This window comes from Coptis chinensis, chromosome 8 (genome assembly GCF_015680905.1).
Source record: "Coptis chinensis isolate HL-2020 chromosome 8, ASM1568090v1, whole genome shotgun sequence".
Taxonomy (NCBI): domain Eukaryota; kingdom Viridiplantae; phylum Streptophyta; class Magnoliopsida; order Ranunculales; family Ranunculaceae; genus Coptis; species Coptis chinensis.
In genome coordinates this window covers 85,907,315-85,979,403 of record NC_141463.1, presented here as the reverse complement: position 1 = coordinate 85,979,403, position 72,089 = coordinate 85,907,315, and the positions used below count along the sequence as shown (strand labels likewise).

At 35.8% G+C, this 72,089-nt stretch overlaps 4 protein-coding genes and 3 long non-coding RNA genes across 9 annotated transcripts in view; 2 read left to right on the top strand and 5 right to left on the bottom strand.

Moving 5' to 3' along the window:
• LOC147483829 (subtilisin-like protease SBT5.6) overlaps positions 1–3,841 on the bottom strand; it is a 4,266-nt gene extending 425 nt beyond the window's left edge. The window contains exons 1-8 of the mRNA XM_086580778.1: positions 3,286–3,841; positions 2,796–2,987; positions 2,200–2,311; positions 1,399–1,966; positions 1,160–1,260; positions 709–1,078; positions 341–539; positions 1–255 (exon numbers count right to left, since the gene is read on the bottom strand). The exon at positions 1–255 is cut by the window's left edge and continues 425 nt beyond it. Of these exons, the coding sequence (XP_086436904.1) occupies positions 1–255; positions 341–539; positions 709–1,078; positions 1,160–1,260; positions 1,399–1,966; positions 2,200–2,311; positions 2,796–2,987; positions 3,286–3,559 (2,071 nt within the window). The 5' untranslated portion in view covers positions 3,560–3,841. The remainder of the gene's footprint in view (positions 256–340; positions 540–708; positions 1,079–1,159; positions 1,261–1,398; positions 1,967–2,199; positions 2,312–2,795; positions 2,988–3,285) is intronic.
• A 15,981-nt stretch (positions 3,842–19,822) lies between these two features.
• On the bottom strand, positions 19,823–26,521 carry LOC147483827 (uncharacterized). The gene is made up of 3 exons (XR_015206966.1): positions 26,444–26,521; positions 20,556–20,612; positions 19,823–19,950 (listed from the first exon to the last, which is right to left on the bottom strand). It is a non-coding gene; the product is annotated as an uncharacterized LOC147483827 (long non-coding RNA).
• LOC147483828 (uncharacterized) lies at positions 25,119–26,173 on the bottom strand. The gene is made up of 3 exons (XR_015203545.1): positions 25,879–26,173; positions 25,709–25,781; positions 25,119–25,265 (listed from the first exon to the last, which is right to left on the bottom strand). It is a non-coding gene; the product is annotated as an uncharacterized LOC147483828 (long non-coding RNA).
• Positions 26,522–34,465: 7,944 nt separating the features above from the next.
• Positions 34,466–40,404, bottom strand: LOC147483826 (subtilisin-like protease SBT5.6). The gene is made up of 8 exons (XM_086577429.1): positions 40,120–40,404; positions 38,902–39,093; positions 38,043–38,154; positions 36,877–37,447; positions 36,495–36,595; positions 36,030–36,387; positions 35,656–35,869; positions 34,466–35,430 (listed from the first exon to the last, which is right to left on the bottom strand). The coding sequence occupies exons 1-8, from the start codon at positions 40,394–40,396 to the stop codon at positions 34,841–34,843; spliced, it is 2,415 nt and encodes an 804-aa protein (XP_086433555.1). The 5' UTR covers positions 40,397–40,404; the 3' UTR covers positions 34,466–34,840.
• A 16,094-nt stretch (positions 40,405–56,498) lies between these two features.
• On the top strand, positions 56,499–60,451 carry LOC147483825 (putative serine/threonine-protein kinase PBL8). Of its 2 annotated transcripts, XM_086575346.1 has the most exons (7): positions 56,499–56,736; positions 56,835–57,154; positions 57,248–57,383; positions 58,834–58,970; positions 59,071–59,194; positions 59,698–60,140; positions 60,214–60,451. In XM_086575346.1, exons 1-7 carry the CDS (start codon positions 56,685–56,687, stop codon positions 60,331–60,333), a joined length of 1,332 nt encoding a protein of 443 aa, XP_086431472.1. In that variant the 5' UTR covers positions 56,499–56,684; the 3' UTR covers positions 60,334–60,451. The 2 variants fall into 2 exon arrangements, with proteins under 2 accessions (XP_086431472.1, XP_086431473.1); XM_086575347.1 differs by having other exon boundaries at positions 56,517–56,736; positions 59,698–60,451.
• Positions 60,452–61,081: 630 nt separating this feature from the next.
• On the top strand, positions 61,082–63,877 carry LOC147483824 (vacuolar protein sorting-associated protein 32 homolog 2-like). 2 transcript variants are annotated; one of them, XR_015204871.1, is made up of 6 exons: positions 61,082–61,292; positions 61,499–61,598; positions 61,704–61,789; positions 61,875–61,945; positions 63,506–63,587; positions 63,671–63,877. XR_015204871.1 is itself a non-coding variant. In XM_086577833.1 (5 exons), the coding sequence occupies exons 1-4, from the start codon at positions 61,206–61,208 to the stop codon at positions 61,902–61,904; spliced, it is 303 nt and encodes a 100-aa protein (XP_086433959.1). In that variant the 5' UTR covers positions 61,082–61,205; the 3' UTR covers positions 61,905–61,945; positions 63,506–63,877. The 2 variants fall into 2 exon arrangements, 1 of the variants encoding a protein (XP_086433959.1); XM_086577833.1 differs by having other exon boundaries at positions 63,506–63,877.
• Positions 62,386–64,244, bottom strand: LOC147483823 (uncharacterized). The gene is made up of 2 exons (XR_015204872.1): positions 64,104–64,244; positions 62,386–62,744 (listed from the first exon to the last, which is right to left on the bottom strand). It is a non-coding gene; the product is annotated as an uncharacterized LOC147483823 (long non-coding RNA).
• Between the last annotated feature and the right edge of the window lie 7,845 nt (positions 64,245–72,089).

Here is a 72,089-nt window from a genome sequence, read left to right as displayed (position 1 = left end):
GATGGGAAATTGCCAGAGATGGATGGTTGAGATCGTGAACTGAGGGTGGCACCTCTGGACAGTGGAAAGAGGGAACAGCTTTCTGGTCTCCAATACTACACAAGTAGAGAAGGTAGTCGGTGAAGGAAGCATCATATATAAGGCCAGGGTCCGCGGCTTTTGTGGGTCGAACATGGCCCGATCCGAAGTGGAATGGGTTTGCAACCTCTCCAGAGGCAGTAATTATGGGTTTACCAAGATTGTTTGTTAATGTTGCTGCCATAAAACATGAAAAATGTCAGGATTACTCAACGACCTTTTTTTTGTGTATATGGTTCTGAAGCGTGAATATTTTGGTTACCTGTAGTCATAAGAGCGGATCTTATGGCAGCACTGCTCCATGTAGGATGAACAGCTTTGACAAGCGCGGCGAGACCAGCTACATGGGGGGCTGCCATTGAAGTCCCCGAAGCCATCATATATTTCATATATCCCAAACCTACATTATTTTGTTTCTCCCATGCTCCTAATATGTACGCTCCAGGTGCTGCTATGTCCGGCTGCTCGTAAATAATTGTCGTGTCCAATTCAAACACAAGTTCTTCAATTGTCACTCAATATTCACAACTAAAGCGTATTATGCTACCATACTAGAGATGGCCATAATTTAAACGGAAAACAAAGTTTTTAGTACGTACATATTGTACCATTATGAAATTATATATTTACCTTGAGAATATCTTCGTCGATGGGATTTGGACCAACTGAGGAAAAGTTTGCCATGGAAGGTGCTGGTTTAATACCTAAAACTGTCACGGCTGGCTCAATTTGGGCTACTGAATTGTTGGAAGATTTAATGTAATTAAGAATTGTGGTTGCACCATTAGCTCCAACTGACGTTGATGGAAGGTCATAACTGTTAGAATACAAATTAGTATCTCCAACATCTGGACTGTTGGCTAATATCATACCAACACCACCAGCTCTTTTCACCTCCTGTGACTTGTTAAAAGGCCTAATCGCATCATGTAAGTTTGTCATGCAAACTACAATCTTGCCTTTCGTTTTCTCCGGCGACAAGAAACCTGGAACGCATAGCCTAAAAGAAAATTTGTTATCAGTTTGACTTGTGAGTTACGAGTTAAATGCCAATTGAAAATCAAGCAAGATGAATCATTACCCGGCACTAGAATTCTTGGATAGATGGGGTTCAACCACATCACCAGCATAAACTAGAGGGTACATTTTCTTCTCCAGTTTGTATGGAGTTCCTGATTGGCCCTAAAATTAATCCAAACAAAATTGATAAATTGGACCGTACCGTTTAACCCCGAACTCAAGTTAACTCGGACAAATCAAGTATATATTAGACCAAAAGTATCTCTATTTGATAGATATTAATATGATCACAGATAGTACCTCGATCTTAATGCCGTTCCCCAACACAACAGGTGAACTAATGATTCTGTCAATCGTACTAGCAGCAACACTGATGACCCATGGAGCAACATTTTCCGCAGAACCACCAGCAGGCCCACTATTTCCACCAGAACATGAAACTACAATATTCTTTTTGATTGCATGTAGAGCCCCTATTGCAATTCCATCCCTTGTGTGATTAACAGGGTCGTCTAATCCAAGTGATATACTTATAACATCAACCCCATCACCGATAGCATCATCGATTGCTGCAAGTATGTCAGCTTGGACACAATCGGTACCAGCTTTCTTATTCTTAATACGATCTATTAGTGGCCAACATACTTTGTACACAGCAAGACGAGCAAGTGGAGCTCCACCTGATGCTGTGCCATTTGCAAATCCACCAATATCTGATACATTTTCAACCTTTCGGCCTGCAGCAATAGATGCAGTATGGGTTCCATGGCCATTGCTGTCACGAGGTGATTGGAAGTCTAAACTATTATTCAGTTTGTCGTGAAAGTATTCGTAGGCTTTGAGATAGTATCGTGCTCCAACAATTTTCCTGTTAAAAAAAATTCATAGTGACGGTGACATGATAATCAACTCAATTTATGTACATATTTTATCAGGCATGGTTTAAACTCTAGATATAGAACTACTTATTTGCTCCAGACATAATACATGATAACCAATTTTTCTTCATACCAATTTTTCTTCATACCAATTTTTTAAGTAAACAGATTATTTTTCATTGTAATGAAGTAATTAGGGGTTTCTTTGCGAAAAATAAATTACCTATTACAATGTGAGGAGTTGAAAGATGCTCCATCTTGACAAATTCCTTTCCATGACTTTGGCACAGGTCCTAATCCTTCGTCGTTGAAGCTCCTTGACTCTGGCCATATACCTATATATTGGCAGGAAGACATACCCCACATTTGACATATTAAATAACAAATCCTGTGCGTGCTATTCCAAAATATAAAGTGAGTCTATTGATATCTACAATATGTACTAACATACTACTTGAACATGAAACTATGTAAGATAACTATCCAACATACAAGTAAAGTTACAAGTTGTTTTTCGGTAATGATTTGTTTTCGTGATTTTATTTTGTAATTCCAAATTCTTTTTCAGAATTATATCATAGTAAAAGAGAAAAAGTAGTGAACAATATATGTCCGTTAACTTTTAGATTTCTGATTTCATATATAGCTCACTAATTTCAAAATTAGTGGGCTACTGAATTCATAACATATAGATTTTCTAATATTTGGGCAAACATTAGTAGGACATAAGGATTAAGGGAATTGCAATATTAGAATATTTATAGAAGCATAAGGAAAATAAACAAACAACCAAAGAGAATGAACAATTTCTTTTATTACCAGTGTCTACCACTCCAATAACGATATCGTTCCCATAGTTAGCTTTTTGCGGGAGATTTCCTCTCATATCACTAGCAATACTTCTTCCAAACTCCGTTTCCCCTTCGAGACCCATAAACTCCCATGACCTTGTTGTCTTAGGAGAAAACATATTTGGTTTGTCTTCAGCTACAAAAACCACTTCATCCTTCTCTGTATGCCAATACGTACAAATAAAACAATGCAAAGTACGTTATATTATATTATCGACAAATACAAAATATATACAATAATGAAAAAAATGAATTTTTATAAGAAGGACTAGATGCCATTCATAATTCATAAAGGACACACAACGCAATAATTTGTGCTTTTGGAGGTTCTCGATCTACATTTATCATATTTTTAGTTTGCTTCAAAATATAAAGGCGTCACAGAAAAAATAAAAACTTATGGAGAAAAATCAAAAGTACGAAACAAATAAATCCCATTTATAATATGAAATAAATACCTGATAAGAGTTTGGCTTCTTCTTCTGTAAGCACGGCAGCAAAACCATTGACACTATTTTTATAACTGTACAGAATATAAGAACCATCTTCTAGCTCATTTTGCTTAACTGAGAGGAGATGTCTGTGGTGAGTGTCTTCAATCTCTTGGTGAGTTTTTGACCCATCATGGTCTCCAAGGTACACTATGTACAAATCTCGTTTCTCACATGAAACTAAAAGAGGAAGAAAAACAAGAAAGGAAACAAGGTGAAGAACTTTGGCAAAGTTTTTCATCTTTTTCTTTCTGAAAAAGTTTCGTATGTGAGCAATGGTAACTACATGTGTTTGTGATTGGGTTTTTATAGCTTTGCATTGGAGGGATGTTATCGGATGAAAGGTTGAGGTTTCACGTGATTATCATAATCTTAGTTGGCTCTGTTCTATAATGAACAATGAACCATTTCTAACAATTACGGTTTGAAAAATAAGCTAACAGCCTAGAAGGTCTCCGATGGGCTTATGGACCACCATTCTAAGCTAAAAATGAACTGACTGACAGTGATTTTTGCATGGACAATCAACCGTTCCAGACAAATAGGCGTGGGCAAAATAAGGCAAGATTCGTGGAGGGCTTATGGACAGCACAAGCAGTAACAGGAATGGCAAGTTTTTCCTTCGTCAACGTCCACTATTGAATACAGCAAGGCCCAAAATATCGAATTATGTGAATATTTTGATGTACCTAAAAACCGATATATATCAGATATATAAAAAATATCGGAGATATCTATTTTTTTTGTTGACCAGTCAAAATTTTGTTTTGTATGTCGATATATCGAAAATATCGTCGATTATATCGGATATATTAAGGTCAAAGTCAACAATATCGGTCAAAGTCAAAAATTTATATAAGATATATTGTATATATCGGTCGATATATATCGTTATATTGGAAATTATGATATATATCGAAAAAAATGATTTAATATTCGGTTGAGATATATCAAATATATCCATATCGGTGTACCAAAAAAAACAATATATATCGGTAATATATCGGCGATATTTTGGGCCTTGGAATACAGTACTTCTGCGCATATTATGGGCTATAATTACTGTATGCTTTGGTGCCTGGGCCTCTGGCTCTAAATGGGTAGCCCCTTCATGGACCTGCGAGTTTCAAATCCTGCCCTTCTCAGCAACCTTTCTTGCCTGTCCAATTTCTTGCTCGATGATACTTGTTTGATCATCCTCATCAGTACTTCAAATTGTTGGTTTGAAAGTTTTGAGGTTGAATATTGTTGCTACTTTCTTTATGCCACTGTAAGAACTGCGGACTATGAGCATGACACTTGAATGTGTTGGAGTATATTTCGGATCATCTTATTTCCTTTAGTGTAATGTAGTAAGAATATTCTATTTTCATATTGTAATTTTTTGATGATTAATAAGAATGGGCGAATGGCCATTGGTCTATTGATAAGATAAGCCATTACACAATTCTTCTTGGTATCGGATTGAGCCACCATCTTCCACCTCCATCCCACCCCACTTACCGCCACCACCATCCTCCACAACCACACATCATCACAGTTACTTCCGCCGCCATCAACCTTGATAACCACCGGTATCATTCTTTTTTTCTTATGATAAATTAGAGAGAGAGATTTGAGAATATGTTTTTGATTGATTTCTAGGTCTCATACAATTGTTTATATAGAGATTACAAGTTCCTAAATATAAACTAAAATAACAAAGATCTAAGATATGTACAAACACAAACGCGCGTATAGTAAAACAGACGCTGAAAGCGCCGCTTAATTGTGCTTGAATAGAGCGCGGGTGCGCTCTGCACTCTGACATACATAACAACTTTTAATACTCCCCCTCAAGTTGGAGAGTGAATGTCAAGAACTCCCAACTTGCGAATTAATCTCATAAAGGTGTCATTGCCGAGAGGTTTAGTGAAGGCGTCAGCCACCGAATTTGAGGATGGATGAACATAGGAGATAGTAACTTGGCATGTATCTTGTCGCGTAAAAAATGACAGTCCAATTCGATGTGCTTCGTTCGTTCATGAAAAACTGGATTTTGAGAGAGATGGAGGGCGGCCTGATTGTCGCAAAACATGTTCATCGGAGAAGGATGAGAGATGCCTAAGTCATGTAGAAGATACTTCAACCATTGAAGTTCACACGCAAGGATAGCCATGGAACGATATTTGGCTTCGCCAGGAAGAAAGAACGGGATACGATGCTTTTGTTTCTTTGTTTTCCGTGATATAGGGCTAGAACCAAGAAAAGTGCAATAACCACTAGTAGAACGACGAGTGTGGCAGCCACCAATCGAGTCACGTAAACCGTAGATATGTAAAGAACTATTAGCGGATAAGAGAATCCTTTGTTGATCGAACATTTAAGGTAGCGGAGTATAATGATGAGCAAAGATCTAGATGTGGAGTCCGTGGGGACTACATGAAATGGCTGAGATAATTAATGTATAAGTGATATTTGGACGGTAACCGCGTGGAGATATAAGAGACGCCAATCAAAAGCGACAATAGACACAGATGAGGATCCCGGGGTAACGCGTCATCGGGTATGGAGGTTGATGTTTTGTTCCATAGGGAACTCAAAAATACGACCACCGGTGGTACCAATAATCGCATTGCAATGTCCAAAAGACATTTTAAGTTGTGTAAGAAATAATCCTTCTTTGAACGAGCCACCTCAATACCCAAGAAATATTTTAGACGTCCTAAGTCCTTGATATAGAACTTTGCCTCTAAAAATTGCTTCAAGTTCTGAATGAGAGATGGATTGTTGCCTGTGATCAAAATGTTGTCCATATAAACAAGGACAAATGTAGAATTAGAACCACGAATATTAGTGAATACAGAATAATCAGACTTAGACTGAGTGAAGCCAGCAATGATAAGAATGGTAGATAGTTTGTCAAACCATTGCCGAGAAGCCTGCTTGAGTCCATATAAGGACTTATTGAGGCAACAGATCTTGTGCTCCCCCTGTTTGTCGAAGCCAGGAGGTAAGGTCATATAGACAGTTTCATCCAAATCGCCTTGGAAAAAGGCATTGTGGACATCTAGCCGATGAAGGGACCAATGTCTGATAGTAACAATAGAGAGAAGTAATCGAACAGTGACTAATTTAGCAATGGGTGCAAAAGTGTCATGATAGTCTTGACCTTCAATATGATTGTAGCCCTTGGCAACAAGACGAGCTTTGTAACGTTCAATATAGAACCATATGAATGATCTTTAATCTTGAAAACCCATTTACAACCAATAGGTTTATGATGAGAAGATAACGGAACAAGAGTCCATGTGTTATTATGTTCCAAAGCTGCAATTTCAGCAGCCATAACAACTCTCCATTATGGAATTTTGACAGCTTGAGAAAAAGATGTAAGAACAACTGAAGAAGACACTTTAGGCAAAAAATCTTTATGACAAGTAGAAAAATTAGTGTCATAAACATAGAAAGCCATAGGTTATGGAGTGGAAGACCGTGTTACCTTAGAGTCCGATTGGATGAGGTTGGCCGAACGAGGGACTGTAGGTGCCTTGGTGAGAGTAGAACAGTGATAATCTTTGATGAGAAGTGGTGGGGGTTTTGCACTCTAGTAGATCAAGGTGAGGTAGGAGGGTTAGGGTGTGGTGGCTGAGAGAGTTCCAAAATTGCAGGTGACGGAGCTGTCTGAGTTGGAAGATTGTCGAGGAGAGTATGCAAGCGCCTCTGTCTCTACTAGATCGGCGGTGGTGTACCAGATCTGGCCGGAGTTACGGGAGGGAGGCACGCACGCCGCCGATTTGTGGTGGATCAGAGTGTGTGCACGCTCCATCTACTGGGTTACAGGAGAGGATTGAATGTTGAAAATTTCATTGTCTGGGATGGGTAAGGGATAAACTGGCAAATGTCATAGTGGGGAAGATAAATGTTGATAGGGGAATACATTCTTATGGAAAATCACGTCACAGAAAGTATAAATTTTCTTGGAAGATAAATCATAAATGCGGTAGCCTTTCTGAGCATAAGGATAACCAATGAAGATGTCAGGTTTCCCGCAGTGATTAAACTTATTTTTAGCAACCAAAAACACGAAGATGGGCAAGAGTGGGAGGTGTTGTAAACAAAAGCTCATGAGATGATTTGCCATTTAACAAGGTGCTAGGAATTTTGTTAATGAGATAGCCTGTGGTGAGAATGCATTCACCTCAGAAGGATAACGGGAGATGAGCTTGAAAACGTAATGCTCGTGCAACGTGGAGTAAGTGACGATGTTTTCTTTCAACAACAGTATTTTGGTAGGGAGTAACAACGCAACTACGTTGGTGAATAACCCCATGTTTGGAAAAAAATTGTTGCATGTTATGGGATATAAATTCCGATCCATTGTCGGATTGAAGGACTTGGATTTCATGAAAATGGTCATCAATTAATGTTGCTATGGCCAGATATGAGTGAATGTATTATAGAATGAAATTAAGTATGAACCATGACAAAAAAGGATTGTAAATGCATGGCAGTTTCAGATTTGACAGTACGTCATAAGATAAATCCATAGAGCACAACTAAAATCATCGACAATAGTTAAGAAAAAAAACGAGCATTGGAATAGGATGGTAAAAGAAAAAGACCCCAAATGTCACAATGAATCATTAGAAAAGGTCTAATAGTTTTTATTGAACTATGAGAAAAAGATAAACATGTTTGCTTAGCTTGTGGACATACATTGCAAGTAGCATTATTGGAACTAGAAATGAAAGGAAACTGCTTAGCTAAAATCTACAAAGGCGCAGAAGAGAGATGTCCTGTTTATAATGACACAAAATGATTGGTGGTGGAGTTGTGGGATGAGCAAACGGAAGCTAGTTGAGATGGTATAGTCCCCATTAAGTCGTCCCAATCCAATCTTCTTCTTCAATAACTGGTCCTGAAAAAGGCAAGAATCATTAGTGAACGTGTCACACCCCGCATTTCGGCAAAATCGGAAAAAACAATATTTGTTCCCGGCTCTTCGATTTTCGAGGTCTGATGCACTCTCAACTTCTAAAAAAACCCATTATCCATTTAACTATTCCAATAATTGGAAACCAATAAATTTTTTAAATAAATAAAAGTTCTCTTCATTACAAAAATTCACAAATATGATTAAGTTACAAATCTCCTTTCAATAACTCTTTAATTATAATTACAACTGAAAATACCAAAAACATTGTCTCAACTGAAAATCTATTGCACCTTAAGGGAAAACAAAACATATCCTGTAATGCGACGCTAACGTAAACCACAAGTAGCAACCAACCGTCTTCAACACTAATCATGTCAAGATTTATCAACTGGGTTCATTTTATGAACACACCCGATAAACAAACATGCAAATCGGGTCAGCATTATAAACAATGTTGGTATGATCGAGTAGTCATAAATTACAAAATATACTTATACATATACATACACAATTAATAAGGCAGTTAGTTCCTCCACCGAGGCGCCTGAACTTCCAACGACTAATACAACGTTCTTAAATATAATAATTAAGACAAGTAGTTCCTCCACCAAGACGCTTTAGCTTCCAATTCAATAATAACAAGGCATTTAGTTCCTCCACCGAGGCGCCTTAGCTTCAAACCATATTAGATCAACTACATCTAATAATAAAAGAACAAAACTAAAACTTACTCTATACTTACACGGGTGTAAGCCTAATCACAGAGTGGGTCACACTTGCATCAATAATCAATTCAACCCACCCTTCTGCAAACCATTATGAACCCAACATAAATTATAATAAATCATTTATTATAGATTTAACGTACACTTTAATATATTATCACCGTTATTGTTTAAAGTTTCTTTAAGTGTCCCTAGAATCATGTCGTCTCTATGTTTTACCTAGTTTTCCTAGCTACCACAATCGCTCCTTAACGCCGAACATGTACATCCACACGCCTCCCCTCACGTAATGAACCACTCTGTGCGTAATTACCCTAAGTGGGATATCGCATACCAAGTAACGCCCACACGAATGTCATTATGCAGGTACTGCCACTATTCGGCATAAAATATCGCGTGTCTCGTTCTAATTTTGTGAACGGAATAATCAAGCCACTATTCAGCTACGCCAGAAGGGCCATTCAGATTCACTGAAACTCCAGATGGGCCAATCAAATCACATACGCCCTTCACATGGTCCAATCACATGAGTTGTGGTAGCTAGATTCCAGGATTTTCGTTACGTAATTTATTCAGGTATCATACGTATATATCTCATAACAACTTTCATTCTTTTGCGTGCCAAATAAATTATTGTACTAAGCCACAATCCCGTGAGAAATATCTACAAATATTATACTACCTCATAGCAGCATCTCACAGATATAATAATGGAACGTTTACATCTATTTCTCCAAAAATATTACATTTAATATATATATCCCAACATATCATATAATGTCACAATTGCTCTAAACATACCGCATAACATTTTTATAGCGTTTTAGAAATATTATGTCTCCTAAAATTTCTATCTCGTCACGTGTCAAAAATACACAACATCAATGTCAAATCTTTCTTAGATAATGATAAACAAGTTTATACCGGCTTCCACAACATTCTACCACTGGACTTGTCCATACAATTTACAACATAAAAAGTAACGTAAATAAACAGTCAATAGTCCACAATCAAGGCCCAAAACCAAAATCCAAAAGTCTAAACATCCTATTTATTCAACCTGATCCAATTGGGGACATAAAGACCAGCCCACATAAAATTAAAAACCGGCCCAAAGAAAACTAAATGGTTCGGCCCAAAACAAAAGAGTAGAAACTGGCCCAAAACCATTTAAAATGAAACTGACCCAAAACAACTTAAAATGAAACTGACCCAAAGAAAACTAAATGGTTTGGCCCAAAAACAAAAGAAATAGAAACTGGCCCAACACAACTAATTGGTTCGGCCCAAACAAAACAAACCAACTTAAGTCTGGCCCAAAGAAAACAGATAAAAGAATAGATTTTTAGCCCAAAGCTCGACCCAACTGAGGTCGTCTTCCTCACCTGCTCCCTCCACCACCAGATCAGCCACTCCTCACTTCCACATACCCGCGGTTTCACTCCTTATCAAAAACCAAACATCTTTAATTAACCCACCACACCCTTTTAACAACTGTCGAGATCTCTCCCCAATCTAGATCTCGACCGCCATTAACATCTGTTCCAAGCTTCAACAACACCCATCCCTTCAAACAACCACATCTACATTCACCACACACAGTCTACCCAAACAACCATCAACAACCCACATCAAACCAACCAATTCAAATCACCACAACAAGAGTTCACCTAATCTAATCTACTGGGCAATTTCTCTGGGCCGCCATTAATGCCCTTCCAAGCTCCAACAACCCCCGACATCAACCAAACATCAAACCCGTAACAACAACATCATACACATAATAAACATTCAAACAATATACAGAGATGATTTCTCTGTCCTCTGGGCTTAGCTTGTGCAGCCATTAACTCCTTCAGAGTTCCAACAAATTCAATAATTCAATAATCAAGGAAAACAAAGATATGACATTTAACTAGTTTAACAATTCAACGGATAAGAAAAACATAGAAAGAAAAAAATGAGGAAGAACAAAAATGGAGCGGAGACAGTAAAGTTGTTTCTTCGTTTGGTGAAATAGAAAAACATAACTACTCACCTTCGTATCGTCGAAACAGAGTATATAGAAAATGAAAGAGAATCGATTCCAATGCACAATCCGCGCCTCCGTTCTTCTTTGTGTTTAGCTGTTTAGTTCTTGTTTTAAGAAAAACTTTTTTTTTCCCTTCTGGAGACCTTTCTAAATAATATTACCTACCATATATTATGTTTAACCTTTTAAAAACTTCCTATTTTACCAACTATCTCTATTCCTAATTATAGAATATTATTTTCTATTAAAAGTACTCTATTTATTACCTACTTTATATTAATATATATTTTGAAAACTTTCCAAATATTTAAAAATCTCTACACAACATTAAAAATTCAAAATACTTGTTTTCCCTCTTTTCTTTTTCTATCAAAAAGTCAAGCCCACATTTACTAGCCCGTTGACCCAAAAATAAATATCAAATTCCAAAATATTGAATATTGTTACGAAATAATGTAAAAATAATTTAGGGGTCTTAAAGAACGTGACAGAGATAGGGTGAAATTTGACTAGTTCGCTAATGGAAAACAAGTTAAAATGAAAAGTGAGAACAAATAGAACGTTGTCAAGGCGCAATAGAGGAGAGAGAATAACACTACCAACATGAGTAATTAAATTGTCTGTTCCATCCGGAAGTTTAAGAGTAGAATGTGTTAAACAAGTATGATAATGAGAAAACAGATGTAATGATGAACATACATGATTGGTAGCACCTGAGTCAATGATCTATATGGATTTAGAAAAACACGAGAGAGAGAGATATATATACCTGTCAAGTTTGCTTATAAAGTGGTACTACCTGAATCAAGCAAACTGAGAAGTTGGTTGTATTGTTCGGTGGAGAAAACAGAAGAATTGGAGTCCGTAGCAACTGAATTGGCTTGAGCAGGCTTGGGGGGATAACCGTGCAATTTGTAACATGTACGGATGTACCAATATGATGTCTAACGCGGTTACAGTGATTGCAAAATGGATGAGCACGTGCGCGCTCTGGTTTTCTTGTATCTGAGGGCACGCACGCTCGAGGTTGTTGCGAACCAGTGTTATGCTGCGGAGGTTTAGACGGGCCTGATTTTGAAGAAGAAGCCCAGTTGTTGGTCTTTTGAAAATGGGTACTTAGGGCAGCAGCGTCTGGAGCAGAAGAAAGAGAGAGTGCATGAATCTCTTGTTGCTTCTCTTCTTGTCGGATTAAAGAATAAATCTTGGACATACAAGGAAAATGATCCATTAAGAGAATTTGACTGCGAATGGATTGAAAATGAGCATCTAGGCCTTGCATGAATTTCATAGAACGACCGTCTTCAATCTCTTTGGCAAAAATAGATGCATGACCACAAGTACAAGTAGACATAGTAGACAAAGAACTTAATTTATCCCATAAAGATTTAAGCAAAATGAAGTAAACAGATACCGAACAATTGTCTTGTTTGAGAAAAGTGACGGAATCCTTCAATTGAAAGACCTTGGGTGCATTAGTTTGTGAAAAATGGTCACCCAGATTTGTCTAGATTTCGGATGCATAGTCGGCATAGAGGATGCTTCCACGAATATCTGGAGTAACAGAATTGAGAATCTATGAAGCAACGAGGTCATCACATTGCAACCACTTAGATTTTTCTTTGGGGGTAATGGGAGAGGTGACAGAGCCATCGACAAAACCAAACTTATTCTTTGCTCGAACGGCTCTAAAGATAGATCATAACCAAGTCAGATAATTGTCACCAGATAACAGATGAGAGACGAGAATAGCCGTGGAACTATCTGAGTGGTGTACAAAGAAAGGATCATCGAAACCTGGAGGAGAGTCATTATTGGCATGGTGTTTGAGGTGTCGGCCATTGAGAATTGAGAGGAGGCGGAAGCTTAGAGCGGTTAGGGTTTGGATCGAAATAAGTTAGATTGAGAGATTTGAGAATATTTTCTTGATTGATTTTTAGGTCTCATACAATTGTTTATATAGAGATTACAAGTTCCTAAATAGAAACTAAAATAACAAAGATCTAAGATTTGTATAAACACAAACGGTGCGAGTATAGTAAACAGGATGCATGGCGCAGGCGCGCTCTAATTGTGCTTGAATAGAGCGCGGGCGCGCTCTGCACTCTAGCATACAGAACAACTTCTAATATCTTATAGCCGCCGTTATCGACCACCATCACCACTGTTCTTCTACCACCGCCATCAACCACCATCTTCGCTAGTTTGTCGATCATCATTGTATGTAGCAAGATATTATCTTGAATTGTTTGGAGATGTACGAGTTGTTTTTATAGCGAAATTGCGGAGTCGCAAAATGTTTGTTATTGGTTGTGGGCTTGAGACATGATCTCACCTATATAATGTCTTGTGAAGTTGGATTGAATGATCTTCACTTCATGAACAGTAGCAAACAATCTCTTCAGTTGGTTTTTGGTGGAAAGTTTTTCAGCTAGTTAGTTTTTGGAAAGGTTTGGATCTGCTTTGTGTACCTTTGTGGCTACTGTGGTGATCCGTTCAATAGCATTGGTGATCGGTTTTTTTAGCCAATTCTTTATGTAGTAGACCTTTTTTGGGTGTTTTCTTTGAAGACTTTCTATAGGCCCTTTTATTTTTGGGGGTCACAGATAACCAAGTTTTGTGGTTCTTTGGCTGCTGCCTTATTTTTGGTTACTTATTTGAGATATATGTCTGTTGTATCTATCGATCATTAAGAGATGACTAATCCACTTGCTTTTGTCGATATCCATCGGCTAACTTCTCAAATTGATAAGCTTATCTCTTTGGTTCAGAGTTCTCACCCGCAGAGTTTTGGTGCTCCTACAGCTATGTCGTCCACCTCAGCACCTGCTATTTATGATAGGTTTGATGACTTGATCCTACTATACCAACTTGGGTCCTTGATTCTGGGGCCAATGATCACATGACCGGTGAGTGTAATCTCTTTACATCCAATGAATCTACTATTCATCAATTTGTTTACGTTGCTGATAGATCATCGACTCATATTCTTAACCCAGGGGAGGTTTGTCTTACACCATCGATTACCCTTCCATCTGTCTTGCATGTCTCTAACCAAGGCCGGCTCAAGCCAAGATGTGGCCTTAGGCGAGGTCTTTATTTGCGAGGCCATCTATAATCACCAAAAAAATTCATTATATACATTCACAATTTTATTATAAATTAAGAGCCAAAATCTAGTATCAAGACGCAAATCAAACGAAAATGACGAGAACGTAACTAAATAAACATCAAAACTATAAATAAATAAAATAATAAATTCATAATGAAATTAAAAAAAAAATCAAGTTTTACAAGAACTATGAGTATTAGATGATGAATTGATGATTAACCGTTTATAACTCAAAGAGTGAAATTGACAAATGGTTAAACTTGAAATTGGTGAAATAGAACAAGTGAGAGAGAAAGATTTGATGAGAAGAGAATTGTAATGACAATTTCTTTAATTAAGACAGTTTAAATAAGAGAGAAGAAGAAAAGGCATAGAATGTGGAGATTCTTTCACTAAACGTGGGATTTTTTCCTTTGTTTTTATTCTTCTAATAAAACAATTTGATTAAATGAGCACACTCCTACAAAAATTGACATTACTATGCGCTTGTAGCATTGGATTCATATTAATACTTCGAGATGTCATTTGTGGGGTGGACTATTGGATTATATACACTCCAAATTAATTCACTCCGAAATTTAGTGCGTGGATAGAAAACCCATTTGTAAACAAATTGACTATCATATCCTTTTTGGGTGTTTTTTTCTTTATAAAATTAGGTAATAATAAACAAATATGTGAATAAATTAGGAAATATAAGGCCTTCCAAATTTGATGCCTTAGGCGGCTGCCTAACTCGCCTACCGGTTAAGCCGGCACTGTCTCTAACCTTGCTCTTAACTTAGAGCATCTCTAGATGATGGAGGCATCAAGTGTTATATGTTTGAGGCTAGATTTGAGGCAAACATCTGAAAACAATTACCAACTCTAGGTGGTAGAAGCAAATCTAGTTAATGGTGGGATCCATTTTCTATTTTAAAATATTTTATTTATGTTTTGTTAAAAGTGGGTCCAAGCTAGTTTTTATAATTATTAAAATTCTCTTTAGCCTCAAAAAGTGGCGATAGTTTGTTAAGAAAAACCCCACACGACATTCCCACTGTCGCGCCAAATTGAAAAAAAAAAAAACACACACACACACACACACACACACACGACATTAGAAGTGGAGCATGATGCTACCACTGTCGCTCCACATCCGCATCCAAAACTACAAATTTGCCTCCGCAGATGTGGCTAGACAGTTGATACCTCCACATTTGCCTCGACTTAGAGATGATTTTTGGCGAAATTCCAAATGGTGGAAGCAAATATGTAGTTAATGCCTCCACCTAGAGATGCACTTAATATATGTGAGTCGTTTGGGCAAAACTTTAAATTGTACATTAATCTCTCTCTAATCAATGTCTTATACAAGACCGGAGTGCGAGGAATATTGGTAGGGGTTATGAGCGTGATAGATTGTACTATTTTGAAGACCCACCACCTATACCATAATCGGTTACTGTTTTGGAAACTTCTGTGTTGCCATCGTCTACAAGCCTCTTACCATTTTCTTTACAATCCTTGAATTTGTGGCATGCTTGATTAGGTCATGTCAATTTTCAATATCTCTGTTTGTTATTTCCTGAGTTAGTAAAAGAACTTAACGCAAGGCTCATAAGTTTCATTGTCACATTTGTGTATTGTCTAAGTATACTCGTTCCACTTATATATCTAGAATGCATCGCACTCTATGTGCATTTGATCTTATACATTCTGATGTGTGGGGACCATCTCCTGTAACATTCTGGTCAGGACATTGGTACTATGTTACTTTTATTAATGATCATACTAGGTGTACATGGATTTATTTAATTTGCTTAAGAAAATATCCAAGGTTCTCTCTTCCTTGACCCAATTTCTCAGAATGGTTAAGACACAATATAATTATGTTGCTGTTAGGGTATTCGGTTTGATAATGCTAAAGAATATGTTTAAGATGCCTTTGTGTCTCAACTTAATCAACTAGCTAGCTAGGCATTCTCCAGCAATTTTCTAACACATATACACCTGAACAAAATGGAGTTGCTAAAAGGAAAAATCAGAGCCTTATAGTTGTTGTCTGTTGTCTTTTACGAGGCATGAATGTTCCAAAATCTTATTGGCATATGGTTGTCGTTCTCACTGCCGCTTATCTTCTTAACCGTACACCGAGTCATGTTTTGCATGGTAAAAGTCATTTCCATCTTCTCTACCTTGATAAAGTTTTGTTCCCAATAGTTCATAGGGTATTTGGGTGTGTTTGTTTTGTCCAAAATCCTAGTGCAACTCAAACAAAGTTAGATGATAAGGCTATTGAGTGTGTTTTTCTGGGGTATGCTGCATTCTCAAACGGTTATCGTTGTTGTGGCCCCCATACTTGTAAGTTGTATCATCCTATGGATGTGACTTTTTGGGAAGATACGCCATTTTATGTCTCTAACCCCTCAGCCTCTTTGTAAGAACAATATAATATGTATTTAGGGACTCATCTCTACCTAGAAAGGAATACTTTATCCCTGTTTGCCATTTACCTATTTTTATATTGACTCACATAGACCTGAGCAACCTTTATTGGAACACATTCATCATTCCCATGCTCCGCTCATGGTGCCTCTTCGTCAGGTAACTTTACTCCATTTCTGAGTCTAGTACATTACTTAATTGATCCACGTGTTATACCACCACCACCACCACGTCATATTTCTTTTCGGGATAGACATTGTAACACCCCAACTCACTATATCCTTAAAAATCACCTTAGGATATAGTATGCTTGGACACCTGAGCTACTTGGCAGTCTCGACAAGTGCCAGAGCAGTCAAAGTAGTTGGTTTACTAAAAATAAAATCATCGCGTACAATATTTTAGCTATACTAATGCCTACTCTCATTGGCATGCCCTCATATATGTCTCTTTGTAACCAAAAGACCTACATATAACATTAAAACTCGATTGCTTAGTTTCAATTCTTACAAGCAAACATACATAAGTGTATCAAATATTAAACTAACAGACCACACTTAGCACGTTTCAGATATATATAGTTCCAGAATTTAAACAATAATCAAATATCTAAAATGACCAATTCTACTGATCATAAAGTGGCTGAACCAAGTGGCGCTTACGTACCCTTTGAGGGATCAAGCCATACGTAGTTCTTCTAAACAAAGCACTTCAATATTATACTCGATAGTTCCATGTCGCACTCGACAGTTCAATGCCAGACTCAACAGTTCAATGTCACACTCGACAATTCAATGTCACACTCGACAATTCAATGTCAGACTAAAAAATTCAATGACACTCGACAATTCATTGTCATACTCAACAATTATATCGAGACCAAACATGGCATTGCTAGTGATTCGATATATTTAAACTTCTGTACTCAACTCTAACATAAACCAGCAACAATTATCGATATAGTGTGACCACCATAAATAATAAAATAAAGTGAGTACTTACCTGTCACACAATAGCTTCTAACTCAATTGGTTGTGTACCCCTCTTCTCATGGGAGAGGTTGCAAGTTTGAATCCCACCAAGTGTTGGTTATTGAGATTTCTTTCTTGTGTAATTATGTGTTGGGCCTTTGGGCCAGGTCAATCTTCAGGCAAGTGACAAGGGTGCTGCTATGATAGGTGGACCAAGGAGCGAAAGCAAGTCTTCATGGACAAGGTGAAAGCGGTTGGGTCTACTCAAAAATGGCGCATCGGTGAAAGTTTTCGGGCTAGGTTCCCTTTAGGGCTGATGAGCCTTCGGGCTAGTGTCCCTCCAAGAGATCAGTTTTTCCTTTTCTCTGTGATTAGTTTCCCCCTTTCTTTCTGATCAGTTCATTAATTGAAGATAAGCAACTTCCCCACTAGAGATGATTTCAATTGCCATAAGAAAACCTCTCTCTTCTCCTTCATAGTTAGTCACCTTATTGTCAAATCAAAGAGAAAGAAACCCCACTTCTGCCAATTGAAGTATTCTCCATGCACCATTCAAAGCTTAACTTGATACTAGACTTCTATGAAGTACAAGAAGTTCAAATCGTGGTTTGAAAAAGAGAGAACTTATTCAGTTCTTTTTCTTTTTTTCGTCTATCACAGAGAGTGATCGAGAAAGAGATAGAGCGAAATCCCCTTTTTCTCTTCCTCGTTACTTGCCCGAGAGCTCTCTCAAAGAGAATCCCCAACCTCCATATTCACCCACTAACTTGACTTGGGTATGTGGATCACACCCAACCAAAGTCCAGTCCAGTTTGAAATATGGTTTAACAGTGGCAAATAAAATTCTGGGGTTTTACAGACATCCACATGACCATCTTAATCTCTATTGCTCTACTCATCATATCCTATTAGCAAGTTTGTATCTTACCAGGGACTCTCATAATCATATCGAGCTTTTCTAGCTGTGACATCACATGTCTCCATTCCTCGATCCGTTTCTCAAGCTTTGAATGATCCTAACTGGGTTGCTGCTATGCAATGTGAAATGGAGGCCTTTGAACGAAATCACACACAGGATATGGTTTTCTTACCTCCAGGGGCGAAAACAGTTGAAAATAAATGGGTGTTTTCTATTAAGTACTTGACATATGGTACTATAGATCAGTACAAGGCAAAACTGGTTGCAAAGGGGCTTACTCAGATTCCAGGGAAGGACTCCAGTGATACATTTGCTCTGGTTGCTAAACTTAGTTTTATTCAACTCTTGATTTCTTTAGCATCATCTTATTCTTGGCCTCTATATCAGTTGGATGTCAAGAATGCATTTCTTCATGGTGATTTATCTGAGACTATTTATATAGACTCTCCAGTTGGCTTTCGCGGTGAGGGGGAGTATGCTGGGAAAATGTGTTGTCTTCGAAAATCTCTACATGGGTTGAAGCAATCACCGTGTGCTTGGTTTTCTCGCATTACACCATAAATGGTGTTTAGCAACAATTATAATCGTTACTTATATTTTTACTAACGCTTATATCTGTTATTTCTGGGGTGTTACAGTTATTTAGGCAAATTTAGTAACGGATATATTCGTTACGTATATTAATTTAGTAACGGATATATTCATTACGTATATTAATTTAGTAACAGTTATATTCGTTGGTAATTATTTTGTAACAGATAGTCAACTGTTGATTGTCCACAGAAATTTTTCATTTCTAACATATATAAGTGTTAGTAAAGCTTGGGGCCCTTTCATTACTAACATTTAGCGTAACAGATATAATCGTTACTAAAAAAATGCGATCAATTAAAAAAAATTATTTTTTCAAGGCCAAAAGATTTCCACCACAATCAGAGCTACATCACATCTGATTATCCACAATCCATCTTACATACAAAAATATTACATTACATTACAACTCAAGTAACAAGTGAATAAAAGAAAAACCGACTCAGTTAACATTATAGAATTAAAGCCACCAATTCAAATCCAAATTTACAGAACAAACCCTTGTAAAAATGAATTAACCTAATCGTATCCATCCAAAGTTACAACAACAATTGTAAGACAATATAATAGAAACTGACAAACACTAACAAGCTAACACAACTACCAACTCGACCATTGAGAATATGCCAAGTACCAGTCAAAAGTATCACCACCATCTTCACCCTTACATTGTTAGATGTGTATACCTATTTTTACCAAAAAAATGTCGCCTTAATCTCATACTTCCCACATAAAAGAATAGACCACAAAAAGTTGAAGCCTAAAATGTAGTTTAATACCACAAAATGACGTAATGGACATATTATTACCTCAATGAAGGCACTAGGATGTGCACAGTTCCGTTTCTCTGATAATCTCAAAGTGTATTATGCAGCAATGCCACAATATCAAATGTACCTCTCGTATTGCTTTGAGAACAGCTATGTCTGCATTCAAATTCCTACGTGCCAAAGAAGTGTTTATCCATCATAAAGTAATCCGTTGATTACTAACAAATAAGGACACAAGCAAGCAATTAAACTCATGCACCTAAGAAACAACCGAAATTCAGATGTCTAAACTTGTATTGTGAAAAATAAATCTCCTTGTTCAATCACTTAGTAAGCTTAACCTACACATAACCAAATCTATTTTACTTGATTCACCCTCCCTAAAAGATCACATGGATTCAGCATGCATACCATGAGTCTGCCATGATAGAAAAGAAATTAGACAAAAAGGTTCTCTCACCAAGGCTTAAAACATAATCTAAAAAGCACTACCTCAACATTATCACACAATTCTTATAACACCTTAACAACACCTCGTCTTTACCACGATGATTTCCCACAACATATTAGAAATGTAGAGCAACTACCACTCAAACACCATAATGCTAATGAGTCATCCATTTTCCAAGTGAATTAAATACAAAAAACAATATCTAAACACTACCAACAACCCATTTCCTTCATAAGAACAAATTTAGTTTGTAATAATTTCTTTCAGTAAGGTAAGTAATTTCTTTTTTCTAATGACAAAAAAAAGAGTACACAAAAAACTAACCTTTAAGGGTATTAAAAGAACTTCGCTACACACCCAAGATTTGAGCAAGAACAATACCTGAAGGTGAACTTGGATTTCATTCTTCTAAATTTGATGACTCAAAACTAAATTTACCATGTCTAGACAGAATAAACTCACTACAACAGACTTATTTTTTAGCGACGAAAAAAAGTGTCGGAAAAAATAGGAAAACCGTCGGTAATAGTCAGTTGCGACGTTATTTTGATCGTCGCTCGGTCGTCGCAAAAAATATAGTCGCAAAAGGTCTAAAACAACGAAATAAAATCGTCCACAAATAAAAACAATTAGCGACATTTTATAATGTCGGTAGTGCCCATAAAAACGTCGGTATATGCATTTATCGTTTGATTGCTATAAACGTCGCAAAAAGTAATTTGTAGTGACGATCTAGGAAAACGTCGGTAATTGTTTCCACTACCGACAATTTATTTTGTGGCAAATATCTCAAAATTTTCGTTACTTAAATTCATATTGCCACATTATTTAACGTCACTGAAAATAGGCTTTTGGCGACGATTTATAAACGTCGTTGTATGATAACACTACCGACGTTTTGTTTTGTAGCAACAACACCAAATTTTTTGTTCTAAAATTCATATTGTGACATTATTTACTGTCACGAGAGATCAACCTTTGGCGACATTTTTTTAATATGTCGCAAGTTATGGATCTATAGGGACATTTTGTTTCGTTGTTGTTAGTATATTTTTAACAACACTCTGGCAAACCGTTGCTTCTTGTTTTTCCTGTTTTTTTATTATTATTATTATTTCCCTGCTTTCAATCACTTATTCACATCCAATGTATATGTTTTTTTCAATCACAAAACCTAAAAGAAATATATAAACAACATCAATTAAACCACATTAAATTTAACAAACATCAAACCCAAAAATCATTTATATATGATAACCCACTCCATTCTTAAGATCGTAATATGATTCGTTACATACACAATAGTCTTATAAACCACAAAACATGAAAAGAAATTGTCTTAACCTCCAACATCTATCACATAGTATTTTTATTTTTATTTTTTGCTAAAATCCTACCCAAAATGCTTCTGCCCAAACAAGTAATCCCAAACAAACCCACACAAATCGTTTCTTCCAACCCGCACGACTTTGAACCTGCAAACAAAATATCACAACATTTAGTTAAGGTACATTGATCAAGTATACTCCAACATGCCAATTGAGTCAGAGATGTGTACATGGATATGGAAAAATGACGCAACACCTATAGAAAACAATACCATATAACCGGATTGAAATGTCTAAGATCACAAAATGGGTAATCAGTATTCACAACTCACAAACTTAACTTATAATCAGTTATATGAATTTGAGATTGGTGGTGGTCAATCCAATCCCCTAAGCATTAAACCCAGTTCAGGAAAGGCAAATCAATCACCATGTAAGAACTAAACATCAATAAATCCAATCAAGTGAATCAACAATCACAAGCACCCCCACTAGTTACGCTATCAATACGAACAACCTAAACACATATCTCAACCATATTAAAAATTAGACAGCACAATTTCCATACATTCTCTTCTATCTCTTCCCAACCATGGGTAGTGCAGAAGATTTAAGTCATCTATTTAACCAATTAACATGGGATAATATTAGAAAACGAAAACAGATTGGCCTAGCTATTGGTTCATACTCATCCAATGAGACGAGCTATTTAAACATCTCATGGAATATAGATACTATCATGATATAATAATTCCCACATAAAGTTGAGCATAATTTTAAATACCATCAATGGTTACTGATGATGAAAATGTAAAGCTCGTAGATTTAGAGCAACATGAAGAATGTGATAAATAGTAACAAATAGTTTAATTGTGACAACACCTCCTAAAGCTCAGCAGAAGTCACAAAAATCACATATATAATAGACACTTAACTTCGTTAATCATATTCCACGACCCACCACACGAGGTCGGCTTTGACATCTTGACCAAGATCATGGTACTTCAACTGAAAAAAAAAAAAATTACATACTACTTGACCAAAGATAAATCGGTAAATAACAAGAATATCCTAGAGCATAGTTACCATTGGTGCGGGTAACACCCTCGCATTCTGAATTATCGCCAACTGGGAATCACTTCAATGCCAAATTCTTTAGCAAATCTGTCATTTTTATAATCATTATGCAAAGCCATCTGCATCCAAACACTCATCGGAATTAAAAGCGCTAATGCAAAAGGGAAACAGAGGAATACATAATCATGTATACGACACGTAGGAAACAAAAAGATTGATTAATATCAAACTTAGTGTGGTGCATACCGTTTGGATATTGTCCTCCATTTGCTTGGGACGCTGACAAGATGCTCTTAACATGGCAGTTACCTGTTTCTCATTCAACTTTTTAGAATATCTCTGCCCCTCGACAATTTCCCAAACCTAGAATTGAAATGAAATAATACATGAACCTTGATATAGTGCAAGCATCCAAAACATAAAGGACTCGAGTAAAAAAGAAAGAACCTCCATAGGCAAGTATGCAGGCTTTGAATCACTTCTTGCTTGAAAAGCTGGCCAATGACCATACCGCAGCTTGACATGATACTTATCATGGAAGTACCGAGCCACGCATACATTCTTTTCCCACCCTCATCAACAAGAAAACTAAATAGGCAAAGCAAAAAATCACAAAGATAATCATAGGAGAAATATCTTATAATTGGATATATGGAAGTCGAAACAAGGTAAGTTAAAGACTTACATCAACTGTTCAACAGGTTGTGTGGCTATCCCTGAAATCTTGTTGCATTTTCCTTCTTTCCTGTGGGTCAACTCAACACGAAGTCCTTTCACAACCTTCTTGACCTGATAGACAAATGCAAAATAAACACCCAGACTGACAAAATACAATCAAGTCAACAACATAGTACTGCTTCAACAAAGAAAAAGGCAACCATACCTTAATACGATCAGAATCACTCAAAGGCTGTGACGGATCCCTTAAGTTAAGAAGTCTCTAGACATAATCAACAACATGAATGGCTTCATAGAATGATGTTGCAGCCACATCTACACAATGAAGGTGATGATGATGAAGTTAAACATCAAAACCTATAAATTTCTTCCCTCCTACATACTATACTACTATTACACTATTACACAGAAATCTAGTGTAAATATACCAGCTGAATTGAATAGAACAAACCTTAACATTAATCTTAAGAGCCACGTTTTCAAGATACTGCTTGTTACATTTCATTGACTGCTTAGGCTGACAACACTGAGAGATTATACCCAACTCTGTCTCGCATATTCTTTTAATTTTACTTGTACGAGAGTACGAAAACCACAAACATTAATAATAGACATGAGATTGTATCAATATACTAAGCTCTTACTCACCATATGAACCAATGAAATCAATAACTCCAAAGATTATCATGCCCTCTTTTTTTTGGTGCAATAGAATGAAACTTCGTCAAAAAAGAAGGCACTTTTGCAGATAGGCTGCTTTTGAGAATATATCCCTGACTGAAGCCAAAAACGACAACATCACACTAACGCACATTTCAATAGCTCAGCTTTTAACTTATTGCATATGTTCACAAGTTTACCTCCCGAACTCGTGATTTTGTATGTTCACAAGTCCGCCCAACTTCATCCCGCCAAAGTCATTACACCTTCGAAGCAGATTTGGTAATATCACGATGGAAACCGGAAGGAAATCATTCATCACCGAGAAAAAAATCTCTTACTAATATGATAAAAGAAACGGAAATTTTAAGAAACTTGATTGAGCTTGGCAGGAACAGAAGTAACTTTTGTAAAAAAGTGATAAGGAAATAAATTATTGCGACTATTCCTGCTGTGTAATTATCATATAGCATATGGGAGGACCAATAGGCAGCAGATGGCCGGAGAGAACTATGTGATCGTGGAACCTATGACTTTGGTTGTTGTCTACAGAGGACTAAAAACCCTGTCAAGTATTCTACTACGATCCACTTCTGGTTCTCTTGAGTTAAATAGATGCCTGATTATCAAATGATACTCCTATTAGCTACAATCTTTTGTATTGCCTTTTAATTCCCCTCAAAGCACGCTTGAGAAATAAGTAACCAAAAAGTTCATCGAGGGATTTTACACAAAGAACTACATACGTTGTTTAATTCAAGTAATCATGTTTCCTAGCATGATAGCTCTTACATGATGTAATACAATCACCTAGAACCCTAGAATATTAAAACACGTGGGATTTAAAGTGCTCAAATATGCCCCTGATAGGAGAGCTTCTACAAGATCTCCATGGAATGGGTTTGAAGACACAACAAAAACTATGAAACAACAAGGCCACTCTTGAGAATGTAAATTGTAGTTTTAAAGAATCTAAACGGATTATTTCATGATATCGCCTTTTTAAAGCATCTTGAGGTATGTGCTACTAGGGTTGCAAACATACAAACTTGAAAAGAGAAGTCGGGCCACCAAAAAAAAATTCAGAACAAGGAAATCAATCATTATCACCAAAAGGAAAGGAAAGAAAAATGACTTACTTGTTATCATTGTGATGCCCCGACAGCTATTAAGCAAAGGCTACATCTGAACGAAAGATATACTTGACACCCTTTGTAACATTGCGGGCTTCATATACCATACACTTTTCACCGTGAATGTGAAGAAGAGCCATACCTTCAATAGGAGCCACCTATACATAGAGAAGCCATCACTTTTGTAAGATAGACATCTAAACAAAATGCAGCTTATAAGTTAATCAACTACAGAAACTGAAGAAAGGTCACAACAAATATCTTCCAAGTAGTATCCAGGAAAAAGAAAAGTGATAATATTTAACCTCAGCAACAACACCTCGTCTAGAACCATAGAAGACAGAGTCCTCTCACTAAGTTATTACCCGAACTAGCAAAAAAATTACCTGAACTGATAGCTACCGCTTGCAGAGTCCTCTCACTAAGTTATTAACAATAAAAAATCAGTGTTTTTGCTGCTAATACCAAAAACAATTGCTTCTTTAATTTCTACAAACAAGTTTGAATGATAATTCTTGAAGAAACGAAAAGAAAAATCACAACTTTACTCTCGTTTTTAAGGTAAACAGGTTCATAGAAAGATTTTTCCTTCAAAACTTACCAGAGATTTTCTTTCCCTCAATGAAGGAAGGATGAAGGAGGTAGACAAATTGAACCCGAAATAATTAAAGCACCTACGCACAAAAAAGCTATAGCTTTAACAATTATAGAATATTAGAAAAGGGGTAGAAGAATAATTAAAAAAAATAATAAGGAGAGAGAAAGAAGTACCTGGAGATCGAAGTTGAGAGGATGAAGAAGGAGAGTGAGGAGCCGTTCTATTTCCTTTTTAGTTTATGGTGTTTTTCCTCTGTTACTAATTTCCCCCAAAAAGGGTTTCTTCCCTCTTTTCTTTTTCATGAAAAATCAAATATTTGGCGGCTGGTTATAATCGAAATCGCGCCGAAATCGAAAACGTATATTCCAACGATATAAACGTCGAAAATAAAATGCGAGGTCCCACGATCAACAAAAGCGTCGCTAGCTTAAGACAAATAGTGAAGAAAAAAATCGTTGCCTTATGTACAAACGTATTTTCAACCTTTTTATCGTCGGTACTACACTATTTCAACTAAAAAAAGAATAAGCGGTTGCTAAAAAATATTTAGACACCTATTTCCGACGAAAAAAACGTCGCAAATAATCATTTTAATATTTGAAATGAACAAATTATTAGGGACGATTTAAACGTGCCAAAAGGTTAGTTTTAGGAACGAAACGAAAACGTCGATAAAAAAAACGTCGGTAAAAAACCTGTTTGTTGTAGTGACTATATCAACGTAAGAAGTAAATGTACCATGTCTTTGGATTTCATTCTTCTGAATCTGATGACTCGAAACTAAAATTTTGCCTTGCCGTCATCACAGAAATAATCATTGTTAAATCAGTCAGTGTGCCAATTCTTCATCCTCTTCAGGAATGAAATAAGAGAAAGAAAAACAAATATTAGAGGCACACACACTAAATCATTCATAACAAGTTATTGTAGTGTAAGTTATTGTATATTGATTGATAGAGCAAGGCCTATGGCTTGAGAGATAGGCAAAGTGAACCCGCCACTGTCAACTGGTTTAGGAAGATGCCTACTTGTTCAACTGAGTCACAAGGCATGCATACACAACCCAAGGAATCATACTCACTTGGCTGTATTCAAGCATGAGACTGATCTGAGGTTACTGGCTTATGAGAGATCTAGAGGAGGGAGAAGATCTTTTCATGAAATCCGTATGTTAAAGAACCCAGCGAGCGATCAACCCTTTGATTGGATTCATTGTCAATCCTTCACACAAGTGCTAAACAGGTCTATCAATCTACCCTATTTGGGGCATACCAAGAGAATGAGGTGGTTTACTACATCAACACTCAAATTCTTTCCCCCCCGGGCAAGCGGGCAATCTCACAACAGAAGAGCCTCTCTACGGTACCCTTCCTCGTGATCACTAAACGTTCAGTACCTCTTTCCTTTGAAGGCTGGCTGACTCACAAGTATCAACAGCAGTTACGGGATCACTAGTAGATTATGGCAGTTCATGTTCGGGGACGGGGTCAAGTTACATAATGAGAGAGGCTATCCAAATGATCCGGCGGAGGTAAAGCGCAAGGTAAGTTTTAGCTTCTGTTTCCGGTTTGATGTTTGTGGCGAGGCAAGGGTTTACCGATCGATTTATTTTCTAACCAATCACCATTGGAAAGCACCACGGAGAGAAAGCAAACTGAAGAAGGAAAGACATTAATCAATCATAGTGGGAAGCACCGCAAGCTCCTTACTAAGAGTGCGCTATTTAAGGGGCACGCTCGACAGCAAGCATTTGTAGAAACAGCCTAGTCCAAATAAGAAAATAATGGGATTTATTATAAGATAGGGATTCATCCTAAGAGCAGCGCCAATAAGGAAGCATGGAAGTCCTAAAAAAATATCGAGTGCCATCCTTAGTTCAGATATAGCAGAATCCGGTAGCCGACTCTCATTCTGAGAAGGGAAACCTACCTTAAGAGAAAAAGAAAAATCTAGCAATGTTCTAGAAGTAGCTATCAACGGCAGAGGAAGTTGCTAGCACTATCTAACGACTCTCTTTGTACTAGTGTCATGCGCCGCGATCGCCCTCTAGGAAAGGCTCAACTCAATCCCAACATGGTTCTTTGTAACCGGACGAATTCGGTTGTCACACATAAAATAGATATATAAGGGGATTGTTCTTAAGGTATGTTATTATGTTCCTTCTTCAGGCTGGAAAAGCCTTTATATAGAAAGTGTTGAAAAAGGCAGGAATGTGAGTATCGTAACTCTTTACTACTACATCTTTTTTTACACACAATCGGACAGCCGAGCTCCCAACTTGGACTCTCTTTCAAAGCAATCGCATTCTATATAAAGCTCATAATAAATGAATACCAAAAGGAACAATACATAATGATGGAATATCAAGTACTCAAATTGTAAATAAAACTAACTAGTGAAACTCTTGAAACTGACATTGATATAGACCCGTTACTTGCTAAATGAAACTGACTACAGTCTACAAACAGTGATATAACCCTGTTACTAGCTAAATTCATTGCAGAATACCAGACTAGCTAGTAACATACTAACATGGTCCATAGACATAGTTCACTGACAAACTAGTGGCATACGGTCAAGTCGCTCCTAAGTTGTTTGTGTACAAAAAAAGGAAGCAGACACGACTGAGCCATTACCGCATACTACTTGAGCTGCGTTCACACTAATAAGGCACTCGATGTCTAAATTACTTGAAATTCAAATCTCAATCTTGGCAATTTCTAGCAACTTGTTATTGAGTCATTGCAATAAGCATTAAATTAAATAAAATTGCTGAAAAATCATAAACAATGATCTTAAAGCATGGTCCAATTTTGTATGGAACTGATTTCATGACCATACAGGCATAGGACTAATTAGTTACAACTTACAACTACATGTCGATGTGTAATCAAGTAAACTAGACAAAAATTAGCTGCAAAGGAATAAATACATATAAATTGCAAATGAATTGACATATAAATCAAAGAGGAACCAAGCAGTTGCGTATATTGAAAGGAAGTTACCTGATCTTTATACACTATTTCAGTTCTAAAAATCAAAATCAAAACAGGAAAGAATGAAGAAAGCAAAACGAGTTGCATATGTGTCCTACAACAAAAATATAAAATTTTCAATGAGTAAAACTTTTAGCCATTCAATGACAGATGTGTTAGGTTCTACATGGCCAGAAGTGAACATGGATCCAATTTATTTGAATAGGCTACTTAGCTTAGTTCAATCAATAAAGAAACCCCCGCTATTAAGTATTAAACCAACATAGATTTAAACGTTTACCTCAGAGTTAAACTTAGAATACCCGGTGAAGATTCCCCTGATTAACCCAGAGATGGGCGTTGTCTTCTTCTACCTTCGAATGTGCCAAAAAAAAAAAAAAAAAAAAGGATCTCGTGAGAAGAGGGTTTGGTGAGAAGAAGATGAGATGAGTGTTTGATAATTGAGAAAAACATAGGGGTTTTGAACAATTCTTCTTCAGTTCAGAAGTTATCCCTATGATAATGATAGTTATTTACCCAAATCTAGGGTTAATTGGGCGGCTTCAGCAACAGAAAGGGAAAAGTTGAGTTTTTTAGGTTGCTTTGTTGAAGTGAAGCAATGCATAGAAAGGGGGATTTTGGATGGCGACGAAAAATGGTAAAGATTACAAAGGCTTTGATTTGTGTGAAGATGGGAAACGCATGTTTGAAAGAGGATTGAAGAGATCGAGATAGACGAACCATAAAAAAAAAAAAAAAAAAGAGAATGTGGAATTTTGATCCTCACTTAAATTTATCTTATGTTTTTTGTCACAAAAAAACAACTGGGTTTGCTGCCCAGAATCGAACTGGGGACGTTGAGCAAGTAAACTATCGGTGCGACCAATGCACTACAGAATTCGTTATACTCTCAGTGTTTTCTAACGGATATTAACGTTAGGTTATATAAGAAAAAGTTTATAAAATAATTTAAAGAATAAAAAGAAATAAAGTAACGGATAACCTGATCACTAACGCTTATATCCGTGACAACACTGCTTACGAATATATCCGTTAGTAATGAAAAATTTGGTCTATTACAAATTTACCATTCTGGTGTAGTGTCGTTTCAGTCATGTAGTTATCTCTTTGGGATTCAGACGTTATGAGTCTGATCATACTTGTTTTGTTAAAAGGAACAAGGCTGAACATTGTGTCCTTCTACTTGTTTATGTTGATGATATCATTGTTACATATGCATGGAATGATAATGTTGGTATTACACAGGTGAAATCTGATCTTGGCAAGACATTTGATGTGAAGGATCTAGGGTTGTATAACACCCCGTGTTTTTTTTTATACGTATTTTTCTATTTAATTAATTAATTTAATTGTTTATTTTAAAAATTCGTCGGATTGGACTCGGGATACGTGGGCTTGGTTTTGGGCCCGAGTCGGTGTTGGGCTTGGGTTTCGGACCCAAGTATATAAACACATTGTTCTAGAGAATAGGGTTTTGAAGATAATAAAATATAAAAAATGGAGGCGAGAAAAGAAGCCGGTTTGTTTGAGAGGTGGAGCACGCACGATTCGGGCTAGGAAAATTCGTCGAAATAAGAGTTAAGGTGAGTAGCTATTTTGCTATTTCACCGGATTTATGGTTTTCCGTATCGGAGTATACCGACTAAAGTTTCGCCTATTAATCTTGTTCATTATAATTGATTGTGTTGGACTTCGTGGCTTTTGTTTTATTAAACCTTGTTATAATTGGATTTGATATAAACCGGCCGAAACTTTGTTAATTGGGTAAACCGACGGCTTCAACAGAGCATCAATGGCGTCGATACGTAAATCGCTTTTGTATTTGAACTCTCCCCGGTTTTGGTTTTGAAACCATACTTGTGATGTTAATATTAATTGGTTGTTGGTATATGATGGACGGGATTAGGATTAGGAAATGTTTCTAGTTAAATTTTGAAGCTTTGAAGGTCCATTAATGGCGGTGAGATCGACCAGGCTAGGGGTAACATCGATTTTTGTCTTGATGTTGTGACTTTTGTTTGACTTTTGATGGAATACGGTGGTCGGGTATGGTTTGGGAGCTCGGGGAAGAATGCGTTAATGGCGCATCGCCGCTTCGGGCTCTTGAAGGATTGATTTTTGTTTTATTTTCGTGTGAACTGTTTGGTTGATTGTTGTGTTGATTGTTTTGTTAAAGTGTGAGTGTGGGGATGTGTATGGGGCTGTTGAATGGTGGTGGAAGCCATTAATGGTGGCGGTAAGGTTTTAGATCTAGGTTTGGTGATGTCGGATTTAAATTATTTGAGGAATGTGTGTTTGTTAAAGAGGTAGGGGTTTTTGCAGGGAGTAAAACCGCCTAGTTAAAAATGGGTGGTGTGTGGAGGAGTGGTGGCCGGATTTTGGTGGCTGGTGGAGCTGCTAGAGCTGTGAGGAAGATGACCAAATTTGGGCCTGGGGCTTGGGCCGAAAGGGTTAAGTTTTGGGTTGGGCCAAAACTCTATTAGTTGGTTTTGGGCCCAATTTTAGTTGGTTTTGTTTAGGGCCTTTTTCCAATTAGTCTATGGGCCCGTTTCCTTTGATTTGTGGACCAGTTCAATTTAAGATTTTTGGACCGAACCACTTAACAGTTTTTGGGCCAGTTTCATTTGTTTGATTGGGGCCAGTCCATTGGACTTAAAATAGATCTACATGGGGTGTTTAGACTTTTGGGTTCTAAGGCTTGGGGTTTGGGCTCGACCAGTTGGGTCCGAATCATTACTTTAGTCATGAGCCTTTGAGTCATGCACTTTGACCTTAGCCATGAACCACGACTATGACCCTGAATCTGTTGAACTTGGAAACGACAGTTTGACTTCGACTATGATGGTTGACTTTGACTTTGATTAGGGTTGACTTTGACTAGAGTTGACTGTTGACCAGTTGACAAATTTGACCTTTTAACTCGGATTATGATTTGGGTTATTAAGATAGGTCTAGGGTTATTAGCATACTTGACTTTAGGCTAAGACCTCTATATATACGTGTGTATGTGTATTAACTACTATGTGATTTTGCAGTATTTTATAATATGCAACGTTATGACACTAAGACATCCCTGAAATTAATAACGCGTAAATCAAAAATACAGGAATCAAGATACTCATTCGTTATCTTAAATGATATATACAATAAAGTTCAATAATGCATAAATAAATTTACCTCACTCTTTTAGAACTCTACGACTCAAGTTTTGGAATTGAGTTTTATGATTGTTGATGTCATATGTTAGGTGGGCATTTATTGAATGTGCCATAAATGGCCCGTTAGCGTTATATAGGGGTATTCATTGAATGTGCCATGAATGACCCGGGTATTCATTGAATGTGCCATGAATGACCAGATTGTTTGGATCATTCCTGAGAGGAACTAAGGTATTCCTTAGCGGGTTAGTGGTATTAATTTGATTATGTGAGTGTTTGGGTTTTCTTTTGAATACCTAATATAATATCTACATATGATATATAGAAGTTCTAACTTTCTTTTCAGGAGGGTAGGACTTAATAACATTTTGTCTTGAGGGACGGGTCCTACCCTTATACTGGATGGATATCGGTAAGTTTTAATTCAATGGTTTAGATATTAAAATGAGGTATTATAATGAGTTATATAATGGAAGTCTTGCTTGGGAAGAAATTATGTCGGGTTAAAATGACGGAACTACCGCCTTCCAAGCCGTGAATGATTGAGTTATGGGATAAAATAAAGTGATTGTTTAGATAATTAAAGTATGATAATGTTTATATGTGGTTAGTCTACTCATACCAGCAAATTCCATTTTGCTGACCCATGTTTGCTTTGTTTTGGCAACGTGGGTGTGTTCTTGGGAACATAGGTGGAAGGCAGTGGAACCACGGCGTGTGATTGGGATTCTTGCCTGGAGCAGTCTGGGAGTTTAGTTTATTAAGTCTGATCTTATTGGAAGAATGTAATAACGTAGGTTACATTTTTATATGACATGAGAATACGATGTTGGAAATTGTTATTCTTAAAGTTTTTAATAAAGGGATAGTTGAGGAATTTGGAGTTTTTTGTTGTTAAGTTGATCCTGTTGTGATGTGGGTCTTAGGTTTTGACATGTGTTGTATCCCCCCGTCATAGCCTGGGTTTTTAGACAATTGAACAAAGTGATGGTTGAGATATTTATATTTCAATTATTCATTTATTTTAATTGTTTAGAAAATCGGGCTGTGACAGGTTGCTTCGCTACTTCCTCGGTATTGAGGTAGCACGTTCTCGACATGGGATTTCATTATCTCAGAGAAAATATATTTTGGACTTGTTGAAGGATACGGGGATGTTAGGTTGTAGGCCAGCATCATCGCCTATGGATCCTAACTTGAAACTGTCTTCGGAATCTAGTGAATTGCTTTATGATCCATCCCAATATCAGCGTTTGGTTGGAAGGCTGGTCTACTTGACTAACACTAGGCCAGATGTAGCTTTTGCAGTTAGTGTTGTCAGTCAATTTATGCATGCTCCTCATACATCTCATATGAATGTTGTGTATCATATCTTGAGATATCTCAGATTTGGCCTACTTTACTTGTCAGGTAGACAGTTGGGGTTGTCATGCTATACTGATGTAGACTATGCTGGTTCTAAGACAGATAGATGATCGACATCTGGTATTTACACTTTCTTTGGGGGACACTTGATATCTTGGAAGAGTAAGAAACAAAATGTTACTTTTAGATCTTCTGCAAAAGCTGAATATCGTGCGATAGCTAAGGGGACTTGTGAGCTTTTTTGGCTGCGTTCTCTGTATGATGAGTTAGGATTTCTAATGGGATCTTCTTCCAAGATATTATATGACAACAAATCTGCCATAATGTTTGCTTCAGATTCCGTGCTTCATGAGAAGACGAAACATATTGAGGTGGATATACATTTTATACGAGATAAGGTTAGAGCTAGCGTTATTGTCCCAATATTTGTTCAATCTACATAACATACAACAGTTATGTTCACTAAGCACATTGGACCCTCATTGCTCAAGAGTTGTATCGTCAAGTTGAGCTTGATAGACATCTTCGCTCCAACTTGAAGGGAAGTGTTGGAGTATATTTCCGGATCATCTTCTTTCCTTTAGTGTAATGTAGTAAGGATATTCGTATCTATATATCATACCCTACAATATATTTCCATATTATAATCTTTTGATGATTAATAAGAATGACCACTATCTATTGATAAGATAAGCTAGCCTTTACACAATTCTTCTTAATGAAATGAATGCGGCACAATAGACGTGCTCACTTGATCACAATGTGTTTAAAGTGGAGTTGTGCACATTATTGATGCTAATTTTCATGTTAGTCTCACCAAATAAGCCTGTGTTCATCATGATCAATCATAGTTTTAAAATTTTGTTTATCCTCTCTAGTTTTATGTAGCTTCCAGCAACATTATATAATTCTATATGTTTGTTGTCATGTTCATATATTACTATAGGGAACACAATTTTCCACGGACATTTTTACCATTTCTACGGATTTTCAATGTATTGGACAAAACTACCCTCAAGTTAAAGAGTGGATATTAAGGGTATTTATGTCTAATATACTAAAAATCCGTGGAAGTCGTAAAAACATTCTTGGAAAATTCAGTTCCCTTCATGTATTACACTTACTATTCAAGCCGGTGCTAAGCACCCGTTGCTAGTCTTCTTATGCTAGAAATTGAGAGCCTTAAACAGTTGCAATCGATGTCAGTGAAACACTCATTAGTTAGTGAATTACATTTTGAAAAATTGAACTGCATGATGTTAGAGTGGATCGGATGATCATCTAAAGAGAGGAGCACCCCTGATAGTTACTCACTTACACAAATTTTACTGGAAGGGGCATTAACAAAAATAGTGGTAGGTTCAACAATAAAGTAAGGGAACTGAATTTTCCACCGACGTTTTTGCCGCTTTTACGGATTTTCAGTATATTGTACATAAATACCCCTAACATCCATTCTGTAAATTGAGGGTAGTTTTGTCCAATACACTAAAAATCCATGCAAGTCGTAAAAACGTGGAAAATTGTGTTCCCTCCATTAACTGGTTTAAGCATTTAGCTGCATCCCCTCTGCACTTCTTTATCTCCAAATCCTTACATGTCCATATTCCAAATCTCTACCAGCCTACATTTTTCACAGTTGTATTTCCCAACTTTTCGCGTCTATAACCCGACTGAGATACCGCTATGGGGCTTCTTACAACATGGATCCCATCTTTCCATGTGTATGACCCAAATGAATACCCTCCTGTAGTGCTATTTCTTGCTCTGAGACTTCTCTTTGCTTTGATGGTTATTGTGAAGCTTTGTTTCTCGCCCACACGGTTGAAATATAGTATGTTTGGGGTTAATTTGACTGAAATTCCACGTGGCGCCGTAACACTTGCTCTATACACACTCTTTCTGCCACCAACATTAGTAACAGTCCTCTTCACTATCATGGTACCATTGAGATGGGAAATTGCCAGAGATGGATGGTTGAGATCGTGAACTGAGGGTGGCACCTTTGGACAGTGGAATGAGGGAACAGCTTTCTGGTCTCCAATACTACACAAATAGAGAATGTAGTCTGTGAAAGTAGCATCATATACAAGGCCAGGGTCCGTGGTTTTTGTTGGTCGAACATGGCCCGATCCGAAGTTGAATGGGTTTGCAACCTCTCTAGAGGCAGTAATTATGGGTTTACCAAGATTGTTTGTCAATGTTGCTGCCATAAAACATGAAAAATATAAGAATTACTCAATAAACTTTTTCTGTATATGCAGGGCGGTGCAGGATTCTCCACAGAGGAGGAGGGGAGGGTGGTCTTAATTGCCACTACTATTTGGCTTTTGACTTTTTGTGAGGCTTGGGCAAAGTTATAGTTAACGGGGGGGGGGGGGAAGCAAACTCATAGATCCTCCCGGTGTATGGCTCTGAATATTTTGGTTACCTGTAGTCATGAGAGCAGATCTTATGGCAGCACTACTCCATGTGGGATGAACAGCTTTGACAAGCGCGGCGAGACCAGCTACATGGGGGCATGCCATTGAAGTCCCAGAAATCATAATATATTTCACATATCGATGATCGTATGGCAAACCTGTAGGAGATGTTTTCTCATTCCATGCCGCTAATATGTCCTGTCCAGGTGCTGTTATATCCGGCTGCACGTAAGTAATTATCATGTCCGAACATCAGTACCTCATGTCAATATTCGCAACTGAAGCATACCATGCTCCAGTATTAGAGATGGCCATAATTTTTATAGAACAACAAACTAATGTTTTGATACTGGTACCGTTATGACGAAACTAGCCAACTAACCTTGAGAATATCTTCCATGAGGGAATTTGGACCAGTTGAGGAAAAGACTGCCATAGAAGGTGCTGGTTTAATACCCAAGACTGTGACGGATGGATCAAATTGGGCGATTGAGTTGTTGGATGATTTAATGTAATTGAAAATTGTGGTTGCATCTTTTGCCCCAACTTCTGTTGCTGGAAGGAAATGGGCATCAAGATTTATTTCCTCTCCAAACTCTGCATTGTTCCCTAATATCATACCGACACCGCCAGCTCTTTTCACCTCCTCTGACTTCTTAAGCTTAGCCCCTTCCCCTCTTATGCACAATACAATCTTGCTTTTCGTCTTCTTCGGTGATAAGGAACCTGGAAGGCATTGCCTGCAATAGTAAAAGAAAATTGTGGTCAGTTTCATTGACAATTTAAACAACACGATCTACTTACGAGTTAAAATGCCACATTGTAATCAAGCAAGAGGAATCATTACCCGGCACTAGAATTTTTGGGTACATGGGGTTCAACTACATCACCAGCATAAACTAGAGGGTACATTTTCTTCTTCAGCTTGTATGGAGTTGCAGAATGACCCTTAAAATTGATCCAGACAACGATTGTCAATTCATTGTCACAGATTACATTGTATTATAATCTCCATTCAGAAGACCAAAGTCCAGATTATATTGGCATCTTATAGTTTGAATTTGAACTGGCTTCAAATGAAAGCCCAAGTCATCTTATTTGCTGAAAGTAGCCTTGGTCCGAGCACAAGTTAACCCAGACAAAACAAGTATAAATTGAACCAAAAGTATAACTATTCGATGTTTCATAATTATGAGGGATATAAATATGATCAAAGATAGTAACTCCACCTCGATCTTGACGCCGTTCCCCAACACAAGAGGTGAACTGATGGTTCTGTCAATCGTACTAGCACCAACACTGATGACCCATGGAGCAACATTTTCTACAGTACCAGCAGCAGGCCCACTATTTCCTGCAGAACATGAAACTACAATATTTTTTTTGATTGCGTGTAGTGACCCAATTGCAATTGCATCGCTTGTGTGATTACTTGGCGCATTTGCTCCAATTGATATACTTATAACGTCAACCCCATCACCGATAGCATCATCCATTGCTGCAAGCATGTCGGCTTGGACACAATCGTTACCAGTTACTACGTTCTTATTAATATGATCTATTATTGGCCAACATACTTTGTACATGGCAAGACGAGCAAGTGGAGCTCCACCGGATGCCGTGCCACTTGCAAATCCACCTAAGGCTGATACATTTTCAACCTTTCGGCCTCCAGCAGTGGATGAGGTGTGGGTTCCATGGCCATTGAAGTCACGAGGTGATCGGTAGTCGAAACTTTTATTCAGTTGCCCGTGGAAGAATTCGTGAGCTTTGAGATAGTATCGAGCTCCAATAAGTTTCCTGTATTAAAGTCACGGTGACTTGATAATAAACTTAACAGCTTTTTAGACTCCCCTCCCCAACAAGTTTGCTAATTAGATTTCCGTCCCCAGTTCTTCTATTATTAGACTTCCGTCTCTAATTTCACAGTGACCAAGTCATCCACTCGATTCTGTCCGTTTGGTGCATGTGTAAATACATTTTTACCCCTCAAGATGTAAAATGACCAAAAAGAGGGAAGGATAGATTTGACATTGTACATGTTCCAAACAGACGGAATCGAATCAAAGAGGACTGACTTAGTCATGCTGTGAAATTGGAGACAGAAATCTAATAATAGAAGAACTGGGACGGAAATCTAATTAGCAAACTTACTAGGGATGTAAGTTTAAAAAACTGTAAACTTAATTATGTACATTGTACTTATAATATAAATCAACTGGGGTTTATCCTCAATATATAATTTATTTAAGAGTAATTATTTTGAGATCAAGAGATATATATTACTTGAACACTTGATAACCAAATTTTGCTTTCTAATAGCAATTTGTAAAATAAACATCTTACTTTTCATTGCAATGAGTACTTAAGGTTTCTTTGGCGAAAAAGAAATTACCTATTACAATGTGAGGAGTTGAAAGAATCTCCAGCTTGACAAATTCCTTTCCACGACTTTGGCACAGGCCCTAATCCTTCATCGTTGAAGCTCCTTGACTCCGGCCATATACCTAATATATAGGCAGAAAGACATACGTCACATTTGTCATTATTCGAATTTTACATAAGAGAGCGAGACTAGAGATCGATCAAATCCTCAGCACGGTAGGTAATCCTATATCTTAAGGACGCAGGTCTGAACTTGATTCCAAATTAAAATAATTGTATAAAAGAAAAAAGTAGTATAAAGACCCTGTCTGTTAAATTGGAGAGATTTCTCATTTCATATATAGCTCACCAATCACAAAATCATTGCCCGAGGTCATAACATAAAAATTTTCAATAAAATTGTCGTACATGAACTTCCACGTTTTTATAAGTTTAGGGCATGCCCAATGAACTTTTTGTTTGAATGATTTGGCCATTGTTACCATTATCTTAAAGAATGTGGCTAATTCGATAGGTGCCATATCTGCACCATGTCATTTTACGTTAGTGCACATAGGCATGCATCGGTTTGTATACATAGGCATATTTTGTAACGGAATTACACTGGTGACCCAAAGTAAAATGTTTAATAAAGTTCATGGCATAAATCATTTGAAAACAAAAAATTTTGCCTAAAATGATAAAAAAATGTGAAAATTTATGATACAAAATGACAATTTTATCAAGATTTTCTAATATTTAGCATTATATTAGTGGGGTGTAATAAGGGATTAAGGGAACTTAACAAGTAGTAGAATCTTTTTAGGAAGCAAAGGGAACAGAATTGAAACAAACAACCAAAGACAAGAAGTTATATTATTACCACTTACCAGTGTCTAGTAAACCAATAACGATATCCTTCCCATAGTTGGCTTTTTGCCGGAGATTTCCTCTCATGTCACTAGCAGTACTTCCTCCAAACTCCCTCCCCCCTTCGAGACCCATAAACTCCCATGACCTGGTAGTCTTAAGAGACCATATATTTGGTCTGTCTTGAGCTACTAAAACCACTTCATCCTTATCTGTATACCAATACGTACAAAACAATGCAAATATGTTATATGGACATATATAATATTCTACAATAATATTAAAAATAAATTTTTGTAAGATGCCATTCATAAAGGACTCACAATGTATAAATATCTAAATTTATACCAAAGATTAAGACTTAGCTCTTAGCTCTTAAGTTAGAATAATGAAGAGAGGATGGTTTTGTTTGGTGTTAATGGTCGTTTTTTGCGAGTAAGAAAATGTGTACGTAACCAACACTGTATGAGTGAGACTGGAATCAAGCCACACGTTGATCTAGAGGGTGGCTTTTATAGTCATTAGGAGTGGGCATCAGGTGCGGCATATGTATTGATGAGTACAGATGTGCGATCGTAATAAATGACATGTGTTCGTGAGAGGTACGCGGATAGCAGTTGTACTGATAAGTACAGATGTGCGATCGTGATAAATGACATGTGTTCGTGAGAGGCACGCGGATAGCAATTGTAGGTGTTTAGGTCTATCTGAGTTGGCATAGGGTATAATAATGGTGTTTTCCGTAACGATGGTGGATGGCTATAATAGTGTATGTATTACGGTGGGAAAGGGGATTAAGGATAAAATTGGTAATGATGATAGTAGCAGGTGATGATGTTACAAGATGGGGTCGAGTGACAAGTCACTAGGTTGCTGAATGTGTGAGTGTTCTGATACAGCGAATGCTTAGAGCTGCTTGTGAGTGTGATGGGCGTTCATATGTCTGGGGTCGTATTATTTAGGGGGAGTCATTGCATTGGATGTGAGTCTCGTACACATCACGTGACTGGTGGGATGTCTCATACACAACGCAATAAGTTGTGCTTTTGCATGTTCTCTACATTTAGGTCCCCCTACATTTATACAATTCTATGCGTTTTCATTTTTTTTGTCTGCTTTAAAATATAAATAAAGGCGTCACAAATCAAAAAAATAAAAGCGTACGGAGAAAAATCAAAAGTTAGTTCGAAGCAAATAAATCCCATTTGTATTGTAAAATGTATTAGATATTTAAATACCTGATAAGAGTTTGGCTTCTCCTGCTGTAAGCACGGCAGCAAAACCATTGACACTATTCTTATAACTGTATAGAATATGAGATCCACCTTCTTGTTCATTTTTCTTAACTGAAAGGAGATGCCTGTGGTGAGTGTCTTCAATCTCTTGGTGAGTTTTTGACCCATCATGGTCTCCAAGGTACACTATATACAATTCCCGTACTTCATCACATGAAACTAAAAGAGGGAGAAAAACAAGAAAAGAAGAAAGATGAAGAATCTTGACAAAATTCTTCATCTTTCCCTTTCTGAAAGATATTGTTACATACGTTGTACACAGTATAACTATATGCTTGTGATAGGGTTTTTATAACTATGCATTGGAGGAATGTTTATGGCATGAGAAGTTGAGGTTTCATTTCATTCTTAGAATATTTCTATTTTTCTCACGTGATTATCCTAATTATAATTGGCTCTGTTTACATACATTTCCCTATTATTTCTCCTCTACAACGAACTTATCCCAACTCCTAACTAAAATCCTCAAAATTACTTTTGCTAAATTTAAAACAAATGGTTAGAAGTGACCAAATTGAACGTATCTGGTCCTGTGATGTTGATGGAGATCGAGTAGTATTGTCCAGTGTCTAACAAAGATTAGCATCGAAGAACTGCCTGCCAGTGGATTTTGCATTGCCGGACAATAATCATTCCTGACAGTTAGGCGTGGGGAAAGAAGCTAACAGCTAAGGCAATAAATTCTACGATCGGCTTATGGACCACCATTCTATGCTTAAAATAAATTGGCTAAGTGATTTTTGCATGGACTATCAACCATTCCTGACAAATAGACACAGCCAAAATAAGCTAAAATTCAAGTATTGGATTATGGAATTACTAAGCACGAGCAACAGGAGGAATGGCAAATTGGCAATATTCCTTTGCTAAACGTCTCAATAACATTGTGGGCCAAAACTACTGTATGCTTTGGTGCCTGGGCCTCCGGCTCCTAATGAGCAGTCCCTTCATGGGCCTGTTTATGCCTTTTACGGTATTTCTTAAAAAAAATCAAATCCAAATATTGTTGCCCGTCCAATTGTCATTAGTTGTGCAACTCTTAGTTGTGTGATAATCTTTTATCGAAAAAAAAAAGTTGTGTGATACTCTGATCATCCTCAAATTGTTGGTTTGAAGTTATGAGGTAGGTTGAACATTGTTGTACTTTCTTCTTGTGCATGAAATTTTAGTGATTAAGGACAATGAGCATGGCACCTGAATGAAACGAATGTACGTGACACAAATTGTGTGTTTAAAGTGGAGTATTGCGCATTGATGCCACTTATCATGTAGTATCAGTCGATCATTAGGAGAGTGTCCGCCGTCGCAATTTGGAGCAGCTAAGTTATTTATATGTAAAACAGTAAAAGCAACTTCCAAAAGCAGTTGCATATATATTCTCTAGAGCATAGTACAAAATATCAGGATATAGATATTTATCGATATTCAATTTCTGGATATGTATCGTGGATATATCCTCCTCTTTGGGGATATTTGACATTGTTTCACATGTAAATATCGTAGATATATCCAAAATATCGTCAAATATCGTAGATATTGTGGATATTTATTGATATATCATGATACATTATTTATATTTATTTGAAATATAATGGTAAATATTAAATAAAATTGTTATATACACAAAATATCACAAAATATCTCCAAATATCACAAAATATCATCAAATATCATCAAATATCACAAATATCGTCAAAATATCACTGATATTTATAGTCGTATATATTTCTAAATCTATCGTGATATTTATATATCTTGCTTTGAAATCTGGATAGATATCCTCAAATATCGTGATATATCGAGATATTTTGTACTATGCTCTAGAGCATGTACAGCTAATGGCACAGGTGCTAACAAGGTGCTCAACATGAGCTATTTTAAGGGCTAGGCGATGAGTGTTGCGTTTGCAGGCCTAAGCTAAGCGACAGCGGTAGGGTGCAAGCCAAGGAAGCCTTAGGTGTGAGGCGAAAGGGGCCGGGAGAACCTCGGCACAGGGCCAAGGCGAGCTGATCGAGCCTTTGACTACATAGCTATTTTTGCTTTAATTTGTTTTTCTTCGATAATAAATGACTACATTGCTCCGCGCTAGTCCAAGATATTAAGCGCTAGTCATTCGTGCTTCTGATGCTCTAAATATTTGCCATGACTGACATAAATACTTTGTGATTATGTATTTTGCCATCCTTCGCTGTGTGGTTAAAGTTTGAATTGGCTAATTCACAAGAACTACTATACGTTTACTGTAAATAACTTTGGGAGGTGATAAATAAAACACATTAATGGAACTTAATTTTCTTGTCAATTAACTAAGATCCAGGTCGAACAACGTACGTACAATGAGAACTTAGGGGAGCAAGAATTGTTGTGGATGGATATCATGATGTAGACTAGATCAACACTTAGAACTGATCGAAAATGTGTTGGTTTTAGATCTAAACTGATCGAGTATCCCGGCCATCATCGGAAGATATGTTTCAGTATGCAGAGCAAATGAGCAATACACTTATACAATAATCATCAACCATATCAATGCTCACCCGTGGAACCAATTCAATATAGAGCTAACAAATAAATTTGCAACATCTTCAAATTTATGTGCAGATGCAAGAACCAATTACCATAGAAGCCAAATCGTAAAGTCCTGAATTATTATTAAGGGTAAATTAGTAAAAGACACTTAAACCTTAGGGGCGATTACGTACTTGGCCAGTCGGATAGACGGTTAGCTTGACGTAACGTAAATTTATTTAACACCGACTGAGAAGACCAAGTTAGTTCAGGAAAACCTCTCGAAAAATTCTAAGGTTTCATATAACTGGCTAATTAGAATATTCGAAAATCGAAAAGAAGATAAATAATACATGATAAAATAATTCGATACCGGGTAAATTCGTGTGCGCATAATTAAATACTTGCATAGTCAATAAGAGTCATCACACCAAACCTGAAACTTTAAAACCGGACAAGTCATTCGGCGACAAATCGTAATTTCGATATCAGCGTCTTAAATTTGGGTTGCACTTGGCGAGGGGATTCAAAACTTTGTTGGAGGCTAAATTAAGAGGTAAGGGTAGGATGGTATTTTTATCAAAAAAATTAGAATAATTGCACCAAACAAAATCGCACAACCACAAAATCGCCCCAAATTCTCCAATTTCGCTCAACACTAAAAACCTAGGATAGAGAAAATTCAAATTCGCCCAAAGTCAATCGATTAAAACCTCAATTCAAACACCCAATCCCTAACAACACTAAACGCGAGTGTGGGGATTCAAAAATTGATTGGAAGTTCGTCGTATTCCCGCGAAAGGTGAGTTAATTTCGTCTCAATTTCATATTTAGATTCAATTTCGATGGAATTGGTTGTGTTTGAGGAAAAATAATTGGAATGGGATGTTTTAAATGTCGATAGTAGCTAGTTGGGGAAGGTAGAGTGGATCGAAATTTGTGGAGCAGAAAGCTAAAGAGCTATTCTATCGATTTGGTAAGGATTACAGTATATTTGATCTAATTTAGAGAATTGATGTTAGTTCTAGGCTTAGTTAAGATCATGTTGCATTATGAGTTAAAGAGAAAGAACACCCACTTAGTTATTATGAGATTTAAGGGAATGGAAGGGTGTGGAATTTGTGGTAGTTGAAATTTGGAAGTGATATGATTGGGATTGACGTGAGGTACAGTGCTAGAAATGGCATGTAGCTCTGTTAACTGTAGTTAGATGGAAAAAAAAAAATTTCTAAAACCAAATTCGTAGCGTCGAGATTCTCTCGACTTACGTTAGATAAGAATTCTCGTTCGTTCGATAAATTCTAATAACATACGTGTATATGATGTTATAGGAATTAAATAAGAGTGGATTCGGTTGAGTGGGCTTGATTCGGTTAAGTGGGCTTGCGGATAACGGAGCTTGCTAAGGTAGGAACCTACATACCAATATATAGCATGCTTATTTTCATGCATGATTTGATTTGATTTGATTGGTTTAAATTGGTAATAGATTGTTTACGTATCAACCATGCATGTATATATATGATATTCATGTTTTGCATTGTAGTTTTCCTCGATATAAACTATGTATATGGATAGCTTTTGTGTGAAAAGAAATGAGTTTGTGAAATCGGGATAGTTGGGATTGTTTTCTTTGTTAAAAGAGTAAAACTGGTTTTGGGAAGGGTTATCGTCTCTTATCTCAGTAAGGAAACAGAGAGATGGATTTTGTAATGCGGGTAAGGATTACCCGGTTTTTTGTAAACTAGGTGTGAGGTCCTTGATTGTTCCACGGATGGTTCGTTGTTATTTACGATGATTCGCCGTTTGGGAATCATCGGTTGTCATTTACTATGACTGGCCCGTTTGGGAGTCATAGGTTGTATTACTCGATTGTTGGAAATCCAGGAACTCACACATACAGAACCAACAGTTTTAAAATAAAAACTAAATATATATCTATAGTATTTGAAAATAACCGGTAATACGAGTATATATATAGATATTACTATGCTTATCACGAGGGGATTTAGAAAAGGAATTGTGAATTTCTATAAAGAAGGAATTGTTGTCGCAATTCCAGAGACGGCAGTTCTCTCTAGGATCCCAACTGTGGTGTACACCTTTCGAGGTGGTAGGCCATCTTTAAAGGGATGCATCACAGGATGGAGTATGGGAATTCCCTTTCTACTTTTCTAGATAACCATGCTTGTACGTGTCACGATGTATGGTGCTTAGCTTGTGTGAGGTTACATGTTACCTCGATGAGGTTTAGACGCGAAGAGTGAGAGTTTAGTCCACTCCTGGATGTGTGTCAGGATCCTGAGCAGTCTGCAGTCGTCGAACGGTTGACCACCGTAAGTTAGGTGACGGCCCGTATGGGGAATCGTGGGTCACAGGGGCCCACGAGCCCTAAAAAAGCTTTGGGGATTTTGTGTTAATGCGAACAACAAACATTTCAACTCCTGCGGTAAAATCGGGAAAACAACGGTGCATGGTTCACCTGCCGGAAAGTCTTGAACCGAGATTTGCCTTTGGATCATTGAAAATTACCGGTCATTACCCTCACCATTCTAATAGGATCACGGCACAAATAGTTGTATGATGATTGCGAAAAACTCTATTTTGTATATCAATGAAGCATGTTGAAATGATTTATGCTAGTTAGTGATGTATATATATAGTCACGATATTTGAATACTTTTATGGAAACCCTGCATGTTTTAAATGTTTTCGATAAGTAAACTATTTATTGGTTATGTGCGTTTCTACTGGGCATAGTTGTTTTGCTCATCCTACATTAACATTTCAGCCGAGCCCGTTGCAGAGGAGACATTCCCTACCACCGAAGATGATGGTTATGGGGATTTGGGTGGTTTCCCCCATGTTTGACGAGGGACAGAGTCAAGTTCATATTTTGGGTTGTATAGAGATAGTCTAGTTTATTCTTTTGTTGTATATAGAGAGCATAGCTCTTTTCTTTTGGTTGTATAGGAGAGCTTCGCTCATTTTGGATGTAATACTCGATGTATTGGAGTGTAGTTAATCTTAAACATTTTGGATATGTATATGGACATCACTGTTGTGTATAAAGTTAGGATTTATGTATATGGTTGTTGTTAAGGATGAATTGTGCGATATCCAGGGTTTATGACAGGTTTTGAGTATACGAAACGTCGATAAAACAAAGGAGACTCCGCCGAAATTTCATTAGAATCGGGATAGCGACCGCCTCGAGATTCACGTACTCCTCGTCCTCGGGATGTGTGTTGGGTCTCGGGGCGTGACACAAATCATCTAAATTAGCACAGCAGGACAAGAATAACACAGAAAATACACATATACATCAAGTTGTATCGGCAATACATGGTATATTGTCTTCTGATGCGGTTTTCAAAATGACAAGCAATAGTTACACTGCTTTCCAAATATAAAGTTCGTTGTTAGAGCATTCCCAATGCAAGCAGCAAGTTTTCACCTCCACGTAGGACTATTTGTCCTCTTTGCTATCTTTTTGGTGAAAAGCTACGAAGGGTTGCCCAATGCAGAGGTGACTTTAAAACTTCGAACGGAATGTTTCATACCATCTGAATGTAAAAAATGAAAAAATATCGAAAAAAAACATCAGACGGAAATGAAACATCCCATCCGAAATAAGAAAAAAAACGAAAAAAGTTGAAAAAAACTTGCAGGACGGAATGAAACATTACGTCCGGAAAAAAAAACGAAAAAAATAAAAAATGGACGCGAGACGAAATTAAAAGTCCTGTCCGAAGTTCATAACTCAGCAGCTATCTCTGTAGCAAGTGCTACCCTCATTGTCACTAAGTTAAAAACTACTGGATTTGTCACCTTTGCAACATTGGGCAAGGGTTTTTGGCCCCATAAGGGTGACAAGTCCCTATTTCCCCGCATAGTGACTTGTATTGGGAATGCTCTTATCAGCATGGCAAATGTGATTTGTTCGTTTGGCCGTTATTTGGAGCAATTAGGTCTAGGCGGACTAACTAAAGAAACCTACTAAACCAACTTACTAACTAACCATGTATATATCTTCCTATCTAAAATGTTTTAAAGAACGCGGCTGTTATCTACAGTCGTGCAATAGTACTTTAATATTTTTTTATATAATTCATGGTATCTTCAACCATTTTATTTGGACGGAATTGCCCATACCCATTTGATTAAATTACAAAACACCCAATCAAAATATTAAAGTAAATTTGTAATAATAATAAAGACAATTATGTCATTTAGACCCAACACACTTTTTCCACACCACATAACAACTACTAAACATCATGTGCGGAGCACATGCATCATGCTAGTATTAGAAAAATCTGGGGGTCGATGAACAATAATTTTCACGTACGTCACAGGGGCAAAATTGTCTTTTCTCTCTCTATTTGGGTGGCATTTTGGTCTTTTCACCATCGAAAATTAGACTTTCTCTACGTTTCTCAATTATTCTCTCTCTCGATCTGCACTGGTCTTCTTCTTCATCTCCCGTTTTTACTCTCTATAGTCTATTCAACACTCACCATTTTTTTTTTCGCTTTGTTCAACGAGGGTTTCTCTCCATCTCTCTAAACACCCATCAAGTTAGAAACAAATTGCAGTGAGGGTTGCGTCCTTCGACCCATCAAATAAACTAATTGAAATTGAAGATTTTACAGTTTTCACCTTATTTTTATTTTTTATTTTTCAGTTGAGGAAAGTTCGGATTCTCTCATATATAGTCCATTAATCCATACCCCTCTCACTCTCTCTTCGGGTCAGACGTTCTCATATTTGTGTTGTTGCTGCTATCATGCGTGCTAAGACGTTGTTTTGTCTTCTCAGCAAGGTTTTCAAGGGTTCCAATTGAAAGATTGATTTATTTGCATCATATCAGTGTTGGGTGCTGATGGAATCATTGTTTTCTAAGGTGAGTTTGGGTTTTACAATTTGGGCAATGCTGCAGTAAGCTTAAATTTGAATATGCGTTCAGATTTTCAGTTTGTTTTATCGCATTATAGTGAAATTTAAGCTGTATTGTTATATTTTGATGTTAGGTCCTTGAATTATTGCATTTTGACGAAAGTCTCGATCTCGCAAATTAATATTGGTGTAAATCTGATTTTTTTTTTCGTTCCAGGGATGGGTTCTTTTTGAATTATTGTTAGTTGTATTGTTGTAAGAACTGAGTTTGAAGAAAATGTGGAGTTATTGATATGAGTTTTGTTGTAGAAGGGTTGGAGAATGAGATAAGAAGGAACTAGTTATGTGGGAGTTGGTTATTGACTGAAAACCTTGAAGGACTGTGTAGTAATTAAATGAAATATTAGGGAGAAAATGAGGAGAAGAACACAACCATGTGTTTCCTAGGCTTCAATGATATGGATAATTTCCACAATATCACATTCTATCTCTTTTCCACTCAACTTCATCTCTTCGCATATAATGGATCATCAACAAGTATCTCTCTGTCTCTCTCTCTCTATTTGTCCTTCTTCGTCCTCTTGCGTTACTTAATGTTATTTGCTTTGTGCACTTTAATTGATTTCTAAAATGTTTGATTGTTTGTACAATTTTTAGAACACCCATATGTTGATTTAATTTAGAGAAGACCAAGTTTTATATTTTTTGAATACTAATTATCTCTTGTAAGATAATTTCATTATCTAAATTAATACCGAATCACTACTAAATGAAGAGCTTTTTGTGTCACTTTTTTTTAGGCCTCGTGTCACTTTCTACAAAAAAGTGACACACAGAAGTTTGATGTGTCACTTTTTTATGGAATGAGGGTTAACGTGTTGCTTCTAGGAAAAGTGACACAACAAACTTAATTTTCCGTATCACAATATTTGAAAGTGACACTAGTGGTTTGGGTTGTTGTGTCACTTTTTACTAAAAGAAAACAAAAACAAAAGAAAACTACGATCAAATTTAAAAAAAATGACACAACTGGACCTACAAACACATAAGTACTACTCAAAAACTACTTCGAATGTCTAGCCCACGTTCTCTCTCCCACACTCTCAAAAACAGGTATATTGCACTTACAAACACCCTAAAAAACAGAATATGAAGATGGGCACTAGGGTGAGGTGCGACTTAAATCAGAGTTTCTCGTGAAAGTGACACAAGAAAATTGTGTTTAAGTGTCACTTTGGTTAGAAGTGGTAGAAATAGAGAAATTTTATGTGTCACTTTGGGTTAAGAGAACACGTCAATTTTTATATGTATTTCGTATTTTCAAAAAAGTGAAACAACCAGATATTTACAAATCCCTTCCGTAGCACGTGCTCTCAAAGGACTCCCTCAACAAAAAAGAAAAATTCGCAAGTTCCACTCAAATTAGGTCATGAATACAATCAGGTCATCTCTTTCTCAACAATTCCAATGTTTCATCTGCATTAAGCGAAATGAAGTTTTCCCAACTAGTTCGAAGCGACATCTTCTTCCTTTTTTTTCGCATTATCACTCACTGTTGTTGCTCTTTGTGGTTTCTCAACATCAAGGTAACCCTATCCTCCTTTTTCTTCCTTTATGTTTTGAAAACAAAATGATGTTTTGGTATTCAGTAGTCGTGACTTGCAAAAAAAAAATGTTCTTCTTTATTGATTTCAATATTATTCACGTCGATTCTTTGAATAACTTACGGTTTCGATTTATTTCCCCTCATTCTCTGCTGCCTCTTAATTTCATGTTATTCAATTGAATATGGTTTAAGAGGGTTAGGATTTTTAAATAGATTAGTGATCCACAACAAAACAAATTTGGGTTTTTTATGGGAAGTTTTCTTCTTTATAATTCTCTTTGGGTTTCTATTATGGGTTTGGATTGTGTGTCTATTAGCAGAACCCTTCAATGTTCGCTCTACCAACTGAGGTTCTTCTAAGCTCACATTAAGTGTATAGGGTAGGCTTCTCAATGTTAACTAAGCTATAATAGAATCTCATTTGCTTGTAGAAGGCAAGCAAAGTGAAAATGGGGATATAATCCCAGTAGCCAGGCTAGCAACATCAAGTTGAGCTCAAACACACTTTGAGCTTAATATTGGTTAGCATATATATATGTGCACTTGTTAATCACGAGTGTTTTGTCCACCAGCCAATATAAAAACTATGGGCTGAAAAGGCAGGTAGCAATTGTTTCTTCCTGTTACTTATATAATTGTATGATATAAACACATGCTACTACCGTCAGAATTTAGGATTGAGACACTAATTTCCATATCTTACTACTTACTATGTTCATACATAGCATATAATCTTCTTAGAAGGAAACAACGGGAGGAGCACATTAATTGTTCTAGTTGTTCAACATGACCTTCAAGTATATGATTACTAGATAAATGTTCATTGTAAGTGAGACATGTCTAATTTTTTTTCTATTTGTTAGTGTTTTTTTTTTTTTTTTTTTTTTTTTTTTCCAGTTTCATATCCATACCACTGTAAGCCATTTTGACTCAATACTTGCAGAAATGATATGTTAGGGTTAGTGTTATCTTTTTTACTAGTAAAACACGACATTCAAATTTTGTGGATATTGCTCGCAAAGTCTTTTGTTTGTTTTTCTTAATTTGTTCCATTGTACGTCGAGATGGCTTACATATTGTGTTCTATGTGTGGTGTTATACATTCACTTTTGGCTTCTAAGTAATTCTTATAAATAATCTGATATGGGAGAGACATTTAAAGTTCAACTATGCTAGTAAGTTGATTAAGATTACACTATGATGAATGTCATACTAATTACTTGATACTTCTCTTTGTTCGTTCTTTTTGTTAGTAGTTGACTTTGAATGAGAAATTTTGGTGGGTGGACTAACAATTGGCCAGATAACGATGTCTTTTGGGAAACGGAATTAGGTCTAATTAGGTACTGTTATTTCTATTCACGCTTGCATATGATTCATCGTAGTTGATTCTTAATTGTAATCCTCTTACTTTTTTATTTCTCCTTCTACTAGTTTGAATCAAAATTGCTGAAATTCATTTCACCTTTTGCAAGTCTAATTAGGAAGTTGATTTCTCTTTGTATGTCCCTATTTAATGTTGAATTCACTTAATTGGATGTGGTCCAGAAACATGTTCATGCAATAACGCAAGCTAGCAATGTGTATTTCGTCAGAATCTCGACTGAAATATAATTTGAGGTAAGACACAGTTGAATGCTTCTCATTAGTTCTACTATGGCTGTGTTACTTGTCTGATAGCTAATCTTTTGGTAGAATTAATAAAATAGATGCATAAAATAGCCCTATCTGTTACTTTGTTAGAACAAGGCATAAATTATTGGTTTGGGGGTTGTGAAGGGTCATTCACTTCTTCTATTACTTTTGCTTACAACATATGGATTGTTTCACAGAGTTGAAGTGCAATTTCTTGCAAGTTTAGAATATAACTTTGTTTTCGTGCTGGATATGGTCTGATTTTCTCATTAGATATAACCAAGAAGTGCAACATGAATTGAGGCTACTTAGGCCTTTTATACAAGGAGGAGCTTTCAAACTGTTTCCTATCTCCTTAACTATGCACTTATGACCAACGTATGTACTTCATCCAATAATTATATAGTTTTATGATGTTTGTGTTGAAACCATCTGACTCTATCACTTGCTATACATAAAAGGGATTTAATAGGAATGTATCAATGATAGTTGCTATTGTTGTTATATTTGTTGTTCATTGTTTCCTTATTTTTCATTTGCCTTTGTTATTGTTTTTTGGGTCCCCCCCCCAATACACAAAAAAAAAAAACTCAGTATTTAGGGGAGACCCTAATTTCTCATCCGGGGTGATCCTAATTGGCTCATCTAGGGGTGTTTAATATTAGTTAACCTTTTTTTTTTTTTTTTTTTTTTTTTTTTCAAGTGGTTCAAGTGGTTCTATGTGTGTTAATATCTAGATGATGCTTCATATTATATATAAAATTAACTATAAGAAACAAGACGATGTACCCTACTGATAGAAAAAGTATGAATCTGAACTTTCCTTACCATCCTCACTGACCCTCTCACCTCTCTTCATATGCACTACTTATAAGTCCCAATGCAATATGTATAGCACTATTTGATAACGTGATAAGATATGGTAGAACAAGAGTTACTTATTGCTAGACTCTCTTGCTAACGTATACTGTTCTTATCGATTTTTTTTTCTTACTTGTGCAATATACCGTACCCTTCTTGATTCACTTGATTTTTAATTTTGTATAGTCATAGTGGAATAAGGACTTCGTGATGCAGATGCATGGATCGATTAACAGATGAATAAATGACAGCTAGGTTCTTTGGTGTTGGAAGTGCGCATAACAAACTAAGATATAGCTAGGATAGCATTAATGTCATGTAATTTTATTTTGTTTGCTTTATTGTTATTCTTTTGGTATTAGAATAACTTATTTTGTTGGGAGTCAAACTAGATGATAGATACTTGGTTTGATCAATGAAATCAATAGAAGTTAATTGTTTTGAATGTTGTCTCTTTTTTCTCGAGTGGATGTTTCCATCATAAAGCAGGTTAATGTAATTTTGGTTGTGATGTTTTGATAATGTGGATGTTCTTTATATCATAAAACATGTTAATGAGATTTTGGTTATGACATATAGGATGCAGGTTGAGAAATGAATGTATTTGATCTAATACAAAAATGAGAAAAAATTAAAAAAATTATATATATGTACATTAATGTCGCTTTTGAAAAAAATGACATAATATCTATTAACCAACTCTTATGTGTCGCTTTCTTTTTCATACGAGTTACATAGAGTTGATTCCCAAAAGTGACACAAGAAGTAAGAGGCTTTTGTGTCGCTTTTGACGTACTTGTGTCTCACTCTGGTTCAAAAATGACACAACTAGTATACTTAATGTCACTTTTGACGTACTTATGTCTCACTCTGGTCCAAAAGTGACATAACTAGTATACTTAATGTGTCACTTTTGACGTACTTGTGTCTTACTTTGGTCCAAAAGTGACACAACTAGTATACTTAATGTGTCACTTTTGACGAAATTATGTCCCACTCTGGTCCAAAACTGATACAACTAGTGTCACTTTTGACAAGATCAGATGACACTCTTTCTTTCTTAAAAGTGACACAAGAGGTTATTCTTAAGTGTCACTTTTATTAATAAAAAGTGACACATTTAGTAAGACTTTTGTGTCACTTTTGGTAGAACTTTATGTGTCGGGGGCTTATAGGTCACTTCAGAATTAGTTTCAAAAGTGACACAAGTGACTTCTTGTGTCACTTAAAAAGTAACACAAAAAGCCCTTCTTTTAGTAGTGAATGTTATTGCAATAGCAAAATGCATGTCTCATTTTGTAATTCTTTGTGCTTAGATAGTACGGTCTTTGATCAGTTCTCACCACTTTCTTTATATTAGTGATCAATAGTAAGCACATTACTTTGCACATAGACAATCTACATTAAAGTATTTCATATGAAGTACTTTTTTTCAGGCTTTGAGCTAAAATCGATACCAAATCAACATGCTACGCAGTTAGATTAGCTTTGGTCTGCAACTTTTAGTAAATTTATCAAATGGATTACTCTCATAAGAAACATATGGTGTGAATAGAAAACTCGGGAACTCCGACTTGCGTTCGATTAAGTACTTTAAGCATCCCAGTGTCATTGCAACTAAAGTATTCATGCCAATATGCCACGCTCAAATAGAATAGAATAAGTTTATATGTCACTTTTTTGCTCTATTTCCTTGGCACCAAATGTCAAAGTGATAATACATTTGCCTCATTATTATTTTTTTGAGGATGCAGGTGGCTGATTTATTTAACCTTTCACATGCTCAGTCCATGTTAGTCTTTTGTTATTTTGTTCTTTTTATCTTATATATAAATGTTGGTATTTATTTTCATATGAAGAGACGCCTTTTTATTTGTTTTGTACTATTTGCATATGTTATTGTAGAGTTCTACTTAATATAAAATGTTTACATTATTTTTATAGTTATTCCAATGCGGTAGAGTGAGAAGCTATTTATGGTTTAGTCGTATGTAGTTCACTAAGAACCAGCATAAGTCCATAAACATACTTGGAAAGTTAAACATCTTTCTTACTGGAATAGGTTTATGTGGAAAAAAAGTTTTGTGTATCACTTTTTTAGTAACACACTGGTGATTGGTGCTAACATTTTCCTATTAGATTTGTAGTGACACGTGACTCTACATTCATATTTGCGATTTTAGCTAGTTGTGTTTATATTTACGTATTTAATGATCAATTTGTGTGTGTTCTTTTAGCCACTGCACCATTTAATTCAGTTGTACTCTAAATGGAGAACTCTGCCCATGAGAACTCATTGTTGATACTTAATGACAATGCAATTCATGATTGTGGAGAGTGGCAACAACAAATACAGAGAAATTGACGCCAAAATATGACTAAAGAACAACTTTTCACATATAGAGTCGTATCAAGACACACGACCAAGGTATTAGTCGAAAAGGGCAACCAACTAGGTTGCTTTAGAACTTTCACGAGAAATGTGGTCTACACTGACATGTTCTCAATTAACTCCAAATCACGCACAATGATGTCTCTCATAGGTTACTATCTTCTTTCTGATGTAAGTAGCTTCGAAGCTTCTCTGTACTTTTCAAAAAATACATATGTTCATAGCTCTTATATACTACATTTAGATTGATATACACATCGAGCTCTAGCAGTTTTGGCTCTCCTCAAAGTTTTTTCACGTTTCATCAAGCATTTAGTCTAAGCAACCTACTTTGTGAGCACAAGCATAAATTGAGCTTGGTTATGGCCTTCCTGGCATCAGGTTAACAAGACAATGCCTCAAAGCTCTTAAGCTTGCAAGGTTTGACGTAAGAATTCTTTGGATTATAATAAGCTAAGATTTTAAACTACACATGCATGATAAAAAAAATTCTATTTCTTGAAAAGGTCATATGAAAGAAGAACCTTGCTAAGGGTTCTCCTGTCCCCTGCTATTTACCTTTAAACAAAAGTTAATTCTCACTCACTGGCTTCCGCTTGACATCTATCAGACGTTTCTTTACTAGGAACATGGTGATATTTCCTTGGACTCTGTACTCATGGGATTCTTTTTCTTTTTCTTTTTTCTAAACAGAGGATTCGAGTTTGTAATTGGTAGTGTTGCGAGAGAGAAAGTGGTTTAATAGCAAGTTTTCTATCTGACTATGATCTATCTTGCTTTCTAGGTCAAAGCATTGGAATTTGCTGGTCTTGCTCCGGAAGGAAGCCAAAGACTTCAATCTTTTCTTGAACAAGTTGCAAAAATGGGTTGTAAATGGTGGAAGGTATGAGCTGCATTCAATGCACATACCCCTTATTTTAAGTTGATGGATCACATTTCAGAAGACATCATGAGGGAAAACCTATAAAGAACTAAAACTTCTTGAAGATGCTTATGGTATGCGTAATAAAGGTGCAGGAACTAGGAGCATCAAACAAAAACCAAAACACCTTTCACTACCTAAGCAAATCTTATCAATCAATGAGATTGATATACTTATTTAATTAAACTCTGACGCGATCACTTTTTAGTGAAACCTTACTTAGATGTTACACAAGGTAGAAGCTAGAATCCTCCTAAAAGTACATTTCATAATGCAATTGTGTGTCTTTGTTGTATGTTTTGTTCAGAAAATGATATGTGGTGCTGTTCCAGGTTGATATAATTGATTCACTACCTAAAATTTGTCCAAAAGTAGAAGCATGGATTGGGAATGTAGTCCTGGATGAAGGCAATGTAACGATACTCACATTGTGTGTTTGGCTCATGACAGTACTCTACGTCCATGATCGACAAAGAAGGTTTGCACCAGCTGCTGCAGATATAGCTCTCCTGCAACATCCCAACAAACATGACATACCCGCACCTAATTAGTGGAAGCTGTTATCCATTTTGGGCACAAAAAATGGTGCAAATTTTGTAAAGGTGTTTTTAACAAGCCCCAAGTTTAGCCCAAAATTTGTTTATCCTTAGAGCAGGCCAGAGTTGTCTTTAACCTTCCTACTTGAAGTAAAGGTGGAAGATAATGCGGAAAGAAAGTGGTGGATCCAAGCTAAGAGACTTACTGGCAAACAAAGCGTGGGTTTAACACTGTCAGAGTCCATCCTTTATGGAATTACAGGGGTCATTCTGAAATTGCTTTGGTTGAGTTTAACAAAGGCTGACCTGGTTTTCATAATGCAATGTCATTTGAAAAATATTTTGAAGCAAATTATCTTGGGCTCTTGGCTGCTTCAATTTTCTGTTATTTTTCTTGTTCAGTTCATTTGGAATGAGAATAAAGACTAAATCCGTTATTTAGTACGTGTGTTGGTATTTAGTGCCTTAACAATTGTTCTTACAATACTCATTGTCTTCTTCCTAATATTATACCTACGACAGGTACAAAACTTATCTCCTCCAACTTCTAACTACATGTCATATTGCTAAAACGTGTGTAGCACATGCTAGTAGTTGATTTGTATCGAGACACACGCCATCGGATTAGTGCGCCTTTTGTTCTATGTCCCCATAACCATTACCACCCTGATGATTCATAATTTCATACTGCCGTTTAGTCATCATGCAAATATCTAATTTCTGAAAAACATACGAAACTATCAGTATGGTATTTCAGCAGACATCGCAATATTTCGTGGCAGTTTGTACGGTTCCAAGAGAATCTAAAAAAGCAAAATGAGCAACTATGAGTTGATAACACGTGCAAGTCAGTGCATTTCCACTAAAACAAAAACATAGATAAGTGTGTACCCAGTCAAATTTCCATTTCTAACCCGATTTAGTTAGTTAACAGTTGTTATTGCTTTAAGTACACAACAGTTCAGTTAAGTCGTTAGAAACACTTCAGTCCACTAAAATAGAAAGAAAGAAAAAGAGTGCTTGCCTACTTTTTCAAAAAAAAAAAAAAAAAATTAGGGTTTTTCAATCCACACACCACAAAACCCTAATTTTTTTAAAATTGAAGAAATCAAAGAATGAAACGTTGTATAATTAGTGTAAAACAACAAAATGGGAAATTGTGGAACCAGGGAAGAATCAGCTGTAGTTGCAAATGCTCAAGGTATAAACTTTATCTCAATTAGGGTTTGTTTTATTATTAATTTTTTATTTTTGAGGTTTAATAATTAGGGGTTTTGTTATTTGTTTGATATTATGCAGTTCAACAATTGCCCATTAAGAATGTTGGTTCAGAAAAGAGGTATAATCGTTCATTTTCAGATTTAAGTGATCCATCCACACCGAATCATATTGACGATACGCGGAAAAATGCTATGTTTGATACTGTTATTGCGTTTACGTTGTTTGAATTAGAGACGATTACTAAGAGTTTTAGAAATGATTATATTCTTGGTGAGGGTGGGTTTGGTACTGTTTATAAAGGTTACATTGATGAAAATGTCCGGGTTGGTTTGAAGTCGCTTCCTGTTGCTGTTAAGGTATTGAACAAGCAAGGACTTCAGGGGCATAGAGAATGGCTTGTGAGTTTAGTGGGATTTTTTTTTCTTTCTTTTTGGAACGTCGGTGTTTATGTTTGTATTGACTTTGTTATTTTGTTTGTTTGATGATTATAGACAGAGGTTAATTTTCTAGGGCAGCTTACACATCCAAATTTGGTTAAGCTGATTGGATATTGCTGTGAAGATGATCATAGGTTACTTGTCTACGAGTTTATGTTCCGTGGAAGCCTTGAGAACCACTTGTTCAGAAGTATGAGTTCTCTTCTCTTTTCGGTTTTTGGATTTACAGTTTGTTGTTTTAATTATGTGATTGAGATCTTAACAATAGTTATTATTGAGAATAAAAAGGTTTTGTTACTGTGTGGATAATTTGCTACGGTGATTTTGATTGTAAGAAACGTATAAGTTGTTCATATCTTTGCATGATACATTTATTCCATATTACCTATTTGCGGTGCATTATGCATTGATACATGTAATCTGTTCTAATAAGTGTTAGTTATCTCTTCCTTGATCTGAAAAAGTTCTGAACGTAAGACTATAAATTACTTATTTCTAAGATGATTTACATGGCCAAGCGCTTGATCCTTACCAAGTCAACACCCGAAGATCCTTGGAGGAATGAACTGTACCTCACTTGCCACTGCCAACATACTTGACTATAATGGCTTTTCCACTGGTACTTGTTCTCAGTCAGCGACCACCCTTATAAAAAGGTTGCTAATGTTAATGCCAAACTAGGTCTTTAAAGATATTACGGATTCTAATTGTAAGAAGTTATAACGTGTCTTATAGATGTGAAAACAAGGGAAGTGTTGAGCTTGGGATAATCATACACATGTGCAGGTTTGGAATACCACAAAATGTTTGGGAACACTTTTTAAACTATTCTGAATTCCATAACCCACAGTGAAGAAGGTAAAAGGCTGAGGACAGGCATTTATTCTGTTTGTTTGTTGTTTATTCAGTTATAATTAGGTTACACATAATGGAAAAACTCAACGTAAGCTTTATCAATAAGAAAGCATATCAGATGCCTTCAAAGATATGAGTTAAAACAAAATGCCATTATATGTGTGAACTTTGTACCATATATAACTTTCCAGTTTGTTTCTCTTTCTAATCGTTGTTAATTTGGATCAGTAATTTTTTTTTTAATCTAGTAAATCTTATTACTTCATGCCACTTTTTTATTAGCCTACTTATTGATTTATTTTCTTGCTTCTTTTGTCTGATGCTCTCCTGGCCTCAAATATTACTACCTTTTAACTAGTGGATAGGGCATAGCGCAATACAACTTTACCTTTTTTTTATTTTTATAGAAACGGTACTTTCCTTACCGGATTGCGAATTAAGTTTTATCTGTTGTACTATTAGGTGAACACTATTACATGATTTTACAATCACCAATTTAAAAATTGGTAAAACAACCTAGGTTCCCATGTGGAGCACACGTCTCTGTAGTATTGCCTTGTATTATAGTGGTGACTACTGTAATCAGTTTGAATTGAGAGTTATTTACATGGTCAACTTAAATCATGTTGCATTAAACTCTGGTATTGTGTATATGTTGAAGTGGATGAATAATTTGCATATGTATGTCAGTATGTCTCCATTAAGTCTTATTTTGTTCGTCAGTCATTTGGTTTTCAATTTTCTGTACGCCAAATGACATGGACTCCATTTCTTGAGGCATTCAGAGGTGGCTATTTCATTGCCTTGGGCAACAAGAATGATGATTGCCCTTGGAGCTGCTAAAGGGCTTGCTTTCCTACACAATGCGGAAAGGCCTGTTATTTACCGGGACTTCAAGACCTCAAATATATTACTGGATTCTGTAAGTGTTAGTTTTATGAACTAATCAAAGTTTGGGGCTGCATTTTATCCTCACGTTAGTTACATTTTTTTGGTTTCATTCTTGTCTTATACATTTGCAGGATTATGCAGCCAAGCTTTCTGATTTTGGGCTTGCAAAAGCTGGACCACAAGGTGATGAGACTCATGTATCAACTCGTGTGATGGGTACTTATGGTTATGCTGCACCTGAATATGTAATGACCGGTATTTTCTCCTCACTCTTAGCATGTACTCTTACTGCTGAAGCAGGTAGTCATAGAAATTGAAATTTTAGCTTACATTAATCTTAAGAAAGCTGAATCCTGCTAGTGAAAGCTAGGTACAACCAGCTGCCACTTCGTGATTGCAAAAGTTTTAGTCGATTAGACATTCATGCCACGACTTTTGAGTGAAATTTCTACCAGGCAACGACTACGCTTCAACACCCCAACCCCAAACCTTTCAACATCAATCAAGATTCGATCAACAATTTGCTACTTTGCGGTGGCCTGAAATTGTTAAATAATATGTATTGAAATGGAATATAATTTTATTTATAGGTGCATCTAAGATTTTCTTGAGTTTCTGTTGCCTGGAACCAAGGGACTTGCAAAACACACGGTGCTTCCTTTGGGGAGATTGTGTGGCATCTTGTAACTAGGCGAGACATATAAGTTTGTGTCCAGATCCATACTCTCTTGGCTGATATTTCCTATCTAACTGTCCAGGTCACCTGACTGCAAGGAGTGATGTCTACAGTTTTGGTGTTGTCCTTCTTGAGTTGCTGACTGGGAGGAAATCAGTGGACAAGTCACGACCCAGCAAGGAGCAATGCTTGGTTGACTGGGCTCGGCCCAAGCTTAATGACAAGAGAAAATTGCTGCAGATTATTGATCCAAAACTGGAGGATCAGTACCCTGTGAAGGCTGCGCAGAAAGCGTGCAGCTTGGCGTACTATTGCCTCAGCAATAACCCTAAAGCAAGGCCTCTAATGAGTGATGTGGTTGAGACGCTTGAGCCTTTGCAGACCAATGGTCCAGGTGAAGTCCTGACCAATCTTCGTACCAGCTTTGGGCTCCCTGAGCAACGAATTCCACGCCGCTATGCAGGAAATGTTGCTGGTTGTCGTTCTCCCAACCCCAATTGCTCTCCTGGCCCAGCAGCTTGTAGGGTGAGATGAGTAGACCTTTCACCTTTATGATCATTGTGTTTGTTTGCGAGCTAAGTGTGCTTCTTATGTTCAGGATGACAAGACATTGTGGCTTTTGTACGTTGATATGCTTGTTAAACATGTATCATTATTCTTGGCCTGTGTTTGCGCCATGAATGTTGTAAATTATGATTGGGTAGCTTTTCTTGTTTGATTCAGAACTGCTTTGTATCATGGCCTATAAAATGGTCAAACTGCCTGCTGTTAGCTTTTTGAACGTGAAGTGAGCTTTGATGGAAGTTTTAATGTCAAATTAGCCAAGTGTTTCTGTTTATTGTGCAATTGTGCACATGATTAATGACAAATCGGTGGCAGCCTAATTGATAATTTGATATACCCTTAGTACGAAAATTTCTTCTCATATCATTTTTTCACTGAACCCAGATACCAATCCTCAGTGAATCAAAGGCTGTTTCACTTTAATCTATCACATACTGTTGCTAAAGGTCCTCCATCCCTGCGCAGTCAAAGAAGATTCAAAGAAAAACTTCTTGGTTTCGGGTAAATAAGGAATTCTTATGACCGATAATGTTGATTGTTAAGATTTGAAATATACCATATTTAGCATCTGCTGAAGTGCTGATATAGGAACCTAAATTTCTTGATTTAGTGCTTGACTAGGAAACAATTTCATTTTTATCCACTGACGAGGCAACGTGGTGTTGCAAATAATGTTGGTTCCATACTTCCATAATCACATGCCACATCGTCTTAACCATCCAACAGTGGAAATATGCAATTAGCTAGTCAACCTCCAGCAATTCAAGCTCGGCCTATTTCCCAAAGGAGGCATAATAACATATGTTCAGGAGCCTTACACATTTACTCTCATTAAAGTCAAAATCATGCGATCCAAGTGACTTTGACTTGACTAACTGGATATATATTAAAATCAAAACCGCCAAAAAGGCAAAAAGGAGAATTGCAATTTTCAGTCCGGGCAAAAAAAAAGAAAGAAAACACTACTTTCCCACTCTCTCTCACTTTCCATTTTCAAACAAATCAAAATTTTCGAGAGAGAGAGAGATGGTGAAGTGGAAGAACTGGTTTGGAACAGGTTGCAAAGGAGAAAAATTGGCTTTATCTCACTCTACTCATGACAAGCTAAATGAGGTATTATACTCATTTCATGTAAATTCTTTTTTATTTTTACAGACGTAATAATTAATGGGTAAGATTTTTATTTTCAATTGTGGAAATGTAATTATTATTTGAGACATTGACTGAACATTAAAATTGTATTTTGTTATACAAAGGCAGTAACTGTACCATGCATTTTGCAGTTTTAATGCCTTTTCTAATTTTGATATATTCCCCAGACAATAGAGATGTTGGAGAGAAGAAAGGTTGCACTTCAGGAAAAGGTTGCAATTGAGAATGATAGGTACAAAGGTTTCACCAAGTTTAAAAATAAGAAAGGTACCTAATTTTGCATCTCACACATGCATGCCATGGCACATTGCTGATTTTATTCTGAATAATGTCGGAGAGATGTCTTTATTGATTTGAGGGTGTTCTTTGTAGCTGCAATGGAATGTCTTAGGAGAAAATCATTTTATGAAACACAACTAGAGCAGATTGAGAATTGCCGGTCACGAGTTACTGATCAGGTATGGTCCAATTCGTTTGATCTTTATTTGCGTTAAGGTTATCTGGAACAGCGTGTTCACTGATACTTGTCTTGTACTTTTGTAGATGAGAAGGATAAATAGTTTGACATTGTAGAAATCTGATGCTCTGAAGGAATATTTGCTAGAGTCGTAAATGTGAGTTCTTTAGTTGTTCAATCTGTTACAGTATTGTGTTTGTATTTCATTATAGTGTGAACGAGAGAAGTAACTTTAAAATGAAAACTTATTGAAAAAAAATCCATTTGACTATACGCCTTTCAAGTTTCAAGTCTCTAAACAACTTAAGATATGCAATTGCTAATTACTTTAATTTTTGAATCGTCATATTCTGTAGACACTTTACTGACTTATTCATTTGAGGGCTAATGCCTGGGGTTAGAACATTCTGAAATGTGAATTATGATATCCATATGACATTTATTTAGAAATCAGAGATGTTTGTAGGTTCCATTGGTATTTTCTCAGATATATGCCTAGATCACCATTAAATTTCCTGGCTAAACAGATAAATTTGTGTTCCGAGAACCGTACAATGGTAACAGGAGAGGGGAAAGGAAAGGAGTGAGGCAACAATATTTAATAACATAACATCACCAATATTATTTAGAAGTAGCCAGTACACATCAAGGACTAATGTAAGGTTCCAGAGACACTACCAGGACCCATATTAATATACACATATTACTTCGACCACAATCACTAACAACATGGGCTTGCTGAAAACCTCATCCATGATTATAATTATTAAGGAAACATTAAACACCAAACCAACAACCAGCATTTCATCAGGGATGTCCACCTCCAGGCTTCTTTGCACCCTTGAGTGGCCAGAAAGGGAACCTAGGCTTGAAGAAGGGAAACTTTCCCAAGTCGGTCTGAGGCTGGTAATAAGCAGCATTCTCCCTATCTGGCACATGTCTTCCACATTCAGAACCTGTCATGAGAGCAGAAACAAGTAAAGTAAGGATTAATAACACCTTAAAATTATTCTCCATCGTAAATTTTCTTTCCCGTTCGCTCTATCTCTGACATGAGATAGTGTTGCCACCCTCTCCATTTTATAGCCTGGAGAGACCATCTCATGTTTTCAGTTATGGTGTTCTTATTGATTTCTGTCTGTCTTCAAGCCTGATGATTATAGAAAATTGGTTAAAATGGTCTCTAAGATTTAATGCCACAGATTTGAAGTTTGTAATGTTTTAATGACCATGGTGTGGAATTAATTTCTTAATGCCCAACCACCCATGAGAAAGGATATATAGGACCCTCCACTCTGTAAATTGCATTTGGAAAAATGACCAATTGTGTTGGCCTTTTCTGATGGTTAAAACTTCCGTTTTTTTTTTGTTTCAAATGAATGTCTGTAGCGATATATAAATGGGTAGCTACAGTGTCAAAAAATAACGGATAAATTGTACCTAATGCAAGTGCTGATGTAAGTGCTGATACATCATGTTGCACTTTCAAGCTCATTTGGTTATACTATACATTTGTTCCTGGTTTCTCACTTCAACAGTAGAAACTTAAAATAGCAAAAAATTTGTATCTAAACGAAGAAGAATCAGTGTCAAAAGATCAGAAAATTTGTTGCAGGTGAATGGATGCTTGAGAACCTTTTATTTGTGGTTAGATATACTTAGGTCTATTCGTATTGTTATAATCAATCATTAACACATGTGAGTTGGGAAATTGCAGGATGTTCTCTTCTGCTCATTTTTTAGTAATTTTCAAGTTGAAGATGAAGCCGAGAGTTCAAGTCTGCTGGGGAAAATACCAGGTTGTGTAGGTGGAACTTTTTGTACAGATTGCTGCACAAATTTTCTGAACAAACTTTGAAGGAACTTTTGCCTTGATTATCAGGTGGTGCAGCTACCGCCAATGGTGTGGTATCACCAGTGCATACTGTGAGCCTTTTAAGGCGTTACTGTAAAGCCGATTCAATTATTGGCAATTACACCAGTATGATTATTAGTTCGAAAGATTCTTCTCCTTTTGTAGTGTGTGTGTGTTCTGAATATGTTTAGACAACCACTTCTCATGAAGAAATAAGAAATCAGTTACGCGACTGATTGTGATTGTTAGACACTACTTTACCAATAGCGATCCATAAATAGCAAGAAACATAAATTGAAAATTTCACTAATTTATCATCTATCCCCAGACAAAATGTAATAAGATGAATCTAAACAGTGAATGAGAGTAAATTGTCTATTGAAAACGAAAATAAATGCATTTTCTATAGTGGTAATGCAATGTAGTGAGCGGGTTGCTCCATTATTTTGACGGAATTTACCTCCATATATCATTGCCTTTTTAATGAGATGATTTACACATGGTATTCTCACCAATGGACAGTGAACCAATCGAAGTTATAGTATGCATTGATCGAAAAACAGATGTGATTGGTTATCTACATAACCCACCTTTTCTTACTCTAGTGTATCAGTGTATGGTGTAATGTTTTTGAGAGTGACACGAGGTCACGAGGGACTCCTACATTAGATGCCCGAAATATGGCGTCTGTCTCGTTAAGTAAATCTTACCCTTGTTTGATTGCTTAGTCAAATCTCTACTTTTAGGGTGTTTTAAGGGGAAAAAAAAATCTTATTCTGCAGGCATTCACTATTATATTGGAGGAAGTCTAAGTTCACTCTTCTGTTCCTGGAAGAGTACTGAATCCTGGATGGCTAACTTCTATAGTACATTGGCGCTGTTTTTGAAAATTTCATGCAACATATTTAGATGTGAGTTGATGAAGGCGTGCCCTGGTGTTTATATCGACAAGTCAGTTCCTTTGCTCCGTTTATGTCGCAAGAACACTAGACTAGAGGGACAAAACTACGTAAACGCTGTATTTGTTGAACCAAACAGAGCCTACCCAGCCACATTCAGGGCGGCTCTACCCATAGCATAATAAGCAGTCCGCTTAGAGCCCCGCAGCCAAGGGCCCCCCAATATATTTTAGCCCACAGCTTACTATTGTTTTATTAGCAAAAAAAAAAAAAAATCTATTATTGTTTTTCATTTATTTTTATTCGTTAGATAAACATTTTTATATTAGAATATTGGAAACTAGAAAATCATGTTAAACATTTTTGTTTTTCTCGTGGTTTTGCCTTCTCCAACAAAAAAACATACTCCTCTATAATTTATTAAAGTTTTTCATCACTCTACAACAAATAATCAAATATAATGCATTGAAGCCAACACTTCAATTTTACCTCTATCATTCTTTTGTTTTTTTTTTGGTTTTTTCTTATAATCCCTCATTATATATATATATATATATATATATATATATATATATATATATATATACATTCTTATTCTTATCATATTATAGCCACATTGTAAATTAATCCAAGCAAAAGCATAGGCTTAAAAGTTGAATTAAAGGCTGATTTTTTGTAGATATGATCTCCCCACAATGGAGAACATACTCACAAAAATTCAACTCATTCAAAGTAGTCTAACATTAGAACATGCTCACAAAACTTTTAGACCGTTGGATTAAAAGTTTAAAAATGAACACAAATGAACACTAATTTTTTACATGGTTAGACATATCCAAATATTATGATTTTTTGTGAGAATGATCTTCATGGTGGGGAGATCAATTAGATTATTTCGACAAAAAACTAGGCCTTAATTCATTTGTATGTCGAAAATGTGGCTATAATGTGCGCATAATGAATGTGCATCTATCCCTCCCTATATATATATACTAGGTAATGCCCGTGCCTTTGGCACGGATTGTTTTTGAATTTCTTGATTTGCATTGATTTTTTTAATATTATTTATTTATTTATTATTATTTTTTCTTGTTTAGATTCACTAATATTTCTCCTAGCCACAGTTTTAACAAACATCATCTCTATGTTCGTCTCTTATTTAAATAATAATTATTGATTCATTATTTTATGATTTTGGTACAGTTTTTTGTCTTGAACATATATATTTTAATTCATGTATTTTTCACAATTTCAAGAAATAAAACAAAAACAAAAAGTACTTGTGAAAAATTTATCCAACCGAAACAATTTTGACTAATATGATACATTAAATGTGCCTGTCCACAAACTTTATACATCACACATGTTTTGGCAATATGTATCCCTAGCATGTATATACACCCTCCTAATGATTTAGTTTCCGATATTAAAAAAATAAAATAAACTACAAAAATAATAATAATAATAAATAATATATATATATATATATATATATATATATATATATATATATATATATATATATATATATATATATATATATATATATATTGATTCATTATTTTATGATTTTGGTACAGTTTTTTGTCTTGAACATATATATTTTAATTCATGTATTTTTCAAAATTTCAAGAAATAAAACAAAAACAAAAAGTACTTGTGAAAAATTTATCCAACCGAAACAATTTTGACTAATATGATACATTAAATGTGCTTGTCCACAAACTTTATACATCACGCATGTTTTGGCAATATGTATCCCTAGCATGTATATACACCTTCCTAATGATTTAGTTTCCGATATTAAAAAATAAAATAAACTACAAAAAAAATAATAATAATAAATAATAATAATATAAAAAAAAAAAAAAAAAATATTATATATATATATATATATATATATATATATATATATATATATATATATATATATATATATATATATATAATTACAAGATATGAATATGATATACGCTCGAAATTAGCCATGAAGGCACAAATTATGTTGTCGTCTTTTATCTTTGGTGCTATCTCTACACGTCTATTAACACCATGTCGCAAAGAATTTTGGCAAAACCTTCTTTGTGTTTGTTATTTTGGGATATTGAAGCAATACAACCACTGTTGACATTGAAAATGTAAACAGAAAACCTATGCAAATTGCAAATATACCAAAGTTATTGGGCAGGTAATTGAACCATACTATACAATTGAGAATATTCACTGCAACAGTTAACTACACTTTGAGCAATCCTTTGCACATTGTAAGGTATATCAACAAATGTTAATTTGCTCTTGTTCGACTCATGACGGCACACCTGACTCATCTCTTACTTCAGCGTAACCGGTAAAGTATAAGACATGAAATAAAAAATAGAAAAAGATTTGTGTCAAATTCACTCTACAAAAATTATTTTGAACATACTTCAACGGACTGAACATGAAATTTTGTAGTTCAAAAGAAACTTAATTCAGATATATATATATATATATATATATATATATATATATATATATATATATATATATATAAACGGTGACTACATGCACTGGAGGTATGTACTTTTCCTAAATTTCATAATTTGATTTCATTTTATGGTTTTGAATTGTTTTTTGTTTATTTCATTTTCGTTAACTCATAGTTTTTCTATAATTCCAACTGTTCATCGAGACGATGTAAACCAACTATCCATTTTAAAGTGTTGCATAATGGTTTTGTCGCCCTCATATTTTTTAACGTCCTCGCATGTTATTGACTCAGATTGAAATCCAACTATTTTAGAGTATGTCTCATCCTATATTTTAACCAATTAACTCTGTAGTAATATCCAATTCATACTTGTCATAACTTTCCAATCCGTTTTTAAATTCTTGTAAGCTATCAATTAAGAAATTAAAATACCCGTGAAAAAACCTCATTGAACTGTTGATCATCTCTATAAGAACTTCTCAATAAACTTGTTATTTTTTATTTTGATTTTTTCGTAGACTTGTCTTTTAATAAATTGCTTTTGGAAAAATGGTAGAAACCTTAAATAATTTGCTAATTTTATTTTAGTATTTTAGATAGTCTAAATCTTTGGCATATAGTGTAATACCCCGGCCCGTGTGGGAATATACTGCATCGCCTAGCCCATGAAGCGAGGTTGAAACAGGTACTTGGAAAGGTGCCTAGCCCGTGGGGCAAGGGTCGCCTCATGTATGAATTCTAGCATCTATGAAGTTGTTTGAGATATGAGACATAAGTAATTCATTCGCCAAATCCCAACATAGAGATTTTTTTTTCCATATTTATGGATTCATGGAAACTATGTAGTGAAGTTTGCTCATGTAGGAGTAGTCATAGGATGGGTGGCCTCCTGAAAACTTGTTGTCGGTGTCAAAAAACCTTACACTGTGGTGACTATGTGGGAACAATCGATGTGTAGGATTTTTGATTCCTTAAATATCAACTTTGATAATAAAAAAAAAATTTTGAAAATTTTGATTGAACTGAGTTCTTTATTTTAATTTTTGAAATATTGCAAAAGCATTAATTAATTTGATATTATTGGAAAATTATTTTTTAATTACCTAATTAAACCATTATTTATTGATTTGCAAAATTAATAAAAAAAATTTAACTATCATTATTTATTGATTTAATAAATTAATGAAAAGTTTTAATTACCAATTAAACCATTATTTATTGATTTGCTTAATTAATAACAAATTTTAACTATCATTATTTATTGATTTAATAAATAGAAGTCTTAATTACTATTATTTGATTTGGTAAATTAATGGGAAGTCTTAATTGCCATCAAACTCCAACACGTGGCGAAACGGTGGCCCTCGATTTATATCCGCTCATATTGAATCCCAGCCGTAGGTCATAAAACTTCCCTCCCTTGTTATATTAGATAGGTAATGCCCGTGCTTTTGGCACGGATTGTTTTTGAATTTCTTGATTTGCATTGATTTTTTTAATATTATTTATTTATTTTTTATTATTTTTTCTTGTTTAGATTCACTAATATTTTCTCCTAGCCACAATTTTAACAAACATCATTTCTATGTTCGTCTCTTATTTAAATAATAATTATTGATTCATTATTTTATGATTTTGGTACAGTTTTTTGTCTTGAACATATATATTTTAATTTATGTATTTTTCACAATTTCAAGAAATAAAACAAAAACAAAAAGTACTTGTGAAAAATTCATCCAACCGAAACAATTTTGACTAATATGATACATTAAACGTGCTTGTCCACAAACTTTATACATCATACATGTTTTGGCAATATGTATCTCTAGCATGTATATACACCCTCCTAATGATTTAGTTTCCGATATTATAAAAAAAAAAAATAAACTACAAAAAAAAAAAAAAAAAAATATATATATATATATATATATATATATATATATATATATATATATACAGGTTTTTACAATTATATTTAATTGTTTTATTTCTAAGTAAAGATGTAAGTAAGAGATATAAGTATGATTAAGGAAAAGGGTGTGAGGGTTACTCTTTAGGACTACTTGCTTAAAGGCTCGGTTTTCCCACCACAAGAATGTCCTTTGGATCCTAAAAAATACCGTTGACTCTTCCTTTCCAATATTATGAATAGTATCTTATTAGAGATAAAATTAAGATTACTTAATTTTATTCTTGTTGAAATAAGACTATTTGCATTGGCAAAAGGTCATTATTGTTTCTTTACGTTTATATTGGTAACTCTGGGACGTCACCAAAGTCGCCGTAGGGTATATCAAAGGCCGTTTAGCGTAAGCGTTTAGGCCGTTTGCTCCCGTAAAAGCGTTGACGAGGGTGGTTTTACTTAATATAAGCACTAAAGACTTGATTTTGATTATAATTGTTTTATAATATTTGGAGAAGAAGACGATGTGTCAATGATTACATCAAGAATAGTTTTAATACTGTTTGGTATAGTTTTAATTCATTATACTCTACCTGTTTTGCACTAACACCTCAACCCCCATGGCACAATCATCAAATAATGATGATCCGAGTTCAATTAAGAACACGTAATTAATCGAGTATGATCTCGACACACGACAAAATGAATAAATGGACGATCCCTAATATGGATCCCAAAACCATATATAGATATGGTAACCTGGATTGAAAAATTGACCAAGAAAATTGCTTTGTAAAACTATGGAACAAACTATTAGTTTAAATTCCATGAGTAATAATTTAAATCTTTTAAGTCCTCGTGATTTATATCACCATGTGAAGAATTATAAATTTATTCACATAGGCTTAATACAGGTTGCTTTCAGACCTTTGACCCTTTTGGGTATGAATGCTTGTATCCAAGCAACACTTTCGAGATGCTAGGTGTCTCGACTATTTACCGTCCCTTATGGGAGCAATGTAGAGACTAGTCTTTGTCATGGACCAGTCTATTTTGATGTCTATCCTAATTTAAGTTTAGCTTTATCGGATAGAAATCTTTATGATTCTCAGATATCATTACAAATTCAGGCTAAAGGTTATAACTTTTACCTGATATGAAGTGATAGGAATTACTTACGAATTCACTATAAGGTGTTACAAACTTTAACACCTAATGTATGCATAAAACTACACCCAGTAAAGACCGTGTTAATCGACACAAATCTTTTAACTTCTAGTGTAGCAACACCAAGGATGATTCCTTGGAGTGAGATTCAATTTCGAGAATCATGGATTTGCGTAAAACGCCGCTCAACCACCCAATCATTAATAATGATTTAGACCGCATATTCAAACAAATGTAGGTGAAGTTATATTGAACTTTAAGAAACCTTTTGTTAGTAGAAGTTTGTCGTTGAGATCCTCTTATAAGGTCTCTATACCGCAATCTTCTAGGCATTCAGTTTCAGAAACTGAATCCACAGCACAGTATAATCAATCTGTAGAAGAGATCCGTATCTCTAATCAACAAATACCACATGGTATTTATACACAGCAAGCTAGGGAATCCCCACAGCGTCAGAAATGGATTTTGTTTTATAGATGGATTATACACCTTATGAAACTTATCAATTTTATAAATTAAAATATGAAGAGTTGAGTAAATATTTTACTCCTACAGAATTGAAACCTATGCTCAGGCCATATGATGATTATTATGATTATCATCAGAGGAATTGTACTCCTCTGACAAAATGGTTTTGTCTAGAGTACCAGAATAATAAAATTCTGAATGGCAGAGTTGAACGTGCAACTCTGAGAAAAGATATTAGTGATTTCTTTAAAGCCAAACAAGAGGCTAGGCTTATTGCCAAGGTAAAAATAGATTTACCTAAAGAAAGTACCTTAATTGAAAAGGAAAATAATTTACCTAATAAAGAGGTAATTCTTGAACAGGAAAGAATTGTTATTTCACCTGTTATCAAGGAGGATATTACTCCTACTAATAATTATATTGGAGTATTAGAATGTGAAACAAAACATTCTAAGGTGAACATGGATATGATGACTGTTCTTCCTCCAATAAAAGAAAAGGATAGTAACATACTAGTTACTAAAATCAATGATTCTAAGACTTATAAAAAACCAAAAAGTCTTAGAGAAAAGCAGCATTGGAAGAGACTTAGGCCTAAAGCTAAATCCCTTCATTTTTGTATTAAGTGTGATCATAATGGTCATAAGACTAGTCAGTGTTCTACCAGACCACAAGACTATAGTAATCTTTTGAAGATAAGAAAATTTAAGATTAATCCACAGGAAAAGATTTATGATCTTAATTATCTTCAAAACTTTATGACCTTACAGAATCTTGGTTCTTATAATCATATGAGACTTCCTAATAATTTATATAAAGGAAATTCTCATATCACTAGTATTCAGGATCTACAGTATGAGGTTAATAACCTTAAAACAGATATAAAAGCCTTAAAGACCAATAAGAATATGGTGGACAATTTTGAATTTCAGAATTATACTAAGGCTAATAACATTACATTCCAAAGATGGAATGTCCATGTTAATTTAGTTATTAAAGGAGAATATACTCTCACTAATCATGTTGCCCTTATTGATAGTGGAGCAGATCTGAATTGTATTCAAGAAGGTTTAGTTCCTACTAAATATTTTGAGAAATCTACTCAACATCTTTCTACTGCTAGTGGTGCACCTATGCAGGTGGCATACAAATTAACAGATGTATTCATCTGCAAAGAAGGACATTGTTTATCTACTACCTTCCTTCTGGTGAAAGATATGACTCAGCATACTATTTTAGGAAACCCTTTCCTAAACTCTATCATGCCTATTACTAGTATCACTAATATAGGTATTCATGCAACTATTAATAAAAATAGAGTTATTTTTGAGTTTATAACTCCTCCGGTTCAAAAGCAGGTTGCTATGATTAATACAAATCTAGTAGCCAAGGAAAGTCAATTAAACTTTCTCAAAGAAGAAATAACTTCTTTAAAGTTACAAAGAAAGACTCAACAAGATGGGGAGTTTGAATAAAATTGAACAAATTAAAAATCAATTTATTACTGAAGTCTCTAGTAATATTCCCAATGCTTTTTGG

What these genes read in the sequence shown, in the direction of transcription:
- LOC147483826 (XM_086577429.1), bottom strand. Translation starts at nt 40,396, where the DNA reads ATGAAGAATTTTGTCAAGATTCTTCATCTTTCTTCTTTTCTTGTTTTT. An exon ending in AGAAGCCAAACTCTTATCAG is followed by an intron (nt 39,094 to 40,119) that starts GTATTTAAATAT and finishes ATTGGTATACAG; the next exon opens with ATAAGGATGAAGTGGTTTTA. An exon ending in AACTCCTCACATTGTAATAG is followed by an intron (nt 37,448 to 38,042) that starts GTAATTTCTTTT and finishes ACTTTAATACAG; the next exon opens with GAAACTTATTGGAGCTCGAT.
- LOC147483825 (XM_086575346.1), top strand. Translation starts at nt 56,685, where the DNA reads ATGGGAAATTGTGGAACCAGGGAAGAATCAGCTGTAGTTGCAAATGCT. An exon ending in AGGGGCATAGAGAATGGCTT is followed by an intron (nt 57,155 to 57,247) that starts GTGAGTTTAGTG and finishes TGATGATTATAG; the next exon opens with ACAGAGGTTAATTTTCTAGG. An exon ending in TGAGAACCACTTGTTCAGAA is followed by an intron (nt 57,384 to 58,833) that starts GTATGAGTTCTC and finishes TGAGGCATTCAG; the next exon opens with AGGTGGCTATTTCATTGCCT.
- LOC147483824 (XM_086577833.1), top strand. Translation starts at nt 61,206, where the DNA reads ATGGTGAAGTGGAAGAACTGGTTTGGAACAGGTTGCAAAGGAGAAAAA. An exon ending in CTCATGACAAGCTAAATGAG is followed by an intron (nt 61,293 to 61,498) that starts GTATTATACTCA and finishes TATATTCCCCAG; the next exon opens with ACAATAGAGATGTTGGAGAG. An exon ending in GGTCACGAGTTACTGATCAG is followed by an intron (nt 61,790 to 61,874) that starts GTATGGTCCAAT and finishes GTACTTTTGTAG; the next exon opens with ATGAGAAGGATAAATAGTTT.